The sequence below is a fragment of the Salvelinus namaycush genome, chromosome 10 (genome assembly GCF_016432855.1).
Source record: "Salvelinus namaycush isolate Seneca chromosome 10, SaNama_1.0, whole genome shotgun sequence".
Classification (NCBI taxonomy): domain Eukaryota; kingdom Metazoa; phylum Chordata; class Actinopteri; order Salmoniformes; family Salmonidae; genus Salvelinus; species Salvelinus namaycush.
Genome location: NC_052316.1, coordinates 49,725,128 through 49,797,216, shown reverse-complemented (window position 1 = coordinate 49,797,216; position 72,089 = coordinate 49,725,128). Strand labels below are relative to the sequence as shown.

Below are 72,089 nucleotides of genomic sequence, written 5' to 3'. Positions count from 1 at the left end.
GACAGAGCTAAGACCTGAGCCGTTTCATCCTGACGGATCCTACAGGAAGGAGAGGAGACATCAGAGGTGGAAGAAATGACAGAGCTAAGACCTGAGCCGTTTCATCCTGACGTATCCTACAGGGAGGAGAGGAGACATCAGAGGTGGAAGACATGACAGAGCTAAGACCTGAGCCGTTTCATCCTGACGGATCCTACAGGGAGGAGACATCAGAGGTGGAAGACATGACAGAGATAGACCTGAGCCGTTTATCCTGACGTATCCTACAGGGAGGAGAGGAGACATCAGAGGTGGAAGACATGACAGAGCTAGACCTGAGCCGTTTCATCCTGACGTATCCTACAGGAAGGAGAGGAGACATCAGAGTGGAAGACATGACAGAGCTAAGACCTGAGCCGTTTCATCCTGACGTATCCTACAGGGAGGAGAGGAGACCTCAGAGGTGGAAGACATGACAGAGCTAAGACCTGAGCCGTTTCATCCTGAAGTACCTACAGGGAGGAGAGGAGACATCAGAGGTGGAAGACATGACAGAGCTAAGACCTGAGCCGTTTCATCCGACGTATCCTACAGGAAGGAGAGGAGACATCAGAGGTGGAAGACATGACAGAGCTAAGACCTGAGCCGTTTCATCCTGACGTATCCTACAGGAAGGAGAGGAGACATCAGAGGTGGAAGACATGACAGAGCTAAGACCTGAGCCGTTTCATCCTGACGGACCTACAGGGAGGAGAGAGACATCAGAGTGGAAGACATGACAGAGCTAAGACCTGAGCCGTTTCATCCTGACGTATCCTACAGGAGAGAGGAGGACATCAGAGGTGGAAGACATGACAGAGCTAAGACCTGAGCCGTTTCATCCTGACGGATCCTACAGGGAGGAGACATCAGAGGTGGAAGACATGACAGAGCTAAGACCTGAGCCGTTTCATCCTGACGGATCCTACAGGGAGGAGACATCAGAGGTGGAAGACATGACAGAGCTAAGACCTGAGCCGTTTCATCCTGACGTATCCTACAGGGAGGAGAGGAGACATCAGAGGTGGAAGACATGACAGAGCTAAGACCTGAGCCGTTTCATCCTGACGTACCTACAGGGAGGAGAGGAGACATCAGAGGTGGAAGACATGACAGAGCTAAGACCTGAGCCGTTTCATCCTGACGTATCCTAAAGGAAGGAGAGGAGACATCAGAGGTGGAAGAATGACAGAGCTAAGACCTGAGCCGTTTCATCCTGACGGATCTACAGGGAGGAGAGGAGACATCAGAGTGGAAGACATGACAGAGCTAAGACCTGAGCCGTTTCATCCTGACGGATCCTACAGGAGGAGAGGAGACATCAGAGGTGGAAGACATGACAGAGCTAAGACCTGAGCCGTTTCATCCTGACGGATCCTACAGGAAGGAGAGGAGACATCAGAGGTGGAAGACATGACAGAGCTAAGACCTGAGCCGTTTCATCCTGACGTATCCTACAGGGAGGAGAGGAGACATCAGAGGTGGAAGACATGACAAGAGCTAAGACCTGAGCCGTTTCATCCTGACGTATCCTACAGGGAGGAGAGGAGACATCAGAGGTGGAAGACAATGACAGAGCTAAGACCTGAGCCGTTCATCCTGAGGATCCTACAGGAAGGAGAGGGAAATCAGAGGTGGAAGAAATGACAGAGCTAAGACCTGAGCCGTTTCATCCTGACGTATCCTACAGAAGGAGAGAGACATAGACGGGGCGACAGACGTAGACAAGAGTCATCCTGATCCAGAAGGAGAGGAGACATCAGAGGTGGAAGACATGACAGAGCTAAGACCTGAGCCGTTTCATCCTGACGGAAATAACATTTTTATTTCAGAAAGGTCTCGTGTTTCTTCAGATAGCTCAACCTTAGATGACATCCTGTATACTTTAATCATTTTACCAATATGTTATTGAGCTCATTTCTGGGTGTGGAAATTATATTTTAGATGTTATTTTTTTGTTTGTTTTAAAAAGTCACCAAAACCAAGCTTTTCAATACCTAGGTTCCTAGGAAACACCCCAAAACAGGGGGACCCCTCAACACCCTGCTACCTTATCCCCCACAGCTAACACCTTTTCCAAAGGAAACACTGGGGCCAGTTATCTATATTTTGGGAGGGGCCAGAGACTCTGCTGTAGAGCTCATCACTCCCCCTAACTGGGAGGGGCCAGAGACTCTGCTGTAGAGCTACCACTCCCCCTAACTGGGAGGGGCCAGAGACTCTGCTGTAGAGCTCACCACTCCCCCTAACTGGGAGGGGCCAGAGGCTCTGCTGTAGAGCTCACCACTCCCCCTAACTGGGAGGGGCCAGAGACTCTGCTGTAGAGCTCACCACTCCCTAACTGGGAGGGCCAGAGGCTCTCGTGTAGAGCTCACCACTCCCCTAACTGGGAGGGGCCAGGACTCTGCTGTAGAGCTCACCACTCCCCCTAACTGGGAGGGACCAGAGACTCTGCTGTAGAGCTCACCACTCCCCCTAACTGGGGGGGCCAGAGGCTCTGCTGTAGAGCTCACCACTCCCCTAACTGGGAGGGGCCAGAGACTCTGCTGTAGAGCTCACCACTCCCCCTAACTGGGGGGGCCAGAGACTCTGTTGTAGAGCTCATCACTCCCCCTAACTGGGAGGGACCAGAGACTCTGCTGTAGAGCTCATCACTCCCCCTAACTGGAGGGGCCAGAGACTCTGCTGTAGAGCTCATCACTCCCCCTAACTGGGAGGGGTCAGAGACTCTGCTGTAGAGCTCATCACTCCCCCTAACTGGGAGGGGCCAGAGACTTGCTGTAGAGCTCATCACTCCCCTAACTGGGAGGGGGCCAGAGACTCTGCTGTAGAGCTCATCCCCCCTAACTGGGAGGGGGCCAGAGACTCTGCTGTAGAGTCATCACTCCCCCTAACTGGGAGGGCCAGAGACTCTGCTGTAGAGCTCATCACTCCCCTAACTGGGAGGGGCCAGAGACTCTGCTGTAGAGCTCACCACTCCCCTAACTGGGAGGGGGCCAGAGACTCTGCTGTAGAGCTCATCACTCCCCCTAACTGGGAGGGGCCAGAGACTCCCCTAACTGGGAGGGGGCAGAGACTCTGCTGTAGAGCTCATCACTCCCTAACTGGGAGGGGCCAGAGACTCTGTGTAGAGCTCATCACTCCCCCTACTGGGAGGGGCCAGAGACTCTGCTGTAGAGCTCACCACTCCCCTAACTGGGAGGGGCCAGAGACTCTGCTGTAGAGCTCACCACTCCCCTAACTGGGAGGGGCCAGAGACTCTGCTGTAGAGCTCACCACTCCCCCTAACTGGGAGGGGCCAGAGACTGCTGTAGAGCTCACCACTCCCCCTAACTGGGAGGGGCCAGAGACTCTGCCTGTAGAGCTCACCCTCCCCCTAACTGGGAGGGGCCAGAGACTGCTGTAGAGCTCACCACTCCCCTAACTGGGAGGGACCAGAGACTCTGCTGTAGAGCTCATCACTCCCCCTAACTGGGAGGGACCAGAGACTCTGCTGTAGAGCTCATCACTCCCCCTAACTGGGAGGGGCCAGGGCTCTGCTGTAGAGCTCACCACTCCCCCTAACTGGGAGGGGCCAGAGACTCTGCTGTAGAGCTCATCACTCCCCCTAACTGGGAGGGGCCAGAGACTCTGTGTAGAGCTCACCACTCCCCCTAACTGGGAGGGGCCAGAGACTTGCTGTAGAGCTCACCACTCCCCCTAACTGGGAGGGGCCAGAGACTCTGCTGTAGAGCTCATCACTCCCCCTAACTGGGAGGGGCCAGAGACTCTGCTGTAGAGCTCACCACTCCCCCTAACTGGAGGGGCCAGAGACTCTGCTGTAGAGCTCACCACTCCCCCTAACTGGGAGGGGCCAGAGACTCTGCTGTAGAGCTCATCACTCCCCCTAACTGGGAGGGGCCAGAGACTTGCTGTAGAGCTCACACACTCCCCCTAACTGGGAGGGGCCAGAGACTCTGCTGTAGAGCTCACCACTCCCCCTAACTGGGAGGGGGCCAGAGACTCTGCTGTAGAGCTCACCACTCCCCCTAACTGGGAGGGGCCAGAGGCCTGCTGTAGAGCTCATCACTCCCCCTAACTGGGAGGAGCCAGAGACTCTGCTGTAGAGCTCACCACTCCCCCTAACTGGGAGGGGCCAGAGGCTCTGCTGTAGAGCTCATCACTCCCCTAACTGGGAGGAGCAGAGACTCTGCTGTAGACTCATCACTCCCCAACTGGGAGGGGCCAGAGACTCTGCTGTAGAGCTCACCACTCCCCCTAACTGGGAGGGGCCAGAGACTTGCTGTAGAGCTCATCACTCCCCCTAACTGGGAGGGGCCAGAGACTCTGCTGTAGAGCTCAACCACTCCCCCAACTGGAGGGGGACAGAGACTCCCCTAACTGGGAGGGCCAGAGACTCCCTAACTGGGAGGGGCCAGAGACTCCCCCTAACTGGGAGGGGGCCAGAGACTCCCCCTAACTGGGAGGGGGCCAGAGACTCTGCTGTAGAGCTCATCACTCCCCCTAACTGGGAGGGGCCAGAGACTCTGCTGTAGAGCTCACCACTCCCCCTAACTGGGAGGGGCCAGAGACTCTGCTGTAGAGCTCACCACTCCCCCTAACTGGGAGGGGCCAGAGACTCTGCTGTAGAGCCATCACTCCCCCTAATGGGAGGGGGCCAGAGACTCTGCTGTGGAGCTCACCACTCCCCCTAACTGGGAGGGGTCAGAGACTCCCCCTAACTGGGAGGGGCCAGAGACTCTGCTGTGGAGTCATCACTCCCCCTAACTGGGAGGGGCCAGAGACTCTGCTGTAGAGCTCACCACTCCCCCTAACTGGGAGGGGCCAGAGACTCTGCTGTAGAGCTCATCACTCCCCCTAACTGGGAGGGACCAGAGACTCTGCTGTAGAGCTCATCACTCCCCCTAACTGGGAGGGCCAGAGACTCTGCTGTAGAGCTCATCACTCCCCTAACTGGGAGGGGCAGAGACTCTGCTGTAGAGCTCTCACTCCCCCTACCGGGAGGGGGCCAGAGACTCTGCTGTAGAGCTCATCACTCCCCTAACTGGGAGGGGCCAGAGACTCTGCTGTAGAGCTCATCACTCCCCCTAACGGGAGGGGCCAGAGACTCTGCTGTAGAGCTCATCACTCTCCTAACTGGAGGGAGGGGTCAGAGACTCTGCTGTAGAGCTCACCACTCCCCTAACTGGGAGGGGCCAGAGACTCTGCTGTAGAGCTCACCACTCCCCCTAACTGGGAGGGGCCAGAGACTCTGCTGTAGAGCTCATCACTCCCCCTAACTGGGAGGGGCCAGAGACTCTGTGTAGAGCTCATCACTCCCCCTAACTGGAGGGCCAGAGACTCTGCTGTAGAGCTCATCACTCCCCCTAACTGGGAGGGGCCAGAGACTCTGCTGTAGAGCTCATCACTCCCCCTAACTGGGAGGGGCCAGAGACTCTGCGTAGAGTCCTCACTCCCCCTAACTGAGGGGGGCCAGAGACTCTGCTGTAGAGCTCACCACTCCCCCTAACTGGGAGGGCCAGAGACTCTGCTGTAGAGCTCATCACTCCCCCTAACTGGGAGGGGGCCAGAGACTTGCTGTAGAGCTCATCACTCCCCTAACTGGGGGGGTCAGAGACTCCCCTAACTGGGAGGGGGCCAGAGACTCTGCTGTAGAGCTCATCACTCCCCCTAACTGGGAGGGGCCAGAGACTCTGCTGTAGAGCTCATCACTCCCCCTAACTGGGAGGGCCAGAGATTGCTGTGAGAGCTCATCACTCCCCCTAACTGGGAGGGGCCAGAGACTCTGCTGTAGAGCTCATCACTCCCCTAACTGGGAGGGGCCAGAGACTCTGTGTAGAGCTCATCCACTCCCCCTAACTGGGAGGGGCCAGAGACTCTGCTGTAGAGCTCATCACTCCCCCTAACTGGGAGGGGCCAGAGACTCTGCTGTAGAGCTCATCACTCCCCTAACTGGGAGGGGCCAGAGACTCTGCTGTGAGCTCACCACTCCCCTAACTGGGAGGGCCAGAGACTCTGCTGTAGGCTCATCATCCCCCCTAACTGGGGGGGCCAGAGACTTGCTGTAGAGCTCATCATCCCTAACTGGGAGGGGCCAGAGACTCGCTGTAGAGCTCAACCACTCCCCCTAACTGGGAGGGGCCAGAGACTCTGCTGTAGAGCTCATCACTCCCCCTAACTGGGAGGGGCCAGAGGCTCTGCTGTAGAGCTCATCACTCCCCCTAACTGGGGGGGCCAGAGACTCTGCCTGTAGAGCTCATCACTCCCCTAACTGGGAGGGGCCAGAGACTCTGCGTAGAGCTTCACTCCCCTAACTGGGAGGGGCCAGAGACTCTGCGTGAGAGTCACCACTCCCCCTAACTGGGAGGGGCCGAGAGCGACTCCCCCTAACGTGGGAGGGGCCAGAGACTCGCTGTAGAGCTCATCACTCCCCCTATGGGGGGGCCAGAGACTCTGCTGTAGAGCTCATCACTCCCCTAACTGGGAGGGGGCCAGAGACTCTGCTGTAGAGCTCATCACTCCCCAACTGGGAGGGGACAGAGACTCTGCTGTAGAGCTCATCACTACCCCTAACTGGGAGGGGCCAGAGACTCAGCTGTAGAGTCATCACTCCCCTAACTGGGAGGGGCCAGAGCTCTGCTGTAGAGCTCACCACTCCCCCTAACTGGGAGGGGCCAGAGACTCTGCTGTAGAGCTCATCACTCCCCCTAACTGGGAGGGGACCAGAGACTCTGCTGTAGAGCTCATACTCCCCCTAGCTGGGAGGGGACAGAGACTCTGCTGTAGAGCTCATCACTCCCCCTAACTGGGAGGGGCCAGAGACTCTGCTGTAGAGCTCACCACTCCCCTAACTGGGAGGGGCCAGAGACTCTGCTGTAGAGCTCATCACTCCCCCTAACTGGGAGGGGCCAGAGACTCTGCTGTAGAGTCCACCACTCCCCTAACTGGGAGGGGCCAGAGACTCTGCTGTAGAGCTCATCACTCCCCTAACTGGGAGGGCCAGAGACTCTGCTGTAGAGCTCATCACCCCCTAACTGGGAGGGGCCAGAGACTCTGCTGTAGAGCTCACCACTCCCCCTAACTGGGAGGGGCAGAGACTCTGCTGTAGAGCTCATCACTCCCCCTAACTGGGAGGGGCCAGAGACTCTGCTGTAGAGCTCACCATCCCCCTAACTGGGAGGCCAGAGACTCTGCTGTAGAGCTCACCACTCCCCTAACTGGGAGGGGCCAGAGACTCTGCTGTAGAGCTCACCACTCCCCCTAACTGGGAGGGGCCAGAGACTCTGCTGTAGAGCTCACCACTCCCCCTAACTGGGGGGGCCAGAGACTCTGCTGTAGAGCTCATCACTCCCCTACTGGGAGGGGCCAGAGAATCTGCTGTAGAGCCTCACTCCCCCTAACTGGGAGGGGCCAGAGACTCTGCTGTAGAGCTCACCACCCCCTAACTGGGAGGGGCCAGAGACTCCCTAACTGGGAGGGGACCAGAGACTCTGCTGTAGAGCTCATCACTCCCCCTAACTGGGAGGGGACCAGAGACTCTGCTGTAGAGTCATCACCCCCTAACTGGGAGGGGCCAGAGACTCTGCTGTAGAGCTCACCACTCCCCTAACTGGGAGGGGCCAGAGACTCTGCTGTAGAGCTCACCACTCCCCTAACTGGGGGGGCCAGGACTCGTGTAGAGTCATCACTCCCTATGGGAGGGGCCAGAGACTGCTGTAGAGCCACCACTCCCCCTAACTGGGAGGGGCCAGAGACTCTGCTGTAGAGCTCATCACTCCCCCTAACTGGGAGGGGCCAGAGACTTGCTGTAGAGCTCATCACTCCCCCTAACTGGGAGGGGCCAGAGACTTGCTGTAGAGCTACCACTCCCCCTAATGGGAGGGGCCAGAGACTCTGCTGTAGAGCTCTCACTCCCCCTAACTGGGAGGGGGCCAGAGACTCTGCTGTGAGAGCTCACCACTCCCTAACTGGGAGGGCCAGAAGACTCCCCCTAACTGGAGGGGGACAGAAGACTCTGCTGTAGAGCTCATCACTCCCCCTAACTGGGAGGGGCCAGAGACTCTGCTGTAGAGCTCACCACTCCCCTAAATGGGAGGGGGACAGAGACAATTACTTGATGCCGAACACATCAAGCAGCACGAGAGAAATATATAGCCTCCACATTGACTCTGTACCGGTACCCCCTGTATATAGCCTCCACATTGACTCTGTACCGGTACCCCCTGTATATAGCCTCCACATTGACTCTGTACCGGGTACCCCCTGTATATAGCCTCCACATTGACTCTGTACCGGTACCCCTGTATATAGCCTCCACATTGACTCTGTACCGGTACCCCCTGTATATAGCCTCCACATTGACTCTGTACCGGTACCCCTGTATATAGCCTCCACATTGACTCTGTACCGGTACCCCCTGTATATAGCCTCCACATTGACTCTGTACCGGTACCCCCTGTATATAGCCTCCACATTGACTCTGTACCGTAATACCCTGTATATAGCCTCCACATTGACTCTGTACCGGTAGCCCCCTGTATATAGCCTCCACATTGACTCTGTACCGGTACCCCCTGTATATAGCCTCCACATTGACTCTGTACCGGTACCCCCTGTATATAGCCTCCACACGGACTCTGTACCGGTACCCCCTGTATATAGCCTCCACATTGACTCTGTACCGGTACACCCTGTATATAGCCTCCACATTGACTCTGTACCGTAACACCCTGTATATAGCCTCCACATTGACTCTGTACCGGTACCCCCCGTATATAGCCTCCACACTGACTCTGTACCGTAATACCCTGTATATAGCCTCCACACTGACTCGGTACCGGTCCCCCTGTATATAGCCTCCACATTGACTCTGTACCGGTACCCCCTGTATATAGCCTCCACACTGACTCGGTACCGGTACCCCCTGTATATAGCCTCCACATTGACTCTGTACCGTAATACCCTGTATATAGCCTCCACACTGACTCTGTACCGGTACCCCCTGTATATAGCCTCCACACTGACTCGGTACCGGTACCCCCTGTATATAGCCTCCACATTGACTCTGTACCGGTACCCCCTGCATATAGCCTCCACATTGACTCTGTACCGTAATACCCTGTATATAGCCTCCACATTGACTCTGTACCAGTACCCCCTGTATATAGCCTCCACACTGACTCTGTACCGGTACCCCCTGTATATAGCCTCCACATTGACTCTGTACCGGTGCCCCATGTATATAGCCTCCACACTGACTCTGTACCGGTACCCCCTGTATATAGCCTCCACATTGACTCTGTACCGTAATACCCTGTATATAGCCTCCACATTGACTCTGTACCGGTACCCCATGTATATAGCCTCCACACTGACTCTGTACCGTAATACCCTGTATATAGCCTCCACATTGACTATGTACCGGTACCCCCTGTATATAGCCTCCACATTGACTCTGTACCGGTACCCCCTGTATATAGCCTCCACACTGACTCTGTACCGTAATACCCTGTATATAGCCTCCACACTGACTCTGTACCGGTACCCCCTGTATATAGCCTTCACATTGACTCTGTACCGGTGCCCCCTGTATATAGCCTCCACACTGACTCTGTACCGTAATACCCTGTATATAGCCTCCACATTGACTCTGTACCGTAATACCCTGTATATAGCCTCCACACTGACTCTGTACCGTAATACCCTATATATAGCCTCCACACTGACTCTGTACCGTAACACCCTGTATATAGCCTCCACATTGACTCTGTACCGTAACACCCTGTATATAGCCTCCACACTGACTCTGTACCGGTACCCCCTGTATATAGCCTCCACATTGACTCTGTACCGGTACCCCCTGTATATAGCCTCCACATTGACTCTGTACCGGTGCCCCCTGTATATAGTCTCCACACTGACTCTGTACCGTAATACCCTGTATATAGCCTCCACACTGACTTTGTACCGTAATACCCTGTATATAGCCTCCACATTGACTCTGTACCGGTGCCCCCTGTATATAGCCTCCACACTGACTTTGTACCGTAATACCCTGTATATAGCCTCCACATTGACTCTGTACCGGTACCCCCTGTATATAGCCTCCACACTGACTCTGTACCGTAACACCCTGTATATAGCCTCCACACTGACTCTGTACCGGTACCCCCTGTATATAGCCTCCACACTGACTCTGTACCGGTACCCCCTGTATATAGCCTCCACATTGACTCTGTACCGGTACCCCCTGTATATAGCCTCCACATTGACTCTGTACCGGTACACCCTGTATATAGCCTCCACATTCACTCTGTACCGGTACCCCCTGTATATAGCCTCCACATTGACTCTGTACCGTAATACCCTGTATATAGCCTCCACATTGACTCTGTACCGTAACACCCTGTATATAGCCTCCACATTGACTCTGTACTGGTACCCCTGTATATAGCCTCCACATTGACTCTGTACCGGTACCCCCTGTATATAGCCTCCACATTGACTCTGTACCGGTACCCCCTGTATATAGCCTCCACATTGACTATGTACCGGTACCCCCTGTATATAGCCTCCACATTGACTCTGTACCGTAACACCCTGTATATAGCCTCCACATTGACTTTGTACCGTAATACCTTGTATATAGCCTTCACATTGACTCTGTACCAGTACCCCCTGTATATAGCCTCCACATTGACTCTGTACCGGTGCCCCCTGTATATAGCCTCCACATTGACTCTGTACCGGTACCCCCTGTATATAGCCTCCACATTGACTCTGTACCGGTGCCCCATGTATATAGCCTCCACACTGACTCTGTACCGGTACCCCCTGTATATAGCCTCCACATTGACTCTGTACCGTAATACCCTGTATATAGCCTCCACATTGACTCTGTACCGGTACCCCATGTATATAGCCTCCACACTGACTCTGTACCGTAATACCCTGTATATAGCCTCCACACTGACTCGGTACCGGTCCCCCTGTATATAGCCTCCACATTGACTCTGTACCGGTACCCCCTGTATATAGCCTCCACATTGACTCTGTACCGTAATACCCTGTATATAGCCTCCACACTGACTCGGTACCGGTACCCCCTGTATATAGCCTCCACACTGACTCGGTACCGGTACCCCCTGTATATAGCCTCCACACTGACTCTGTACCGGTACCCCCTGTATATAGCCTCCACATTGACTCTGTACCGGTGCCCCATGTATATAGCCTCCACACTGACTCTGTACCGGTACCCCCTGTATATAGCCTCCACATTGACTCTGTACCGTAATACCCTGTATATAGCCTCCACATTGACTCTGTACCGGTACCCCATGTATATAGCCTCCACACTGACTCTGTACCGTAATACCCTGTATATAGCCTCCACATTGACTATGTACCGGTACCCCCTGTATATAGCCTCCACATTGACTCTGTACCGGTACCCCCTGTATATAGCCTCCACATTGACTCTGTACCGTAACACCCTGTATATAGCCTCCACATTGACTCTGTACTGGTACCCCTGTATATAGCCTCCACATTGACTCTGTACCGGTACCCCCTGTATATAGCCTCCACATTGACTCTGTACCGGTACCCCCTGTATATAGCCTCCACATTGACTCTGTACCGGTACCCCCTGTATATAGCCTCCACATTGACTCTGTACTGGTGCCCCCTGTATATAGTCTCCACACTGACTCTGTACCGTAATACCCTGTATATAGCCTCCACACTGACTTTGTACCGTAATACCCTGTATATAGCCTCCACATTGACTCTGTACCGGTGCCCCCTGTATATAGCCTCCACACTGACTTTGTACCGTAATACCCTGTATATAGCCTCCACATTGACTCTGTACCGGTACCCCCTGTATATAGCCTCCACATTGACTCTGTACCGGTACCCCCTGTATATAGCCTCCACATTGACTCTGTACCGGTACCCCCTGTATATAGCCTCCACATTGACTCTGTACCGGTACCCCCTGTATATAGCCTCCACATTGACTCTGTACCGTAACACCCTGTATATAGCCTCCACATTGACTCTGTACCGGTACCCCCCGTATATAGCCTCCACACTGACTCTGTACCGTAATACCCTGTATATAGCCTCCACACTGACTCGGTACCGGTCCCCCTGTATATAGCCTCCACATTGACTCTGTACCGGTACCCCCTGTATATAGCCTCCACACTGACTCGGTACCGGTACCCCCTGTATATAGCCTCCACATTGACTCTGTACCGTAATACCCTGTATATAGCCTCCACACTGACTCTGTACCGGTACCCCCTGTATATAGCCTCCACACTGACTCGGTACCGGTACCCCCTGTATATAGCCTCCACACTGACTCTGTACCGGTACCCCCTGTATATAGCCTCCACATTGACTCTGTACCGGTACCCCCTGTATATAGCCTCCACACTGACTCTGTACCGTAATACCCTGTATATAGCCTCCACACTGACTCTGTACCGGTACCCCCTGTATATAGCCTTCACATTGACTCTGTACCGGTGCCCCCTGTATATAGCCTCCACACTGACTCTGTACCGTAATACCCTGTATATAGCCTCCACATTGACTCTGTACCGTAATACCCTATATATAGCCTCCACACTGACTCTGTACCGTAACACCCTGTATATAGCCTCCACATTGACTCTGTACCGTAACACCCTGTATATAGCCTCCACACTGACTCTGTACCGGTACCCCCTGTATATAGCCTCCACATTGACTCTGTACCGGTACCCCCTGTATATAGCCTCCACATTGACTCTGTACCGTAATACCCTGTATATAGCCTCCACATTGACTCTGTACTGGTATCCCCTGTATATAACCTCGTTATGTTATTCTTATTGTGTTACTTTGAGTCTTCTTGGTAAATATTTTCTTCTTCTCGAACTCTTTTAGTTAGGGGCTTGTCAGTCAGCATTTCACGGTCAAGTCTACGCTTGTTGTTTTCGGTGCATGTGGCAAGTAAAGCTTGATTTGATACCAGAGAGAATACTATAGACATCAATAAAACCAGTCAGTTGGTTATTGACACGTTTTTACAACACAATTTGATAAACAGGGCGCTCTAAAAGGAATAGGGCTCCGTTTGGGAAGCAGACAACCTTTTCCCTGCACTGCATTTGTTAAGGGATCTAGTGCTAAATGTGTTTGTCTGAACTGTGAAGGCTTTGTTTTGTCCAGGAGGTTTAGTCCTTAACTGGCCTGTCTGTCAGATACTACTACAGCAGGTCTGTCTCTACCTCTGCTTTAGGTACGTCCACAACACCCTCCACAGCATCAGCCTCAACCTCCAAGGCCTCAGCCTCAACCTCCAAGGCCTCAGCAGCATCCCCCTCCCCAACCTCCCCCTCCCCAACCTCCGTCTCGGTCTCCCCCTCTCCTCCACACTCCCCCCCAGTGCCACAGTATCCTGGCCCTGACTCAGACAGGGAGAGTGAGGAAGGAGAGACAGCCAATCAGAGCTCAGACAGGGAAAGTGAGGAAGGAGAGACAGCCAATCAGAGCTCAGACAGAGGGAGTGAGGAAGGAGAGACAGCCAATCAGAGCAGCAGGACCCCCAGCCCCTCTGGACCTGCTCTGCCTGACTTCATGAGAGGAGTTCGTGTGTTCTTCTACAACCTGACAGCCTCAGACAGGAAGAGACTGGCCCGCTACCTCATCACCTATGAAGGAGATGAGGAGGAGATCATGAGTTCAGAGGTCACACACATTGTAACAGAGCTGGAGAGTCCTGTCCAATCACAGGTGACCTCAACAGTCAGTCTTACATTTACCATTTCAAGGATGGTTATAACATGAAAACATTTACATTTACATTTTACATTTAAGTCATTTAGCAGACGCTCTTATCCAGAGCGACTTACAAGTACATACATTCATACTTTTTTGTACTGGTCCAAAACCATTGATGTACAGTGACACATATATTTCTGATGTTGCTATGGTGTGATGATCTGATGACATCACTAGTTTTGTGATGTTGCTATGGTCTGATGATGCTAGTCTTCTGATGTTGCTATGGTCTGGTGATGCTAGTCTTCTGATGTTGCTATGGTCTGATGACGCTAGTCTTCTGATGTTGCTATGGTCTGATGATGCTAGTCTTCTGATGTTGCTATGGTCTGATGATGCTAGTCTTCTGATGTTGCTATGGTCTGATGATGCTATGATTTTCTGTGTCACTAGGAGCTCCAGGAGCTGATTGGTCAGCACCCTCATGCACTTCCTGTTCAGAAGAGCTGGCTGGAGGCCTGCTTCTCTAGACAGAGACAAGTCAACACCACCAAGTTCCTGCACTGCTTTAAATGATGTATCTCTTCAGTACTATAACACGCAGCTGATGTGAGCCTGCAGGATCCACAGATCAATACCTTTTGCAGCACTCCCTTTCTCCCTCTACACTACTACTTTAATACTTAACTGATTACAATGAAGTAGAGAACATTCCTTTACTCTGCTTTTTATTTGTATACATTTTATTAAATTATTTTAATATGAAATGTATTTTGGTAGTTGCAGGTAGCCTAGTGGTTAGAGCATTGGGCCAGTAACCGAAAGGTTGCTGGATCGAATCCCCGAGCTGACAAGGTAAAAATCAGTCGTTCTGCCCCTGAGCAAGGCAGTTAACCCACTGTTCCCTGTTAACCCACTGTTCCCTGTTAACCCACTGTTCCCTGTTAACCCCCTGTTCCCTGTTAACCCACTGTTCCCTGTTAACCCACTGTTCCCTGTTAACCCCCTGTTCCCTGTTAACCCACTGTTCCCTGTTAACCCCCTGTTCCCTGTTAACCCACTGTTCCCTGTTAACCCACTGTTCCCTGTTAACCCACTGTTCCCTGTTAACCCACTGTTCCCTGTTAACCCACTGTTCCCTGTTCCCTGTTAACCCACTGTTCCCTGTTAACCCACTGTTCCCTGTTAACCCACTGTTCCCTGTTAACCCCCTGTTCCCTGTTCCCCGTTAACCCACTGTTCCCCGTTAACCCACTGTTCCCCGTTAACCCACTGTTCCCCGTTAACCCACTGTTCCCCGTTAACCCCCTGTTCCCCGTTAACCCCCTGTTCCCCGTTAACCCACTGTTCCCCGTTAACCCACTGTTCCCTGTTAACCCACTGTTCCCTGTTAACCCACTGTTCCCTGTTAACCCACTGTTCCCTGTTAACCCACTGTTCCCTGTTAACCCCCTGTTCCCTGTTCCCTGTTAACCCACTGTTCCCTGTTCCCTGTTAACCCACTGTTCCCTGTTCCCTGTTAACCCACTGTTCCCTGTTAACTGTTAACCCACTGTTCCCTGTTAACCCACTGTTCCCTGTTACCTGTTAACCCACTGTTCCCTGTTAACCCACTGTTCCCTGTTAACTGTTAACCCACTGTTCCCTGTTAACCCCCTGTTCCCTGTTAACCCACTGTTCCCTGTTAACTGTTAACCCCCTGTTCCCTGTTAACCCACTGTTCCCCGAGCGCCGACGACGTGGATGTCGATGTCGGAAGCCTCCCCCCGCACCTCTCTGATTCAGGGGTTAAATGCATTCAGTTGTACAACTGACCAGGTATCTCCCTTTCCGTTCCTTATCATTAGGCGTTCTGTATATCAGTGGTTCCCAACTTTTTCCGGATACTGACTCACCAACTAAATGTTGCTCTGCCCGGAGTGTCCCTGAAGTGCCCCCAAGTGTGGGAACCACTGCTGTATAGCTGACCAGGTACCACTCTAAAGTGATATGTTATGGAACAGAGAGGTGGGGCTTATAGAAAAGGGGCGTGGCATGATGCTCCACCTGTAGAGGTCAATATGAACTGGGACTGCTTCCAAGATGGGCATCTGTTGTTAATGTAATCTGCTCACGTTGGCATATGCTGTTTTGTGGTCGCTGCCATCTGCTTGACAGCCGGTAACACCTGATCACTAGCGCTGTGTGCACTGGCGCCAGCAGCAATGACGTCATCCAGAAGCATGGCAGACATTGGATGATTATTAAATGTCTAATGTTGGGAGACAATTATTGGAGAAAAAAAACACTGGATATTTTTGGCACAAAGGTGATAACGAAAGTGTCTTTTTAGTATTTTTTTATTGGACTTTTCTATGGGGATTGTCCTTTTGTGCTCTGCTCTGCAGCAACACATGGCAGCAGCATCAACGTGACCAACAGGCACAACCACAGCAGTCCTTGCTATGCTATCTGGGATCCTTGGGACGTCCACAACCTAACTCTTTTACATTTCAGATTACTGGGGTAACGTTAGTTGGGACTGCCCAATGATCCCAGATAGCATTGAAAGGACTGCTGTGGTTGTGCCTGTTGCTCACATTGCGTATATATGTGTGATGCTTTGCGTGATGTATTGTTGTCTCTACCTTCTTGCCCTTTGTGCTGTTGTCTGTGCCCAATAATGTTTGTACCCTGTTTTGTGCTGTGCCATGTTGTTAAATACAGTTGAAGTCGGAAGTTTACATACACCTTAGCCAAATACATGCACCAAAGTACGTTCATCTCTGTGACAGAACGCGTCTCCTTCCTGAGCGATATAACGGCTGCATGGTCCCATGGTGTTTATACTTGCATACTATTGTTTGTACAAATGAACGTGGTACCTTCAGGCGTTTGGAAATTGTTCCCAAGGATGAACCAGACTTATGGAGGTCAAAAAATAAAATTCTGAGTTCTTGGCTTCTTTTGATTTTCCCATGACGTCAAAAAAGAGGCACTGAGTTTGAAGGTAGGCCTTGAAATACATCCACATGTACACCTCCAATTGACTCAAATGATGTCAATTAGCCTATCAGAAGCTTCTAAAGCCATGACATAATTTTCCAAGCTGTTTAAAGGCACAGTCAACTTAGTGTATGTAAACTTCTGACCCACTGGAATTGTGATACAGTGAATTATAAGTGAAATAATCTGTAAACAATTGTTGAAACTATAGTTTGTTAACAAGAAATTTGTGAAGTGATTGAAAAACGAGTTTTAATGACTCCAAAGTGTGTATGTAAACTTCCGACTTCAACTGTATAATCTGGGTCTATAAGTGTTAAACATCCAAAATATTTTCAGAAAATAAAGCTCAAGCACCAAGGAGATAAGATGGCATTTGTGTGTTACATAAATTGCATAGTTTATTTACAAAAAATGTAATTTACAAAAACAACGCTGAAATTTGACATACCTGTAACGGTTGTTCTCCTCCTTTTCAACCGAAAAGGAGGAGTAGTGATGGAACCAAGGCGCAGCGGGTTGTGAACACATAATTTATTTAAAGACAAGACGAAAAAACACGAACTTCACTATAACTACCAAAACAACAAACGGAGTAGACAGACCTGGACGACGAACTTACATAAACACGAAGAACAGGTAAAAATAGACTACACAAAATGACGATGTACAAAACAAACCGAACAGTCCCGTATGGTGCGATAAACACTGACACAGGAGACAACCACCCACAACGAACACTGTGAAACAACCTACCTAAATATGACTCTCAATTAGAGGAAAACGCCAAACACCTGCCTCTAATTAAGAGCCATACCAGGCAACCCTTTAACCAACATAGAAACAGAAAACATAGAATGCCCACCCAAACTCACGTCCTGACCAACTAACACATACAACAAACTAACAGAAATAGGTCAGGAACGTGACAATACCAGGTATCAAGCAGAAATGGACTTTAAAAATAATTTTGGTGCCCATCAATATTAAAAACTTACAGTATCATATTTATGTGCATATATATTATGTTAACTAATAGCAAAGAAAAGTTTTGGAATTGGCCTAATCAAGACCTAATTAAATCTGTGTGACATGATACCCTTTGGATGAATCTTTTTATAATGTCAGTGTACTAGCTAGTACACAGTGCAGGTGTTAATCATGACCAGAGGGACCGCCTAAGTGACACATTATCCCTGGTAGATTTAAAACAGCATAGTTGTTCAGTTCTGGTGAGAACTGGCTAAATGTTTCACAAACTCATCCGTGTTGAGGGAGCGTGCCCTACTTGACTCAACACTGAGAATTCGGAGGTGACTTAACCTGTCATCAACCATCGTTGTCCTAAGGTGGTTTTAATCAGTTTTAAAACTGAGAAGCTTCTCTCACAAGAAGCACTGCTGACTGGTGTAACAGAAATCTTACAGAGATGAAATAGCTCATGGAAGACCTCTTTGTAAGGTTCTAGAAACACAACAAAGTCAAGGAGAGTAGACGGTCTGTCCCTTCCACTTTTCTCTCTCCTATCAAGAAGCCGCTTGGTTTGATGAACCTCATGTTTGAAGTCCTCTAAATCTGACTCAAAGGTCTGAGCGAAGGAAACAGGCTCCTCATTCAAGAATGTTCTCTTTGGGTTGAGAGACTGGACCCCTTGCATTCTCACAATTCTTCTTTGAAAAACGCCTCTGCAGCTCAGCTGGGAGACTGTCGAGCTGATAAAAGATAGCTCTTTGGAAGCTCTCACCATCACTTTGGTCACTATTTTTCTGTCCTACAGCGCTCATCATCAATGAGTCGTGAAATCTTAAGCTTGTTTTAGACGGTCTTTAACACACTCTTTGTACACTTATTTTGCAGTGCTCTGCAATCTCTTCAACCTCTTTCCATAGTTCTCCAAAGTAACCCTCCCTTCTGTAGTCCTGTAATGTGTCTGTCAGGGCACCTACTAGATCCACAGCCCTTGCTAGGTCAAGAGAGCTTGATTGGAGCATGTCAGAAAGACATTTGGCATCACCAAGAACTTTACAAAAGGTAACCAAAAGCCCTATGAAATGTAAATCTGAGAAAGAAGGCCCCTTGCCTCCACTGATCACCACTATGTTCAAGTGTGATATCCTGTAGCGCTCTCAGAACTGCAGGAAGCCTGTCCCTCAGATTACGGCATGCCATGTATCTGCATGCCCACTTTACATCCGTAAGTCTCCGTAGTTCCCCGGGCTGCTGCTGCTGTGGATACAGCCAGAGTACGAGCCAGATACAAAGTACAAAAGCTTCAGCAGGAGAGAAAAACAGTGAACTGCCTCAGGCACTGATTTTACAGCATCGACAAGAACCACATTCAAACAATGTGCATTACAGTGCACATAAAATGCAAATCTTGCACTGTTTTTAATCCGTGCAGACACACCAGAATGCTTTCCGCTCACGACGGATGCACCGTCATAGCCTTGCCCACACAAGATTATTTCTGTAGTCCAGACCATGTTTTTCAAAGCAATCGATGTGAGACCTGCTGCATCTAAACTTTCAGCTGACTGAAAGTGTAAAAAGCTTTAGTGGATGGCCCCGTTGTAATAGTACCTCACAACTAAAGACATTTGTTATTTTTTTCTTTAAATCTTTGGTTTCATCTGAAATGACACTAAAAACTTCACTTTCTTTTACTTCTCTCATTAGTTCACTTGTACCATCTCAGCTCAGCCACATGCATGCACCCTTTTCTCTATGAGACGGTCAGGCTTTCTCAGCTCAGCCACATGCATGCACCCTTTTCTCTGAGACGGTCAGGCTTTCTCAGCTCAGCCACATGCATGCACCCTTTTCTCTGAGACGGTCAGGCTTTCTCAGCTCAGCCACATGCATGCACCCTTTTCTCTGAGACGGTCAGGCTTTCTCAGCTCAGCCACATGCATGCACCCTTTTCTCTATGAGACGGTCAGGCTTTCTCAGCTCAGCCCTCAAGAACTCTCGATGACCTCTCTGCGCTATATTTTGAGTTGCAGTTAATAGGAGCACATCTGCAATTGTTTTAATGTAAGTAGAGTTTTCCTCCACTTTCTTTTTCCGGTCCTCATTTATGACATCTAACATGGATCCCGAATAATTTATGCTCGTGGACTATTGTCCTGCAAATGTCCTTCACTTTGCGTTGATGTTCTCCTCAGATTCCGTAAATTCGAAGATTCCATCTCCGACCCTATCGGTCAGTCTCGTTTACCATTTACTCCATTTCAGTGAGTTTCTTCTCCTGCTTTGCAACCTGAGTTTTCAATGTTGCGTTCTGCTGCTTCAGAGTATTTACTTCCTCAGAATTGAAATCAATCGCCTTCTTCAGGTTAACGGTACTGACAGTGTTATTTCACCAAATCCATTATGTCATCTTCGCTCTCTGATTTTAGCAGCGAGGATACGGATGATGTTGTCCTGTTGCTGACTCAGTGATGGTTCACTTGTCAGCCTCTTTGGAAGTTGCTCCCTGGTTGGGGTATTCCGGTATGACTGCAAGCATATGAATGAGTTTCAGCAAAAGCTATTTTCTCCTTGGAAGTCTCAACATCCAATATCTCCGCAACAGTTTGGTTATGACCTTAATCCATACTGCTTGTAATGAAGATGTTAGCGATGGCTTGATTAATGACAAAATTATTCAAAATAGCTACATTGTATGGGTATATATTTTTGTTCGTTGCAACTGCAGCCTAAAATTATTAACGTGAGAACCGTAATTGTTCCTCAGCTATAAATGTTACGACCTCTCATGCCGCCATCAACGTGTTGAGTTTGTCGTGACGTATATGACGTATACAGAACTATGCAAACAACGTCCGTTATTGACGGAAGAGGGGAGGCTGCGCTTAACGTTTCTCTCTTGACAGTGTCACTTGAGTGAGTGCGAGTGTCGAGACATACATACCATACCGGCTCTTCGATTTTCAACTTTTTACGCATTTGATTTGGAACAAACCGTCAGATCTGGATTAAAATCCTTATTTTGAACATGAGGTAGGTGAAATAGCCTTTCTAGAGCACTGTGCCCTGGTTAATATGAGATGTGGATCTCATCTTTTTCACTTACACCAGGAAGCTACTCTGAAAATATAGTTTACCAATCTGTCAATTACTTCACAATGGAAGAAGTTAAAACTACACTAAAGCTACCCTTAAATATGCACTGCAGAAATTGCTCCTGGTTGCTAAAATGATCGTAGTTCACCTAATTAATGTCAGTGTATGTAACAGAGCAGTCATTGTGTAGAGAATCATTGTACCGTCTACACCCCTGTGAAATATATTTTCCATAACTAAATATTGTATTTTCAGCTGTTTAAAGCTGGTGTACAAAACTGAAAGTAAAAGACTCAAACTAATCTTAAGAACGGAGCATAGAAATAGCACACATAGAACAGCTCTACTGCTTCTTAGATTTGCTCTCAAAGATAATGAATGATCTATGACTCACATTTCTATGTGAATTTGGTGCGGTCGCCCAAAAAGTTTAGTTTACTTAACTGAAGTTACTTTTAAAAAGGCGTTTGCTACATCCAAATACTTAGTGAAAAATTGTCTTATGCAAATCTGGAATGTCATTGAATACAAATTGCAAGAACAGATCACTATTGGGCCATACGTTACCACAGTGTAATTTAGCCTTTTAAAAACAACTTTTTAAAAGTGACAATTAGGCACTTGTGACGGTGGCTAAACAAGTGTTGTGTAATTCCAGTAGTTACCTACACCCCTAGATGGCAATAAAGTAATCAACTACTGAAAACACGACCTAGATTTGAATTTGTTCAACTACCACCAAGCTACTGCAAAGATGGAGCTAAATTACTAGTTGACGTGCATGTAGTTCACGCCAATCCAATGCCTTTATGTATCCACCACAGAACGAGATCTGTTCATGTTTCTTTCACAACGTTTAAATGTTATCGGTAAAGATTTGTTGCAACAAAAAAACGAATAATTTCCTGAATATTTTGTTCTGAAAGTACAATTGCAAGGCGCGTCTAGCTCTAGTCCAGGGTGTAACGAACGTGCCTGTAGTATTTTCCATGTCAAGAATCAGAAAGTCAACTTCTGACATTTTTAAATTCAGTGTCACAATAAAGGCTTCTGAAAGTTCATGTTGATAACTGAAAGACCGTAGTTCTGAACACAGGAAAGCGACAGGAAGAGGCACCAATCGAAATTGCGCTCGACGCAGATTTTTTGCGGTAGATAGGATAGATGTCTCGGGGGCAGTTTCTGTGCACCTTTGCATGCGCTGCTGCTCACGCAGAGTGTGACCATGTCAAGCAGAATGTGAACTGTTGGAAAATATAAGTTCAGCTTCTGTTCTGAATCAGGGTCAACGCTACTGCCACCGCTGCTTCAGTGGAAAACGTGACTGACTTCATCAGCGAGATGTATAGCCTCTAGGCCAGGGGTCTGCAACAGGCGGCCTGCGGGCCAAAATCAGCCCGCGAGTGATTTTTTTCTTTTACATTCTCTTTATGGCCTTAGTTATGGTCAATTTGCAGTGTGTTAATTATTTTCCATCCCCTGACCATTTGCTCTGACAGCTGAATCTAGTTACTCTAGGCTTTGTGCATCACATCTGGAGATGGAACAGATACCTCTTTCCCAAACCATAGCAAATTATAAATACTCCTATTCAATCAAGCTGTCAAAAACCCAAACCTGTCCTCACCTTAAATATTTTATTAAATGACTCAGGTTTCATTACACCAATGTAACCATGTAAATATACTTCTGTCTTCTGATTGTTGGTTATCCGTCTATGTAAAAACACAGAACTTGGTAAAAGAGCTGGAATGCTGTGAATGTTGTGTACCTGAATATAGCCCCTAGACTACCTGAGGCCAGCCAGCTTTCTCACATATCATAAACTTGAACTTTTATAACCCTGGACTGTGACTGTATGGTTTCTAACCTAGAAGTTAGAACCCTGGACTGACTGTATGGGTTCTAACCTAGAAGTTAGAACCCTGGACTGACTGTATGGGTTCTAACCTAGAAGTTAGAACCCTGGACTGACTGTATGGGTTCTAACCTAGAAGTTAGAACCCTGGACTGTGTGTATGGTTTCTTAGCTAGAAGTTAGAACCCTGGACTGTGTGTCTGCGCGATGTGTCCCAAATGACACCCTTCACCCTACATAGTGCCCTTCTTTTGCACTAAATAGGGAATAGAGAGCCATTTGAGGACATGTAGGCCTACAATCAAGACACATATTAACATTAGATGAGGGTATGTTGGTGGTTTCGTTTCCCATCAGTGAGAGTCGAGTTTGAAATTTCCACTGAACTCGCATCGCGTCCTCCTCCTCCCAACTATTGCTACTCGATAACAGACTATACTGCTGGTAAATTACTGCTACAGGTTCAGAAAGTCCCTCAGAGCAGAGGAGCTGTAGGTGGCACGGCACGTTGACTCAATAGCCTTTCCATTTTAAATGAATTAGCCAAAATGGTGTATCATTAATCTGACTATCAAATCAAGCTTTATTTATACAGCACATTTCAAACATGGAATGCAAAACTAACAAAACACAATGAAAATAAAAGCTGAAATATTTACTTCACAACAAACATACGATAAACAAAAGAATGACACAAACTGAACAACTAAAAAGCACCCTGAGGAAAAGCAAAGCTAAAAAGCTGTTTTAAGATCCCTTTTAAATATGTTCACAGTTTCAGCCCCACTCAGGTTCCCTGGCAGGCTATTCCAGAGGCTGGGGGCATAGTAACTAAAGGCTGCCTCTCCATGCCTCTTGGTCCTAGGCTTTGGGATAGTTATAAGGCTGTCTCTCCATGCCTCTTGGTCCTAGGCTTTGGGATAGTTAAAAGGCCAGAGGACCTGAGGGACCTACTGGATACATAACTTAAAAGCATGTCTGACATGTATTGGGGTGCACAATCATGGAGTGAGTTGAAAACCAATAGAATAATCTTCAAATGAATTCTAAAACTCGCAGCCAGTGCAGAGACCTTAAAACCGGTGTAATGTGTTTTCTCCGTCTGGTCTTGGTCAGTACCAGTGCTGCAGAATTCTGTATGTTTTGCAGTTGACCAATGGCTTTCTTGGGTAGACCAGACAGAGTATTACAGTAGTCAAGCCTGCTTGTAGTAAAAGTATGAGTCTTTCTGTATCAGTGTAAGAGAGAAACGACCACACCTTGGAGATGTTCCTCAGGTGGCAAAAAGCTATTTTGGTCACATTACTAATGTGTGATTTGAAATTTAAGAATCTAAAATAACTCGTTTTTTTTACCTGCTCTTTTATCTTTATTGCCTGTGCATTAAAATGTCCAGATTCTGTCTTTGTGCTTTGGCTCCAACAACAAGTACCTCGGTGCTTTGGCTCCAGCAACAAGTACCTCGGTGCTTTGGCTCCAACAACAAGTACCTCGGTGCTTTGGCTCCAACAACAAGTACCTCGGTGCTTTGGCTCCAGCAACAAGTACCTCGGTGCTTTGGCTCCAACAACAAGTACCTCGGTGCTTTGGCTCCAACGACAAGTACCTCGGTGCTTTGGCTCCAACAACAAGTACCTCGGTGCTTTGGCTCCAACAACAAGTACCTCGGTGCTTTGGCTCCAACAACAAGTACCTCGGTGCTTTGGCTCCAACAACAAGTACCTCGGTGCTTTGGCTCCAGCGACAAGTACCTCGGTGCTTTGGCTCCAACGACAAGTACCTCGGTGCTTTGGCTCCAACGACAAGTACCTCGGTGCTTTGGCTCCAACGACAAGTACCTCGGTGCTTTGGCTCCAACGACAAGTACCTCGGTGCTTTGGCTCCAACGACAAGTACCTCGGTGCTTTGGCTCCAACGACAAGTACCTCGGTGCTTTGGCTCCAACGACAAGTACCTCGGTGCTTTGGCTCCAGCTACAAGTACCTCGGTGCTTTGGCTCCAGCTACAAGTACCTCGGTGCTTTGGCTCCAGCGACAAGTACCTCGGTGCTTTGGCTCCAGCGACAAGTACCTCGGTGCTTTGGCTCCAGCGACAAGTACCTCGGTGCTTTGGCTCCAGCGACAAGTACCTCGGTGCTTTGGCTCCAACGACAAGTACCTCGGTGCTTTGGCTCCAACGACAAGTACCTCGGTGCTTTGGCTCCAACGACAAGTACCTCGGTGCTTTGGCTCCAACGACAAGTACCTCGGTGCTTTGGCTCCAACGACAAGTACCTCGGTGCTTTGGCTCCAACGACAAGTACCTCGGTGCTTTGGCTCCAACGACAAGTACCTCGGTGCTTTGGCTCCAACGACAAGTACCTCGGTGCTTTGGCTCCAACGACAAGTACCTCGGTGCTTTGGCTCCAACGACAAGTACCTCGGTGCTTTGGCTCCAACGACAAGTACCTCGGTGCTTTGGCTCCAACGACAAGTACCTCGGTGCTTTGGCTCCAACGACAAGTACCTCGGTGCTTTGGCTCCAACGACAAGTACCTCGGTGCTTTGGCTCCAACGACAAGTACCTCGGTGCTTTGGCTCCAACGACAAGTACCTCGGTGCTTTGGCTCCAACGACAAGTACCTCGGTGCTTTGGCTCCAGCGACAAGTACCTCGGTGCTTTGGCCCCAGCGACAAGTACCTCGGTGCTTTGGCCCCAGCGACAAGTACCTCGGTGCTTTGGCCCCAGCGACAAGTACCTCGGTGCTTTGGCCCCAGCGACAAGTACCTCGGTGCTTTGGCCCCAGCGACAAGTACCTCGGTGCTTTGGCCCCAGCGACAAGTACCTCGGTGCTTTGGCCCCAGCGACAAGTACCTCGGTGCTTTGGCTCCAACGACAAGTACCTCGGTGCTTTGGCTCCAGCGACAAGTACCTCGGTGCTTTGGCTCCAACGACAAGTACCTCGGTGCTTTGGCTCCAACGACAAGTACCTCGGTGCTTTGGCTCCAACGACAAGTACCTCGGTGCTTTGGCTCCAACGACAAGTACCTCGGTGCTTTGGCTCCAACGACAAGTACCTCGGTGCTTTGGCTCCAACGACAAGTACCTCGGTGCTTTGGCTCCAACGACAAGTACCTCGGTGCTTTGGCTCCAACGACAAGTACCTCGGTGCTTTGGCTCCAGCGACAAGTACCTCGGTGCTTTGGCTCCAGCGACAAGTACCTCGGTGCTTTGGCTCCAGCGACAAGTACCTCGGTGCTTTGGCTCCAGCGACAAGTACCTCGGTGCTTTGGCTCCAGCGACAAGTACCTCGGTGCTTTGGCTCCAGCGACAAGTACCTCGGTGCTTTGGCTCCAGCGACAAGTACCTCGGTGCTTTGGCTCCAACGACAAGTACCTCGGTGCTTTGGCTCCAACGACAAGTACCTCGGTGCTTTGGCTCCAACGACAAGTACCTCGGTGCTTTGGCTCCAACGACAAGTACCTCGGTGCTTTGGCTCCAACGACAAGTACCTCGGTGCTTTGGCTCCAACGACAAGTACCTCGGTGCTTTGGCTCCAACGACAAGTACCTCGGTGCTTTGGCTCCAGCGACAAGTACCTCGGTGCTTTGGCTCCAGCGACAAGTACCTCGGTGCTTTGGCTCCAGCGACAAGTACCTCGGTGCTTTGGCTCCAGCGACAAGTACCTCGGTGCTTTGGCTCCAGCGACAAGTACCTCGGTGCTTTGGCTCCAGCGACAAGTACCTCGGTGCTTTGGCTCCAGCGACAAGTACCTCGGTGCTTTGGCTCCAGCGACAAGTACCTCGGTGCTTTGGCTCCAGCGACAAGTACCTCGGTGCTTTGGCTCCAGCGACAAGTACCTCGGTGCTTTGGCTCCAGCGACAAGTACCTCGGTGCTTTGGCTCCAGCGACAAGTACCTCGGTGCTTTGGCTCCAGCGACAAGTACCTCGGTGCTTTGGCTCCAGCGACAAGTACCTCGGTGCTTTGGCTCCAGCGACAAGTACCTCGGTGCTTTGGCTCCAGCGACAAGTACCTCGGTGCTTTGGCTCCAGCGACAAGTACCTCGGTGCTTTGGCTCCAGCGACAAGTACCTCGGTGCTTTGGCTCCAGCGACAAGTACCTCGGTGCTTTGGCTCCAGCGACAAGTACCTCGGTGCTTTGGCTCCAGCGACAAGTACCTCGGTGCTTTGGCTCCAGCGACAAGTACCTCGGTGCTTTGGCTCCAGCGACAAGTACCTCGGTGCTTTGGCTCCAGCGACAAGTACCTCGGTAATAACCAGGTCCAGTAGAAAGCCCCTCGGTAATAACCAGGTCCAGTAGAAAGCCCCTCGGTAATAACCAGGTCCAGTAGAAAGCACCTTGGTAATAACCAGGTCCAGTAGAAAGCCCCTTGGTAATAACCAGGTCCAGAGTATGGCTGTGGTTATGGGTGGGCCCAGTAGAAAGCCCCTTGGTAATAACCAGGTCCAGAGTATGGCTGTGGTTATGGGTGGGCCCAGTAGAAAGCCCCTTGGTAATAACCAGGTCCAGAGTATGGCTGTGGTTATGGGTGGGCCCAGTAGAAAGCCCCTTGGTAATAACAAGGTCCAGAGTATGGGTGGGCCCAGTAGAAAGCCCCTTGGTAATAACCAGGTCCAGAGTATGGCTGTGGTTATGGGTGGGCCCAGTAACATGTTGGATAAAGTCCATAGAGCTCAAAAGATTGACTCCAAGGCCATTGAATTTATCAATCTCTTTGTCAACATGAATATTAAAATCGCCCAACACAATGATTTTATCATAATTCTCAAGGACAATAGACAATAGTTAAGAGATATCAGTAAAGAAAGGGGGGCAGTGCTTTGGTGGCCTATACAGGGTTATGGCCAGCACTGGTGGCTGACATTTAAACACTGAAAGCTGTAGTCTGGGGGGACGGCTTCAATAAGAGAGGCACTACAGTCTGAAGACAGCCATGTTTCAGTGAGAGACATGCAATCAACTTTGCACTCAGTAATGAGGTCATTCATAAGAAAGGTTTTACTAGGGCCTCCTGAGTGGCGCGGTGGTCTATCTGTGCCACTAGAATCTGGGTTCGAGTCCAGGCTCTGTCACAGCTGTCCGCGACCGGCGCACAATTGGCCCAGCGTCATCAGGGTTAGGGGAGGGTTTGGCCGGCAGGGATGTCCTTGTCCTATCGCGCACTAGCGACTCCTGTGGCGGGCCGGGCGCAGTGCACGCTGACACGGTCGCCAGGTGTACAGTGTTTCCTCCGACACATTGGTGCGGCTGGCTTCCGGGTTGGATGCGCGCTGTGTTAAGAAGCAGTGCGGCTCGGTTGGATTGTGTTTCGGAGGACGCACGGCTCTCGACCTTCGCCTCTCCCGAGTCCGTACGGGAATTGCAGCGATGAGACAAGACTAACTCCCAATTGGATACCACAAAATTGTGGAGAAAAAGGGGTAACCATGTTTTCTGACCGTCTCCAATCTATCAGAATGGTAGGAGATACGTTTGTATAAACTCACCAGAAGGTGGTGTTAAAGGAACATAAATAAGGTTACTCACAATAACCATAGCCTGTGTCCTGTCTGAAGTATGTCCTGGGATATGTGTCCTGTCTGAAGTATGTCCTGGGATATGTGTCCTGTCTGAAGTATGTCCTGGGATATGTGTCCTGTCTGAAGTATGTCCTGGGATATGTGTCCTGTCTGAAGTATGTCCTGGGATATGTGTCCTGTCTGAAGTATGTCCTGGGATATGTGTCCTGTCTGAAGTATGTCCTGGGATATGTGTCCTGTCTGAAGTATGTCCTGGGATATGTGTCCTGTCTGAAGTGAATCACAGACGTCTATGATGTTTCTACCTTTGTGTACCTATTCAGGATACATCACTATGAAGAGAATTGTGTTCCTGTCATGATGTGTTTGTCCTACATTTTTAATCTCCGCCCCCGTCCCCGCAGGAGGCCGCCATTGTAAATAATAATTAGTTCTTAACTGACTTACCTAGTTAAAAAAATAAAACATTCTTATTCATAATTATGCATTTCTGTGTACTACAGATCAGGGATCATGATGTAATTCCATTACAGTAATTCTGTTACCGGGTGTAAATCTACTTCACTTACTGTAGTTGAATAACCAAAATAGATTTAGGTGACACTCCATTGTTTATACATATAGACATCTTTGAATCTTAACTCAGAGTAGATATTTAGGAGTTTTGGGAAAACGTGCCCACATAGAGGAATTTTACCATCATTCTGTTACTAAACTTTGCATCTGCACTGTTGGAGTAAATGTGTTTTTGTAAAATGTTCAGTGTAAATTGTTTCGAAGAAGTCCTTGTGCATGGAGTTGTATGGTTTGTTGAACTTTGAAATCATTGGTTTTAGCTCAGCGTACTTTTAAAGTGAAAAAATCAGTCATTCTGTTACTGTAGAATTGCCCTCATTCTTTGCTAACAGGATGTTGTGTGTTGCTATAAGTTACATGTGATGTTTATTTTGGCAGGCTGTGTGTTGCTGGGACTTGACAGCAGCTGATCCTCCACTGTGGCAGACAGAATGATGCTGCCCACTCCCTGTTACTCACCCACAGCTACTAACAGGTAGGCCTACATGCTACATACACTTGGTTTCCTAGAAACAAGTGGTGAATTAACTAACCCTTTGGCTAAACTTACTCCACTCTCCCCTACAAATGTTTCAGTAATTCCGTTACCATGTATGTCCTACTATAGTACATTTCCATGTAAAAGGACACATGAGCACCAACATGTGAAATTCATAGGAGCTTGTCAAATGAAAGATAAGAGTCTATTTTTTTGCGAAATTAAGGTGTATATACATTTTTCAATCATTTTCCATCCTAATAATTTAGCAAAGGTCTTTAATTTCTGGTGGAACAGATTGAGAAGCGGTCTTAGAAAACATCTAGCAGAAAAAGTCCTAAAAGATATTAGAATACATCAATACACAATAATGTTGAGGTAAAGCACCCTGCCAATTAACATCAACGTTTAGTTTGGAGAAACGATTTGCCTTCTGTAAGTTTGGAGAAACATTGCCTTGTCATTCTATTACCAAAAACCAGCGGCGCAACTTTGGTTTTAGAAATGGGGGGGGGGACATAATTATTATAACTTTGTTTATCCAGTCGGATAAACACTCCAAACAGCCTGACCGCCTCGTCCACATGGTCCGTTGCCTCGTTTTGTATCACATTCCAATGATAAAACTGGGGGGGACAGAAATGCCACATACTGTATCTTGAAGATATTTCTAATTTCTCTCCTTCATGAAGAGGAAGCATAATGAAAGTTTACAGAAATAACAAGGTAGACCTACCAATTAGTTAGAGTATTTTTACTGTCACTAAATTGGTAACGGAATTACTGAAACATTTGTAGGGGAGAGTGGGGTAGCCAAAGGGTTAGTTAATTCACCACTTGTTTCTAGGAAACCAAGTCACCATTTCATGGAGTCTGTGAAGGAAGAAACCAAATGGAAAAAGTGTTAAGCAAGTTCGGTCCAAAAACACAGATTTTTACAAAGTCAAATACATTTTCCGCAGCTTTTTGTGAAAGATATCACGTAGTAGAACTGCATAAGTGTTCCTCTCCACTTTCTGGAGGACCGAGTTTTGAAATCAGTGGAATTAGAGTATAATTAGTCTGATAGCTGAGGAATGCCCAGTGGAATTAGTCTGATAGCTAAGGAATGCCCAGTGGAATTAGAGTATGATAGCTGAGGAATGCCCAGTGGAATTAGAGTCTTATAGGTAAGGAATGCCCAGTGGAATTAGAGTCTGATCGCTAAGGAATGCCCAGTGGAATTAGAGTCTTATAGGTAAGGAATGCCCAGTGGAATTAGAGTCTGATAGCTAAGGAATGCCCAGTGGAATTAGAGTCTGATAGCTGAGGAATGCCCAGTGGAATTAGAGTCTGATAGCTAAGGAATGCCCAGTGGAATTAGAGTATGATAGCTGAGGAATGCCCAGTGGAATTAGAGTATGATCGCTAAGGAATGCCCAGTGGAATTAGAGTCTGATAGCTAAGGAATGCCCAGTGGAATTAGAGTATGATAGCTGAGGAATGCCCAGTGGAATTAGAGTCTGATAGCTGAGGAATGCCCAGTGGAATTAGTCTGATAGCTGAGGAATGCCCAGTGGAATTAGAGTCTGATAGCTGAGGAATGCCCAGTGGAATTAGAGTATGATAGCTGAGGAATGCCCAGTGGAATTAGAGTCTGATAGCTGAGGAATGCCCAGTGGAATTAGAGTATGATAGCTGAGGAATGCCCAGTGGAATTAGAGTATGATAGCTGAGGAATGCCCAGTGGAATTAGAGTATGATCGCTGAGGAATGCCCAGTGGAATTAGAGTCTGATCGCTAAGGAATGCCCAGTGGAATTAGAGTCTGATCGCTAAGGAATGCCCAGTGGAATTAGAGTCTTATAGGTAAGGAATGCCCAGTGGAATTAGAGTCTGATAGCTAAGGAATGCCCAGTGGAATTAGAGTCTGATAGCTGAGGAATGCCCAGTGGAATTAGAGTATGATAGCTGAGGAATGCCCAGTGGAATTAGAGTATGATAGCTGAGGAATGCCCAGTGGAATTAGAGTCTGATAGCTAAGGAATGCCCAGTGGAATTAGAGTCTGATCGCTAAGGAATGCCCAGTGGAATTAGAGTCTTATAGGTAAGGAATGCCCAGTGGAATTAGAGTCTGATAGCTAAGGAATGCCCAGTGGAATTAGAGTATGATAGCTGAGGAATGCCCAGTGGAATTAGAGTCTGATAGCTAAGGAATGCCCAGTGGAATTAGATTATGATAGCTGAGGAATGCCCAGTGGAATTAGAGTCTGATAGCTGAGGAATGCCCAGTGGAATTAGAGTCTGATAGCTGAGGAATGCCCAGTGGAATTAGAGTCTGATAGCTGAGGAATGCCCAGTGGAATTAGAGTCTGATAGCTAAGGAATGCCCAGTGGAATTAGTCTGATAGCTAAGGAATGCCCAGTGGAATTAGAGTATGATCACTAAGGAATTCCCAGTGGAATTAGAGTCTGATAGCTAAGGAATGCCCAGTGGAATTAGAGTATGATAGCTGAGGAATGCCCAGTGGAATTAGAGTCTGATAGCTGAGGAATGCCCAGTGGAATTAGAGTATGATAGCTGAGGAATGCCCAGTGGAATTAGAGTATGATCGCTAAGGAATGCCCAGTGGAATTAGAGTCTTATAGGTAAGGAATGCCCAGTGGAATTAGAGTCTGATAGCTAAGGAATGCCCAGTGGAATTAGAGTATGATAGTTAAGGAATGCCCAGTGGAATTAGAGTATGATAGTTAAGGAATGCCCAGTGGAATTAGAGTATGATAGTTAAGGAATGCCCAGTGGAATTAGAGTATGATAGTTAAGGAATGCCCAGTGGAATTAGAGTATGATAGTTAAGGAATGCCCAGTGGAATTAGAGTATGATAGCTGAGGAATGCCCATTGGAATTAGTCTGATAGCTGAGGAATGCCCAGTGGAATTAGAGTATGATAGCTGAGGAATGCCCAGTGGAATTAGAGTATGATAGCTGAGGAATGCCCAGTGGAATTAGAGTATGATCGCTAAGGAATGCCCAGTGGAATTAGAGTATGATCGCTAAGGAATGCCCAGTGGAATTAGAGTCTGATAGCTAAGGAATGCCCAGTGGAATTAGAGTCTGATAGCTAAGGAATGCCCAGTGGAATTAGTCTGATAGCTAAGGAATGCCCAGTGGAATTAGAGTCTGATAGCTAAGGAATGCCCAGTGGAATTAGAGTCTGATCGCTAAGCAGACGGAGAAAGTTCTGGCGTTTGATTGCAAATAAATAAATGAGGCCCTAATCTATAGATTTCACATGACTGAGAATACAGATTTGCATCTGTTCGTCAGACACCTTAAAAGAAAAAGGTAGTGGTGTGGATCAGAAAACCAGTCAGTATCTGGTGTGACCACCATTTGCCTCATGCAGCGCAACACATCTCATTCGCATAGAGTTGATCAGGCTGTTGATTGTGGCCTGTGGAATTTCATCTTGTTCAAATGTTGACATGCACCTGCAAAAAAAGATTGCTCAGATGTGCGAGTGCATAGATGTTCAAGGCTGTCTCCAGACCATACATTTTTCCTCCACGTTTCCTACTTTTATCACTTCTATGATAATAATGGTAAAAAATCGATAAACACTTTCAAACCCTTCTGGGTTATACAATCTAATTAGTATGGTGATACTGTCATCCTAATAAAGGTTATACTTCTATTAACGGGAGTGAATTGATCAAAAATACACACACAGCATGTTAACACAAACTAAGAAAAAACAACATGCTGCCGCCAAGGCTGTGGTGGTCACAACACTTCCTCAGGCTGTGGTGGTCACAACACTTCCTCAGGCTGTGGTGGTCACAACACTTCCTCAGGCTGTGGTGGTCACAACACTTCCTCAGGCTGTGGTGGTCACAACACTTCCTCAGGCTGTGGTGGTCACAACACTTCCTCAGGCTGTGGTGGTCACAACACTTCCTCAGTCAGTGATTGTCAAGCAAATAACTGTCTCACGGTAATTGACCATAATTAACATAAACACATTTAGCATCTCCTGGCTTCCTTTAGCACACAAGATTTGCTTAGAATTCCATAGCATTATTTTATGTTATTTTATAGTATGAAGAATATAGTTGATCAAAGCTGAATAAACTAGAAAGGATGTTTTCTCCAAATGATGTGAGGGAGTGTTCACATGCTGCTATTCTGTGTTGAGCGGTTAACAAAGAAATAGGTCCTCCTATATGCTTCATTTAGAGTTACTAATGTAACTTTAGTTGTTCTAGAAATGTTGGGCTATATATGTTTTGATGTTTAATACATTTGAAGGCTGCATGATGAGAGACTAATGATGATTTGAAAGTCACTTGAAAGGCATGAGCTCTGCTTTGTTTTTTAAGCAGGCTGTACACAAGCCTGTACATCAGTCACTCATTCACAATTTGACAAGCACTTGCTAATCCCTCGAATTTCCCAGCGGCATCCCCTTTGTGTGGCCAGAATGCACCCTAAAACAATCCATGCCTTTTGCGGCCAGTGGCCGTTGTGCCCTTCTCCCTGAGTGCTGCCTGCACCGAAGAACCTCTCACTCACATGGCTCATGTGATCGGGTCTTTCTCACAGGCTACAAGTGAAGACAGACACATCTTATCCAATTCAGAGGTGCATATTGAAGATATTGGAAGAACTGTCCACATTTACTTTTCATCAGCCAACAAGATGAGTAGTCCTAACGAACAGCAAAAGCACTAGCCTGTGTCAATCTACTCTCCCCCATAGTACAACAGCTGACCTTTTCTATTCTGTGCAAGAAATCAATTTTCTAACATAGTCTGGGACAGTAGTGGGATGCGATAGATCCCAAATTAATACAACCACTAGCATAAAAAAAACAAAGTTTAGCTAAAATGTTGATGAACTATTAGGCTATTTCTTCACATTATAAACGCAGCAATGCGGACATGGCAGTAGGCTATAAGCGCAAATGTTCCATTAGCTGGAAAACACCATGATCAAAAGTGACCACAAATGAGATTATGCAGGTAATGCTTTTATTATAAAGGGGAATTTTTATGGTGACAATGATCTTCCCCACACTTGAAACTCACATGCTGCTTATATATGTAGTTAGGCTCTACACCCCTTGTAAAGCAGATTAATGTGCTTAATTTTAAAAGTTATTTGCCCATTTTAGTTGTAATATAAACCATATCAAAACATATAGGCCTATGGGCTATGCTACATGAGGTGTGCACATGAGGTGTGCAACTATAATTTGAAAAACTCTGGGGGGGAAAGGCTTACGGCACACAAGTGATAGGCTAATATTGTCACCCATCAGTTGTCTTTACATATAGTAAGTTATATATGTGACATTTGTTTTGATTTAGGATGGACCATTATTATGCACCTGTCCTGAAACAGGGGCAGCGGGAAAAAATACCTGTCATCTCTGCATTAAATAGCAAATGGAGGGTGCTTTTTCTGTGGTTCATTTTAGCCAGGTAGGCTCTACTCCTGTTGTAAAGACAAGCAATGTGCTTAATATTAGGAAAGTTGAGAAGTAAATATAGTAGGCCAAGCCTATAGAAAGCTGGTAGGACCCTCATCTTTTTAATAGAGGCCATCACTCTGTTTGCTCATGCATAGCCTATAGAAATGTTACGCAACATGAGCTCAGGGGCTCTCATTAAGTGTTTGATTAGATTTTCAAATATATTTGCATTGATGTCAGAGTGATTAGAGGGACAATAGAGTGCTGAGTACCAGGCAGTTTGGTAGGCTACTAATGACCAGCAGCAGCATCAGAGCTTGGAGAAGCCTAATCACCGTGACTAAATGGTCACGTGGAATTTGACTGCCTTCATGACTCGTGACCGCTGGTGTGGCGGTAATACGGTCACTGCAACAGCCATAGCTGCAGCTCATTTGGCAATTTGGGATCCCTAACTTCTAAACAGGGACTCAAACCAAGTTGCAAGCGTCCACTCTGGTTGTGGAGAATTATTCTTAGCAACAGTGGTAACGTATTCGGCGAGATCAGTCATATTAGAAGAGTGATCTGGGACAAAAGTACAACATTCATCGCCAATGATTGCACGAGTGCCCCCTTGACCTGCCAAAAGAAACTCTGTTTTGCAGAGCCGGTTTACCCTCCATATCCGGGAAAAACACATTACAGAACCTGGAGGAAGGTGCCTGAGTGATGTCAGTGGGAGACCTCTTATCTCTCCTCATTCCAGGAGTTTTGTAGTCTCTTAAATGGAGCCTTCAGATCCTTCTCATTGTTTGGAACGGTTCTCATCGATGTCACCACAAACCCAACAGTGCAAGCATTTAATCCATTAAGATTCATAGAACATTGTTGGTCATAGTCTTAAAAGGCATTTTTCTTATCAATGCTATAATAAAGTTGACCACTTAACCGGACCCAACCCATGGTCCAGCAGGGCTCTCCTTCCACGATGACCATCTACTTCTGGGCCACTCCAGGCCAGCGTTGGTCCCTTTGGCTCAGGACTCCTTCCACGATGACCATCTACTTCTGGGCCACTCCAGGCCAGCGTTGGTCCCTTTGGCTCAGGACTCCTTCCACGATGACCATCTACTTCTGGGCCACTCCAGGCCAGCGTTGGTCCCTTTGGCTCAGGACTCCTTCCACGATGACCATCTACTTCTGGGCCACTCCAGGCCAGCGTTGGTCCCTTTGGCTCAGGACTCCTTCCACGATGACCATCTACTTCTGGGCCACTCCAGGCCAGCGTTGGTCCCTTTGTCTCAGGATAGGAGAAGGATGTGATAGGAGAGAACTGAGGATGGATCAACAACATTATAGTTACTCCACAATACTACACCTAAATGACATAGTGAAAAGAAGGAAGCCTGTACAGAATAAAAATATTCCAAAACTTGTACTCTGTTTGCAACAAGGCACTAAAGTAATACCCCACCTTCTAGTGAGTTTATACAAACGTATCTCCTACTTCTACTTCTACCAATAATTTGGTTGTTATTCCCATTGGTTACCTCTAGCCAGATGAGCCAGGGGCAGAGTGGCCCACCCCCATTGAATATGACACTTTTAAATGTTAGTGCAGCATTTATTTATTTTTTACCCCTTTCTCTCCCCAATTTTGTGGTATCCAATTGGTAGTTACAGTTTTGTCTCATCGCTGCAACTCCCGTATGGACTCAGGAGAGGCGAAGGCCGATAGCCATGCGTCCTCCAAAACGCAACCCAACCGCACTGCTTCTTAACACAATGCCCACTTAACCCGGAAGCTAGCCGCACCAATGTGTCGGAGGAAACACCGTACACCTGGCGACCGTGTCAGCGTGCACTGCACCCGGCCCTCCGCAGGAATTGCTAGTGAGCGATAGGACAATGACATCCCTGCCGGCCAAACCCTCCCCTGACCCGGACCACGCTGGGGCAATTGTGCGAGGTCGTGGCTGGCTGTGACAGAGCCTGAACTCGAACCAAGAATCTCTAGTGGCACAGCTAGACCACTGTGCCACTCGGGAGGCCCTTTCCGAAGGGGATTCCAACGTGTATTGACTCAGGGTTGAATACTTATCTAATCATACTGTATATTACAGGTTTTTTTTTTTACAAATATTCACATTTTGAATTAACTTTGACAGAGTATTTTGTGAAGATCGTTGATTAAAAAAACTACAATCTATTTTAATCCCACTTTGTAACACAACAAAATGTGGAATAAATCAATGTGTGTGTATACTTCCTGAGGGCACAGTACATGATGTAACTGAAGCCTGTCCTCTGTCCCAGGCCTAACCCTAACCTTTGACCCCTAACTGACCTCTGTCCCAGTAGGCGTGTCCCCCAGCTGATCTGCTGCCGTAGAGAGTTCCAGAACACTCCAGAGGAGGATGACGAAACCTCTACCCCCTGCCCTGATATCCACCCCGACCTCCGCTCTGACCTCCGCCCCGACCTCCACCCCGACCTCCAGCGTGACGACCCCAGCTCCATGGCTGGCTCGGCCTTCAGCAGTCGGAGGGCGGGGCCCAGCTACACGCCGTATCAGCCTCCTGTAGGCCTCCCAGTCGGGTACAGCCAGCCTACCCCGTTCCCCAGCCAGGCTGATGGCTCCTGGCTTCACCCCAGCTACACCAGCGCCTGGTCTGGTCCTGGACCTGCTTACCCCAGCAGCCTGCCCTCCTGCCTCACCCCCCCAAACTACCCCAGCTACCCAGGGGAGAGCTGCTACTCCCGGGGAAGGTCCCTGCCGGGCCGTTACAGCCCTAGTATGACCAGCCTGGAGCAGCCTCACTCCCTTCACTCCACCCCCCCCTCAGCAGGCCTCTACCACCACTCTCAGACTCCATACACCTGCTGTGCCCAGTGCCCTGTGGATGGCTTCAACATGGGCCACTACCACAGCCCCCGGCCCATCGCTGGTTACCGCCTACCCTCCAGGCCCATGTGTGAGTAACGCTAGCTAACAAACTTTTGTACATCGCACTGTTCCGTACGATTGACCTTATTTTAGTGCCCAAAAAAGGTAATAGTTCCAGGTCAACTGTAATATGAATACTATTGTAAAGCACAATATCTCCCCTTTCCAACAAAATCAACGACGAGGCCTTCATGCTGCCCGTCTCTGCATGATTAAAGAAGGCAATGAGCTCCATCGGGTCTTTTCTTTAAATGGCGGGTGGGGAAGTGAAACCTACTGCGTGACAGTGAAAGGGGGAGAGATGTTGTGTGGGGAAATGGCTTTTTTCACCTCTAAAATGTAAATAATACACTATAAAGAGTTTATATAATGTGTCATTACATACCTATTTGAAAGTTTGTGTCGAATTTGAATCTGTTTTTTAGTGTGGCGCTAATGTTATCTTCAGAAGTTAACAGCGGCTGTCGTGGCTTTTGAGAGTCATGATGCTTACAGTGATGGCGCAAACAATGAATGCATTCAGTTGTACAATTGACTAGGTATCCTCCCTGTCCCTGTCCCTGTCCCCCCTGACCCTGACCATGTCCCTGTCCCTGTCCCTGTCCCCCCCTGACCCTGTTCCTTACCCTGTCCCTGACCCTGTTCCTGTCCCCCCTGACCCTGTCCCTGACACTTACCCTGTCCCTGTCCCTTACCCTGTCCCTTACCCTGTCCCTTACCATGTCCCTGTCCCTTACCCTGTCCCTGTCCCTGACCCCCCCTGACCCTGTCCCTGTCCCCCCCTGACCCTGTCCCTGTCCTCCCTTACCATGTCCCTGTCCCTTTCCCTTGTTTTTAATCTCTTGAGAGAAGCGCTACACCTGGTGGAGAGAGGCTGTACAACACAGAATGAGTTGCTTTATGTGTGCTGTACGTTACGTCATGACACGTCACAATTTAACGTACATCGTCAGAGGGGTCTGTTTAAAAAATAAATAAATAAACTTTTCTCCAATACTATCGGGCCATCACCATGTCAATCAACTGTAGTGTCTAATCTGATCAGGCTTGTTCATATGCCTGACATGAAGCCTGTATTATCTAATCTGAGGTTTGTTCATATGCCTGACATGAAGCCTGTATTATCTAATCTGATGAGGTTTGTTCATATGCCTGACATGAAGCCTGTATTATCTAATCTGATGAGGTTTGTTCATATGCCTGACATGAAGCCTGTATTATCTAATCTGACGAGGCTCATTCATATCCCTGACATGAAGCCTGTATTATCTAATCTGACGAGGCTCATTCATATCCCTGACACGAAGCCTGTATTATCTAATCTGACGAGGCTCATTCATATCCCTGACATGAAGCCTGTATTATCTAATCTGACGAGGCTCATTCATATCCCTGACATGAAGCCTGTATTATCTAATCTGATGAGGTTTGTTCATATCCCTGACATGAAGCCTGCATTATCTAATCTGATGAGGTTTGTTCATATCCCTGACATGAAGCCTGCATTATCTAATCTGATGAGGTTTGTTCATATCCCTGACATGAAGCCTGCATTATCTAATCTGATGAGGTTTGTTCATATCCCTGACATGAAGCCTGCAGTGCATAGTTTCACCCAAACCCAGCCCACGACTATGACTGCATAAAACAGCTTTACCAGGCCAAATATATGCATTCCTTTCTTGAAACATGAATATCTTAGCAGCCTTTATATCTATATATATATTTTTTTATTTCACCTTTATTTAACCAGGTAGGCCAGTTGAGAACAAGTTCTCATTTACAACTGCGACCTGACCAAGATAAAGCAAAGCAGTGCGACACAAACAACGCAGAGTTACACATGGAATAAACAAGCGTAGTCAATAACAATAGATAAAAAAATATATATCTATTATAGACATGTTTGAGCAGTGGTGAACCTATAGGACCTAGTCCTTCAGTGGTGAACCTATAGGACCTAGTCCTTCAGTGGTGAACCTATTGGACCTAGTCCTTCAGTGGTGAATCTACAGGACCTAGTCCTTCAGTGGTGAACCTATAGGACCTAGTCCTTCAGTGGTGAACCTATAGGACCTAGTCCTTCAGTGGTGAACCTATTGGACCTAGTCCTTCAGTGGTGAACCTATAGGACCTAGTCCTTCAGTGGTGAACCTATTGGACCTAGTCCTTCAGTGGTGAACCTATAGGACCTAGTTCTTCAGTAGTGAACCTATAGGACCTAGTCCTTCAGTGGTGAACCTATAGGACCTAGTCCTTCAGTGGTGAACCTACAGGACCTAGTCCTTCAGTGGTGAACCTATAGGACCTAGTCCTTCAGTGGTGAACCTATAGGACCTAGTCCTTCAGTGGTGAACCTATAGGACCTAGTCCTTCAGTGGTGAACCTATAGGACCTAGTCCTTCAGTGGTGGACCTAGTCCTTCAGTGGTGAACCTATAGGACCTAGTCCTTCAGTGGTGAACCTATAGGACCTAATCCTTCAGTGGTGAACCTATAGGACCTAGTCCTTCAGTGGTGAACCTATAGGACCTAGTCCTTCAGTGGTGAACCTATAGGACCTAGTCCTTCAGTGGTGAACCTATAGGACCTAGTCCTTCAGTGGTGAACCTATAGGACCTAGTCCTTCAGTGGTGAACCTATAGGACCCAGTCCTTCAGTGGTGAACCTATAGGACCTAGTCCTTCAGTGGTGAACCTATAGGACCTAGTCCTTCAGTAGTGAACCTATAGGACCTAGTCCTTCAGTGGTGAACCTATAGGACCTAGTCCTTCAGTGGTGAACCTATAGGACCTAGTCCTTCAGTGGTGAACCTATAGGACCTAGTCCTTCAGTGGTGAACCTATAGGACCTAGTCCTTCAGTGGTGAACCTATTGGACCTAGTCCTTCAGTGGTGAATCTACAGGACCTAGTCCTTCAGTGGTGAATCTACAGGACCTAGTCCTTCAGTGGTGAATCTACAGGACCTAGTCCTTCAGTGGTGAACCTATAGGACCTAGTCCTTCAGTGGTGAACCTATAGGACCTAGTCCTTCAGTGGTGAACCTAAAGGACCTAGTCCTTCAGTGGTGAACCTATAGGACCTAGTCCTTCAGTGGTGAACCTATAGGACCTAGTCCTTCAGTGGTGAACCTATAGGACCTAGTTCTTCAGTGGTGAACCTATAGGACCTAGTCCTTCAGTGGTGAACCTATAGGACCTAGTCCTTCAGTGGTGGACCTAGTCCTTCAGTGGTGAACCTATAGGACCTAGTCCTTCAGTGGTGGACCTATAGGACCTAGTCCTTCAGTGGTGGACCTATAGGACCTAGTCCTTCAGTGGTGGACCTATAGGACCTAGTCCTTCAGTGGTGGACCTAGTCCTTCAGTGGTGAACCTATAGGACCTAGTCCTTCAGTGGTGAACCTACAGGACCTAGTCCTTCAGTGGTGAACCTACAGGACCTAGTCCTTCAGTGGTGAACCTACAGGACCTAGTCCTTCAGTGGTGAACCTATAGGACCTAGTCCTTCAGTGGTGAACCTACAGGACCTAGTCCTTCAGTGGTGAACCTACAGGACCTAGTCCTTCAGTGGGGAACCTATAGGACCTAGTCCTTCAGTGGGGAACCTATAGGACCTAGTCCTTCAGTGGGGAACCTATAGGACCTAGTCCTTCAGTGGGGAACCTATAGGACCTAGTCCTTCAGTGGTGAACCTACAGGACCTAGTCCTTCAGTGGTGAACCTATAGGACCTAGTCCTTCAGTGGTGAACCTATAGGACCTAGGGATTCAGTGGTGAACCTACAGGACCTAGTCCTTCAGTGGTGAACCTACAGGACCTAGTCCTTCAGTGGTGAACCTACAGGACCTAGTCCTTCAGTGGTGAACCTACAGGACCTAGTCCTTCAGTGGTGAACCTATAGGACCTAGTCCTTCAGTGGTGAACCTATAGGACCTAGTCCTTCAGTGGTGAACCTATAGGACCTAGTCCTTCAGTGGTGAACCTATAGGACCTAGTCCTTCAGTGGTGAACCTATAGGACCTAGTCCTTCAGTGGTGAACCTACAGGACCTAGTCCTTCAGTGGTGAACCTACAGGACCTAGTCCTTCAGTGGTGAACCTATAGGACCTAGTCCTTCAGTGGTGAACCTATAGGACCTAGTCCTTCAGTGGTGAACCTATAGGACCTAGTCCTTCAGTGGTGAACCTATAGGACCTAGTCCTTCAGTGGTGAACCTATAGGACCTAGTCCTTCAGTGGTGAACCTATAGGACCTAGTCCTTCAGTGGTGAACCTACAGGACCTAGTCCTTCAGTGGTGAACCTACAGGACCTAGTCCTTCAGTGGTGAACCTACAGGACCTAGTCCTTCAGTGGTGAACCTACAGGACCTAGTCCTTCAGTGGTGAACCTATAGGACCTAGTCCTTCAGTGGTGAACCTACAGGACCTAGTCCTTCAGTGGTGAACCTACAGGACCTAGTCCTTCAGTGGTGAACCTACAGGACCTAGTCCTTCAGTGGGGAACCTACAGGACCTAGTCCTTCAGTGGGGAACCTATAGGACCTAGTCCTTCAGTGGGGAACCTAATAGGACCTAGTCCTTCAGTGGGGAACCTATAGGACCTAGTCCTTCAGTGGTGAACCTACAGGACCTAGTCCTTCAGTGGTGAACCTATAGGACCTAGTCCTTCAGTGGTGAACCTATAGGACCTAGGGATTCAGTGGTGAACCTACAGGACCTAGTCCTTCAGTGGTGAACCTACAGGACCTAGTCCTTCAGTGGTGAACCTACAGGACCTAGTCCTTCAGTGGTGAACCTACAGGACCTAGTCCTTCAGTGGTGAACCTATAGGACCTAGTCCTTCAGTGGTGAACCTATAGGACCTAGTCCTTCAGTGGTGAACCTATAGGACCTAGTCCTTCAGTGGTGAACCTATAGGACCTAGTCCTTCAGTGGTGAACCTATAGGACCTAGTCCTTCAGTGGTGAACCTATAGGACCTAGTCCTTCAGTGGTGAACCTATAGGACCTAGTCCTTCAGTGGTGAACCTACAGGACCTAGTCCTTCAGTGGTGAACCTACAGGACCTAGTCCTTCAGTGGTGAACCTACAGGACCTAGTCCTTCAGTGGTGAACCTACAGGACCTAGTCCTTCAGTGGTGAACCTACAGGACCTAGTCCTTCAGTGGTGAACCTACAGGACCTAGTCCTTCAGTGGTGAACCTACAGGACCTAGTCCTTCAGTGGTGAACCTATAGGACCTAGTCCTTCAGTGGTGAACCTATAGGACCTAGTCCTTCAGTGGTGAACCTATAGGACCTAGTCCTTCAGTGGTGAACCTATAGGACCTAGTCCTTCAGTGGTGAACCTATAGGACCTAGTCCTTCAGTGGTGAACCTATAGGACCTAGTCCTTCAGTGGTGAACCTATAGGACCTAGTCCTTCAGTGGTGAACCTATAGGACCTAGTTCTTCAGTGGTGAACCTATAGGACCTAGTTCTTCAGTGGTGAACCTATAGGACCTAGTCCTTCAGTGGTGAACCTATAGGACCTAGTCCTTCAGTGGTGGACCTAGTCCTTCAGTGGTGAACCTATAGGACCTAGTCCTTCAGTGGTGAACCTATAGGACCTAGTCCTTCAGTGGTGGACCTAGTCCTTCAGTGGTGAACCTATAGGACCTAGTCCTTCAGTGGTGAACCTATAGGACCTAGTCCTTCAGTGGTGAACCTACAGGACCTAGTCCTTCAGTGGGGAACCTACAGGACCTAGTCCTTCAGTGGGGAACCTACAGGACCTAGTCCTTCAGTGGGGAACCTATAGGACCTAGTCCTTCAGTGGGGAACCTACAGGACCTAGTCCTTCAGTGGGGAACCTACAGGACCTAGTCCTTCAGTGGGGAACCTATAGGACCTAGTCCTTCAGTGGGGAACCTATAGGACCTAGTCCTTCAGTGGTGAACCTATAGGACCTAGGGATTCAGTGGTGAACCTACAGGACCTAGTCCTTCAGTGGTGAACCTATAGGACCTAGTCCTTCAGTGGTGAACCTATAGGACCTAGTCCTTCAGTGGTGAACCTACAGGACCTAGTCCTTCAGTGGTGAACCTATAGGACCTAGTCCTTCAGTGGTGAACCTATAGGACCTAGTCCTTCAGTGGTGAACCTATAGGACCTAGTCCTTCAGTGGTGAACCTATAGGACCTAGTCCTTCAGTGGTGAACCTAAAGGACCTAGTCCTTCAGTGGTGAACCTACAGGACCTAGTCCTTCAGTGGTGAACCTATAGGACCTAGTCCTTCAGTGGTGAACCTATAGGACCTAGTCCTTCAGTGGTGAACCTACAGGACCTAGTCCTTCAGTGGTGAACCTATAGGACCTAGTCCTTCAGTGGTGAACCTATAGGACCTAGTCCTTCAGTGGCGAACCTATAGGACCTAGTCCTTCAGTGGCGAACCTATAGGACCTAGTCCTTCAGTGGTGAATCTACAGGACCTAGTTCTTCAGTGGAGAACCTATTTGTCACGGATCCCTCCGGAAGTTTCATTACACACACCTGGCCCCTATTCCCAGTGATTAGTAATTGTATAAGTGTGCCCTTGGTATACCATTGTCCTGTCGATTATTGTTCCAATGTCCGTTGGTACGTGTGAGTACCTGTGCTTTTTGGCTTTCGTGCCATTGTGGATTGCCAGATGATTACGGGTCTCGTCCCGTGTTTTAATCATTGTGCGCGTGTGTATTTATTCAACCCTGTGTTTTTGTTACGTGTTTGTTTGGTCTTTGTCCCCGTGCCTTTACACGGCACGCCATAATTTGGGTTTAATTTTTTTCAACGATTACGCATTCCTGCACCTGTCTCCCGACCCTTTATACCGACGTGACACTATTGGCCTTCAGTGGTGAATCTATAGGCCTTCAGTGGTGAATCTATAGGCCTTCAGTGGTGAATCTATAGGCCTTCAGTGGTGAATCTATAGGCCTTCAGTGGTGAATCTATAGGCCTTCAGTGGTGAATCTATAGGCCTTCAGTGGTGAATCTATAGGCCTTCAGTGGTGAATCTATAGGCCTTCAGTGGTGAATCTATAGGCCTTCAGTGGTGAATCTATAGGACCTAGTCCTTCAGTGGTGAATCTATAGGACCTAGTCCTTCAGTGGTGAATCTACAGGACCTAGTCCTTCAGTGGTGAATCTACAGGACCTAGTCCTTCAGTGGTGAACCTATTGGACCTAGTCCTTCAGTGGTGAACCTATAGGACCTAGTCCTTCGGTGGTGAATCTACAGGACCTAGTCCTTCGGTGGTGAACCTATAGGACCTAGTCCTTCAGTGGTGAACCTATAGGACCTAGTCCTTCAGTGGTGAACCTATTGGACCTAGTCCTTCAGTGGTGAATCTATAGGCCTTCAGTGGTGAATCTATAGGACCTAGTCCTTCAGTGGTGAATCTACAGGACCTAGTCCTTCAGTGGTGAACCTATTGGACCTAGTCCTTCAGTGGTGAATCTATTGGCCTTCAGTGGTGAATCTATAGGACCTAGTCCTTCAGTGGTGAATCTACAGGACCTAGTCCTTCAGTGGTGAACCTATTGGACCTAGTCCTTCAGTGGTGAATCTATTGGCCTTCAGTGGTGAATCTATAGGCTAGGGATCATTAACTAGGTTCAGCCACTGGCCAATTTTTTTTCTTGAGTGGATGGTCGGGGGGCCGGTGGCCCGGGGTGGACCTGGGGGGGCCGGTGGCCCGGGGGGGCCGGAACATAATTACAAATAATTTGTAGTCTGCAAATTGACCGCAAGAAGCTTAAACAGATATAATGTTTGACTAAAATAAAATTGTTTCAAACCTTGCTTACATTTGTAAACTATCACGTGTCTCTCTGTTATGCGTGGGATTGGTATTTTTACAGTCTTCTAGGTCCAACAATGACAGGCCACCAGTTGGGAAACCCTGCTATAGGTCTCCAGTGTGTAACAGGTTGGGGATTCTGAAAGGACAGCAACTGGAATACCAGCACATTCATGTAGGAGAGTGCACTTTTTGTAAAACACAAATCATGCACGTAGTAGCCTACACAATCACAAAGCATGTTAAATATATTCACATGCACGCCGCACACAGCCTAGTTTCAGCTGAATATCATCTGCAGGCAGCCAGAGTGTTCAGCTGGTTTTGGCATGGAGCAGCTCACAGAAGAATGACATCGGTAGCCGGTAGGGTAGGAAAGACAGTAAATACTAGGCCTGTGTCCATCACCAGTAAATACGAACTGAGGCAACAATGTGTGTGGAAACCAGGTAATGAAAAAGTTTAGTCCGAAGGGTTGGTTTGTAGACTATTTGTGATGTGCAATTGTCATTATGGCTGTTTGCATCAGACATGGATGGGCCTGGATGGACACAGGCCTACCCACTCAGATTGATGTGGTTTAAGCATTGTTTTGGGCTTTGACATCACTATTTTTTAAATTTTGAATTTGAGAATGAAAATCTTAAAAATCTAGAGGAAAACTCATTAAAAAAACATAGGAAACATTGGATTTTTCACGCAGGGTACCTTTCCTTCGCCGGACGGGCCGTTTGGGAACTGTTTTGGCAAGATTTGAGTATATCAAATTGTATTTGTCACATGCGTCGAATACAACAGTGAAATGCTTACTTTCAAGCCCTTAACCAACAATAGTTTTATGAAAAATAAGTGTTGAGTAAAAAAGAGCAGCAGTAAAATGCAATGCAATTAGTCCGTGTAGCCATTTGATTAGCTGTTCAGGAGTTTTATGGCTTGGGGGTAGACGCTGTTAAGAAGCCTTTTGGACCTAGACTTTACTTCCGGTACCACTTGCCGTGCGGTAGCAGAGAGAACAGTCTATGACTAGGGAGACTGGATTCTTTGACAATTTTTTGTACCTTCCTCTGACACCGCCTGGTATACAGGTCCTGGATGGCAGGAAGCTTGGCCCAAGTTATGTACTAGGCCGTACGCACCACCCTCTATAGTGCCTTGCGGTCGGAGGCCGAGCAGTTGCCATACCAGGCAGTGATGCAACCAGTCAGAATGCTCTCGATGGTGCAGTTGTAGAACTTTTTGAAGATCTGTTGGGGCGGTATGCAAATAGGAGTGGGTTTAGGGTTTCATAATGGTGTTGGTATGAGCCGTGACCAGCCTTTCAAAGCACTTCATGGCTACAGACGTGAGTGCTACGGGCTGGTAGTCATTTAGGCAAGTTACCTTAGTGTTCTTGGGCACAGGGACTATGGTGGTCTGCTTGAAACATGTTGATATAACAGACTTAGTCAGGGATAGGTTAAAAATGTCAGTTGGTCAGCGCATGCTTGGAGTACACGTCCTGGTAATCCGTCTGGCCCTGCGGCCTTGTGAATGTTGACCTGTCTAAAGGTCTTACTCACATCGGCTACGGAGAGCGTGATCACACATTCTTCCGGAACAGCTGATGCTCGCATGCATGCTTCAGTGTTGCTTACCTCGAAGCGAGCATAGAGGTAGTTTAGCTCGTCTGGTAGGCTCGTGTCACTGGGCAGCTCGCGGCTGTGCTTCCCTTTGTAGTCTGTAATAGTTGGCAAGCCCTGCCACATCCAATGAGCGTTGGAGCCGGTGTAGTACGATTCTATCTTAGTCCTGTATTGATCCTTTCCCTGTTTGATGGTTCGTCGGAGGGCATAGCGGGATTTATTATAAGCTTCCGGGTTAGAGTCCCGCTCCTTGAAAGCGGCAGCTCTAACCGTGTGGATGTTGCCTGTGATCCATGGCTTCTGGTTGGGATATGTACGTACAGTCACTGTGGGGACGACGTCATCGATGCACTTATTGATGAAGCCAGTGACTGATGTTGTATACTCCTCAATGCCATTGGAAGAATCCCAGAACATGGGACTATGGTGGTCTGCTTGAAACATGTTGATATTACAGACTTAGTCAGGGATAGGTTAAAAATGTCAGTTGGTCAGCGCATGCTTGGAGTACACGTCCTGGTAATCCGTCTGGCCCTGCGGCCTTGTGAATATGTCTGGCCCAGCGGCCTGTGTAATCTCCCTCGGGAACTGATCATTCATGCCTATTTTCATGCCAGCGAGTCTTTAAAAAAGTATTATTAGCCTGGACTCGAACCAGGATCTCTAGTGGCACAGCTAGCACTGTGAGGCAGTGCCTTACACCACTGCGCCACTCAGGAGGCCGGACCAGCGAGTGTTTCACCCAGGCTTTTAACCATCACTTTACCCTTAAAGAAAGCAAATTTGGCAACGATTGGACGCTCATATCTCTGTCCGAAACGGTTTACACGTTCGAGTTGGATCTTATCGACAGCATCGAGTGGGATTTGAAGCTTTGTAAGAAAGAAGCTCTTTCGTCACTCATTTCAAGACTCGCCTTCAACTCCTTTATATCTTTACTGACTAATTCAAGTATGCCCAGTTTGTCATTTATCGACTTTAACAGATCGCTTTCCACACTTACCAGTTCCAGTGGTGAAAAGCCTTCTTTTGGAGATTGATTCTCCACGTTTACTCTCCGTCATGTTTGAGTGTTGCTTGTTTTCATAATATTTGTCGATACATTTCTCTATCCTTATGACTTGTTTTGTGTTAATATCCAGATTGAATGTTATTACCCACGAGTATATGAAGTACTAATATTTAGTCTGACTTACTGATATTGAATATTACGTATTTATCTTGAGGCGATTTGCACCAGTGTGTTCAGTACACCACCTTGGTATTCAGAATCCAGAGATTCTTACTGTTCCCCATTGTTTATCAGCGCAATTTTGACGGCCAACTGGGTGAAAAAAATGGATAGGGTTTATCTAATGTTCCTTCGTTAGATTTGAGCACATCTTGCTCTGCCTAGCATTAGTTGTTGATCTTGTTGATGTGCATAACTGAGGGAGAGAGAGCCTATCTTTTAATGGTTGTTTGATCAGTAGGACTGTAAAGTTCCCAAATGTAAGAGGACTCCCGTGGTGTTCACATATTAGCAGAAATCCATTCAGGTGTTTTTTGTGTCTTTTAGCGAATGTGTTCTAATGATCTAAATTCGCGCTGTTGCTACTTCCTGTAAACACACAGTCCAGTTCATAGTGAATGATGACAGGCCCTACTGCCTGTAAACACACAGTCCAGTTCATAGTGAATGATGGCAGGCCCTACTTCCTGTAAACACACAGTCCAGTTCATAGTGAATGATGGCAGGCCCTACTGCCTGTAAACACACAGTCCAGTTCATAGTGAATGATGGCAGGCCCTACTTCCTGTAAACACACAGTCCAGTTCAAAGTGAATGATGGCAGGCCCTACTGTCTGTAAACACACAGTCCAGTTCAAAGTGAATGATGGCAGGCCCTACTGTCTGTAAACACACAGTCCAGTTCATAGTGAATGATGGCAGGCCCTACTGCCTGTAAACACACAGTCCAGTTCATAGTGAATGATGACAGGCCCTACTGTCTGTAAACACACAGTCCAGTTCAAAGTGAATGATGGCAGGCCCTACTGCCTGTAAACACACAGTCCAGTTCAAAGTAATTTCTGTAAGTGCGATGCTTGTTGAATGTCCTTCCGTGAAAGTCTGTTGTAAATGTGTTCACTATAAAATAGCATGGTATCTTGTCAAACACTATTTTTGGTAACAGGCTTATTTGAGCCAGTAAAGGGGGCTTTACTATTCTTGGGTAGAGCAATGACTTTTGCTTCCCTCCAGGCCTGTGGGCACACACTTTCTAGTAGGCTTAGATTGAAAATCTGGCAAATAGAAGTGGCAATATCTTCCGCTATTATCCTCAGTAATTTTCCATCCAAGTTGTCAGACCCAGGTGGCTTGTCTTGTTGATAGACAATCATTTTTAAAAAATCACACTTTACGGAATTCTAAATTACAGTTCTTGTCTTTGGTCAGCGTTTGTTGCTGGCATGTCATGCCTAAGTTCACCAATTAAAAAATAATTAAAGTAGTTGGCAATATCAGTCAGTTTTGATGCAGCTGAGTTTGCTATCGTTCTTTGTCATTTATTTTTGTTTCATAGTATAGATTCTTCTTTTTATTCATTTTAGTCAAATGATTTCTCAATTTGCAGTACGTTTGCCAATCGGTTGTGCAGCCAGACTTATTTGCCATTCCATATAATTGTTCAATTCCACTGGGATTGAACCGTTTTTACAGTCATTTTCTTAATGGGTGCGTGCTTACGTCTGTTTGCTCCTCATTACACACTTCGGACCAACAAATATTCTTTACATCAACAACATAGGAATCACTACTAAACTTATTGTATGTCCTCTTATACACTATATATATATTAGACCCAGCCTTTGGAACTCTGGTTTTCCTAGATATGGCTGCTATATTGTGATCACTACATCCGATGGATCTGGATGCTGCTTTCAAGCACATTTCTGCAGCATCAGTAAAGATGTGATCAATACATGTTGATGATTTCATTCCTGTGCTGTTTCTATCTACCCTGGTATGTTGACTGATAGGTTACAGGAACTGGTTACAGTTTGAAGCTTTTTCTTGAGTGGGCAGCTTGATGAAACCCAGTCAAAATTTAAATCACCCAGAAAATATACCTCTGTTGATACCACATACATTATCAAGTTTTTCACAATTTAAAAAAAACATTTCACACATTTAACATCAAGAACCTGCTGAGTCTAAAATGATTCAAAGATATTTAACATCAGGAACCTGCTTGATTCACTCCTCTTTGATCATAACGTTGAGTGACTCTACCATTGGCAGTTTTCTGGAGGAAAAACAAATCACAGAGGTCTTCTTGATATTCAATGTCAAACATGAGTTATTAAGCTATTCTACAACTGAAACCATGTGTTGTGTCATCAGTAACGACATGAACTACATATAAACTACAATGTGGTCATCGTACATCTGAACACTAGCCCCTGCACTTACCTCAGGAAGATCATGTATGAACTAAAAAGAAGCGGACCTAGAACCGATCCTTGTGGAACACCAATTCTGTTTTTCTGAGCTGTAGACATGTTATTGATCACTACACTTTGTTCCCTGTTCTTGAGATATGATTCAAACCATCTAAGTGCTTTTTTAGAAAATGTTTACCTTGAGTGTTGAGACCGGGATGCTGTGATTAACGGTGTCAAAAGCTTTGCTTAAATCGAGAAAAATAGCACCAACCACATTGCCTTTGTCCAACATTCAAAACCATCTATCAGAAAACAGTTTTCTGTGTCTTGAGTCTCCCGAGTGGCGCAGCGGTCTAAGGCACTGCATCTCAGTGCAGGAGGCGTCACTGCAGTCCCTGGTTTGAATCCAGGCTGCATCACATCCGGCCGGGATTGGGAGTCCCATAGGGCGGTGCACAATTGGCCCAGCGTTGTCTGGGTTTGGCCGGGGTAGGCCGTCATTGTAAATAAAAATGTGTTCTTTACTGACTTGCCAGGTTAAATAAAATAAAAAAATTGAGTGTTTACGTCTAAAGCCGAATTGCTGTGAATGCAGGAATTGATTCTACAAGTAGGCCATTCATTTCTCTGTTGAAGCTGTCTCCACTACTTTTGATAGAACTGGGAAAATGCTAATTGGCCTGTACATGCCTGGTCAACTTCACCCCATTTTAAAACTGGGTGTTACCAGTGCCTTTATCCACCCCTCTGGAAACTGTGTAGTACTTATTGACAGATTTATCAGGTCTCTCTCTCTCTCTCTCTCTCTCTCTCTCTCTCTCTCAGATAACTACAGACTGCCAGGTGCAGGCGACGTGCAAAGGTAAGCTAGCGAGCATATGATCTGCATTACCAAGAGCAAAGGTCTCAGAAATCCCTGTTTGCAAAGAGATTCACTTTGTTTCTGAAATGGTGACTCATGTTGGATCTTCTTTCTAGTGGCCACATGAGTCCCCATCCTAACCCCTGCAGTGCTCCGCTCTCTGTGGAACAACCCTTCAGTGCCCCGCTCTCTGTGGAACAAAGTAAGTACATGAGTCCCCATCCTAACCCCTGCAGTGCCCCGCTCTCTGTGGAACAACCCTTCAGTGCCCCGCTCTCTGTGGAACAAAGTAATTACATGAGTCCCCATCCTAACCCCTGCAGTGCCCCGCTCTCTGTGGAACAAAGTAAGTACATGAGTCCCCATCCTAACCCCTGCAGTGCCCCGCTCTCTGTGGTACAAAGTAAGTACATGAGTCCCCATCCTAACCCCTGCAGTGCCCCGCTCTCTGTGGAACAACCCTTCAGTGCCCCGCTCTCTGTGGTACAAAGTAATTACATGAGTCCCCATCCTAACCCCTTCAGTGCCCCGCTCTCTGTGGTACAAAGTAAGTACATGAGTCCCCATCCTAACCCCTGCAGTGCCCCGCTCTCTGTGGAACAACCCTTCAGTGCCCCGCTCTCTGTGGAACAACCCTTCAGTGCCCCGCTCTCTGTGGAACAACCCTTCAGTGCCCCGCTCTCTGTGGAACAACCCTTCAGTGCCCCGCTCTCTGTGGAACAACCCTTCAGTGCCCCGCTCTCTGTGGAACAAAGTAATTACATGAGTCCCCATCCTAAACCCTGCAGTGCCCCGCTCTCTGTGGTACAAAGTAATTACATGAGTCCCCATCCTAAACCCTGCAGTGCCCCGCTCTCTGTGGTACAAAGTAATTACATGAGTCCCCATCCTAACCCCTGCAGTGCCCCGCTCTCTGTGGTACAAAGTAAGTACATGAGTCCCCATCCTAAACCCTGCAGTGCCCCGCTCTCTGTGGAACAACCCTTCAGTGCCCCGCTCTCTGTGGTACAAAGTAAGTACATGAGTCCCCATCCTAAACCCTGCAGTGCCCCGCTCTCTGTGGAACAACCCTTCAGTGCCCCGCTCTCTGTGGTACAAAGTAAGTACATGAGTCCCCATCCTAACCCCTGCAGTGCCCCGCTCTCTGTGGAACAACCCTTCAGTGCCCCGCTCTCTGTGGTACAACCCTGCAGTGCCCCGCTCTCTGTGGAACAACCCTTCAGTGCCCCGCTCTCTGTGGTACAAAGTAATTACATGAGTCCCCATCCTAAACCCTGCAGTGCCCCGCTCTCTGTGGTACAAAGTAATTACATGAGTCCCCATCCTAACCCCTGCAGTGCCCCGCTCTCTGTGGAACAACCCTTCAGTGCCCCGCTCTCTGTGGAACAACCCTTCAGTGCCCCGCTCTCTGTGGTACAAAGTAATTACATGAGTCCCCATCCTAACCCCTGCAGTGCCCCGCTCTCTGTGGTACAAAGTAATTACATGAGTCCCCATCCTAACCCCTGCAGTGCCCCGCTCTCTGTGGAACAACCCTTCAGTGCCCCGCTCTCTGTGGAACAACCCTTCAGTGCCCCGCTCTCTGTGGTACAAAGTAATTACATGAGTCCCCATCCTAACCCCTGCAGTGCTCCACTCTCTGTGGTACAAAGTAAGTACATGAGTCCCCATCCTAACCCCTGCAGTGCCCCACTCTCTGTGGTACAAAGTAATTACATGAGTCCCCATCCTAACCCCTGCAGTGCCCCGCTCTCTGTGGAACAACCCTTCAGTGCCCCGCTCTCTGTGGAACAACCCTTCAGTGCCCCGCTCTCTGTGGAACAACCCTTCAGTGCCCCGCTCTCTGTGGTACAAAGTAATTACATGAGTCCCCATCCTAACCCCTGCAGTGCCCCGCTCTCTGTGGAACAAAGTAAGTACATGAGTCCCCATCCTAAACCCTGCAGTGCCCCGCTCTCTGTGGTACAACCCTTCAGTGCCCCGCTCTCTGTGGTACAAAGTAATTACATGAGTCCCCATCCTAACCCCTGCAGTGCCCCGCTCTCTGTGGAACAACCCTTCAGTGCCCCGCTCTCTGTGGTACAAAGTAATTACATGAGTCCCCATCCTAACCCCTGCAGTGCTCCGCTCTCTGTGGAACAAAGTAATTACATGAGTCCCCATCCTAACCCCTGCAGTGCCCCGCTCTCTGTGGTACAAAGTAATTACATGAGTCCCCATCCTAACCCCTTCAGTGCCCCGCTCTCTGTGGAACAACCCTTCAGTGCCCCGCTCTCTGTGGAACAACCCTTCAGTGCCCCGCTCTCTGTGGTACAAAGTAATTACATGAGTCCCCATCCTAACCCCTGCAGTGCCCCGCTCTCTGTGGAACAACCCTGCAGTGCCCCGCTCTCTGTGGTACAACCCTTCAGTGCCCCGCTCTCTGTGGAACAACCCTTCAGTGCCCCGCTCTCTGTGGTACAAAGTAATTACATGAGTCCCCATCCTAAACCCTGCAGTGCCCCGCTCTCTGTGGTACAAAGTAATTACATGAGTCCCCATCCTAAACCCTGCAGTGCCCCGCTCTCTGTGGAACAACCCTTCAGTGCCCCGCTCTCTGTGGAACAAAGTAATTACATGAGTCCCCATCCTAACCCCTTCAGTGCCCCGCTCTCTGTGGAACAACCCTTCAGTGCCCCGCTCTCTGTGGTACAAAGTAAGTACATGAGTCCCCATCCTAACCCCTTCAGTGCCCCGCTCTCTGTGGAACAAAGTAAGTACATGAGTCCCCATCCTAACCCCAGCATAGATTCATGTCATAATGTGCAGACAGGGGTATGGTGGGGTGCGGGTACAGTGGAGGTAAGCCCAGGCACTGAGTGAGAGAGGTTGCATCTCTGGACATGCTGGTTATACTGGGTGAGGTCACCGCATGTGTGGGAGGTGGGACAAAGGAGGTATACAAGGCATATACAGTGGGACTAGGGGCTTCGTAGTAAACTAAAACAATGATAACTATCCTAAACAACAGTATACAAGGCATATTGACATTCGAGAGAGACATAAAGCGAGGCATAAAGCAATCACAGGTGTTGATTGGGAGAGCTAGCTAAGACAACAACGGGTAAGACAACAACAGCTAATCAGCTAAGACAACAACAACAGGTAAAATGGCGATGAATGTGCAGAGAGGGTCGGTTAACTACACACAGGGCCTGAGTTCGGGGCCGACAGATAAACAAAGGTAAACAAAGTGGAATACCGTGATAAATGAACAGTCCAGCAGGCATCAGCTATGTAGCCAAGTGATCATAGGGTATATATATATATATGTGTGTGTGTATAGTGATGTGTATATTGATGTGTGTGCTAAGATCTTTCCCTCCCTGTGACCTCTAACCTCTATTTATATCCTTCATCACAGTAGAATTGTTTGTAACCTCTAACCTCTTTAATCCCTCATTACCGTAGGAGAAGTGTTTGTGACCTCTAACTTCTATTGAAACCCTTCATCACCGTAGGAAGGGTGTTTGTGACCTCTAACCTCTATTTAAATCCTTTATCACCGTAGGAAGAGTGTTTGTGACCTCTAACCTCTATTTAAATCCTTTATGACCGTAGGAAGGGTGTTTGTGACCTCTAACCTCTATTTAAACCCTTTATCACCGTAGGAAGGGTGTTTGTGACGTACGAAGCCGACAGCGATAAACACGTCAAACAGATCATCAACTTTGTGGCGTTGCTGAGACACAATGGCTTCGACACACACGTAAGCACACACACACATTCACACACACACACACACACTCACACACACAGACTCACACACGTAAGCACACACACAGACTCACACACGTAAGCACACACACACATTCACACACGTAAGCACACACACAGACTCACACACGTAAACACACACACACAGACACACACACACACACGTAAGTACACACTCACACATGTAAGGCTGGATTCTCCTAGTAGAGGCAGTGGAAGACCAATGAAGAGCTTCTACTTTTAGGAATTATAACTGACCTTTTATACATACAGTACCAGTCAAAAGTTTGGACACACCTACTCATTCTAGGGTTTTGCTTTATTTTTACTATTTTCTACATAGTAGAATAATAGTGAAGACATCAAAACTGTGAAATAACAGCTATGGAATCATGTAGTAACCAAAAAAGTGTTAAACAAATCAAAATAGCCTCCAGACTGGCACAGTGGTCTAAGGCACTGCATCGCAGTGCTAGCTGTACCACTAGAGATCCTGGTTCGAATCCAGGCTCTGTCGCAGCCGGCCGTGTTTCCTCCGACACATTGGTGCGGCTGGCTTCCGGGTTAAGCGGGCGTTGTTTCAAGAAGCAGTGCCTCTTGGCTGGGTTGGGTTTCAGCTCTCGACCTTCGCCGAGTCCGTACAGGAGATGCAGCGATGGGACAAGACTGTAACTACCAATTGGATACCACAAAATTGGGGAGAATTTAAAAAAATAAAAAATAAAAATAAAAAAATATATTGGAATATATTTGAGATTCTTCAAAGTAGCCTTTGCCTTGATGACAGCTTTGCACAACAAACACCTAAGATTTTCCTAAAATGAAGTCTGGAAAAAAAAGGTTTTAAAAATGTAAATCTCTTATCCAAGGAGCAATTGGGTTTGAGTACCTTGCTCAAGAGCTCATGGACAGATTGTTTTATCCTAGTTAGCTCGGGGATTCGAACCATCGACCTTTCGGCTACTGGCCCAACTCTCGGCTACCTGCCGTAGTAATCCTGCTCTCTGAAATACTACACCCCACTAGTCAGCTGTATATCCTCTTGTGGTGTTTCAGATCGATATGTTTGAGCAGCAGTTCCGGAGCATCAGTAAGATCGACTTCATGGAGCGGTACCTCAGCGAGGTAAAGGACCCATCTGTCATTCCATCTCACCATCTCTTCTTGTTAACTTCATGATAGTTGGGCTCCACGTTCCTGTTCACGGCTGGTACATTAAAGGACGATTCTAAAGTTCAACATTATAAGGCTCTGGTCAAAGGTATTGCTCTATGTTGGGAATAGGGTTAGGGAATAGGGTTAGGGAATAGGGTTAGGGAATAGGGTTAGAGAATAAGGTTAGGGAATAGGGTTAGAGAATAGGGTTAGGGAATAGGGTTAGAGAATAAGGTTAGGGAATAGGGTTAGGGAATAGGGTTAGAGAATAAGGTTAGGGAATAGGGTTAGGGAATAAGGTTAGGGAATAGGGTGCTCTATGTTGGGAATAGGGTTAGGGAATAGGGTTAGGGAATAGGGTTAGGGAATAGGGTTAGGGAATAGGGTTAGAGAATAGGGTTAGGGAATAAGGTTAGGGAATAGGGTTAGAGAATAAGGTTAGGGAATAGGGTTAGAGAATAGGGTTAGAGAATAGGGTTAGGGAATAGGGTTAGAGAATAAGGTTAGGGAATAGGGTTAGGGAATAGGGTTAGGGAATAGGGTTAGAGAATAGGGTTAGGGAATAGGGTTAGGGAATAAGGTTAGGGAATAGGGTTAGAAAATAGGGTTAGGGAATAGGGTTAGGGAATAGGGTTAGAGAATAGGGTTAGAGAATAGGGTTAGGGAATAGGGTTAGAAAATAGGGTTAGAAAATAGGGTTAGGGAATAGGGTTAGGGAATAAGGTTAGGGAATAGGGTTAGGGAATAGGGTTAGAGAATAGGGTTAGAGAATAGGGTGCGGGAATAGGGTTAGGGAATAAGGTTAGGGAATAGGGTTAGGGAATAGGGTTAGGGAATAAGGTTAGGGAATAGGGTTAGAAAATAGGGTTAGGGAATAGGGTTAGGGAATAAGGTTAGGGAATAGGGTTAGAAAATAGGGTTAGGGAATAGGGTTAGGGAATAGGGTTAGAAAATAGGGTTAGGGAATAGGGTTAGGGAATAGGGTTAGAGAATAAGGTTAGGGAATAGGGTTAGAGAATAGGGTTAGAGAATAGGGTGCGGGAATAGGGTTAGGGAATAAGGTTAGGGAATAGGGTTAGGGAATAGGGTTAGGGAATAGGGTTAGGGAATAGGGTTAGGGAATAGGGTTAGGGAATAGGGTTAGAAAATAGGGTTAGGGAATAGGGTTAGAGAATAGGGTTAGGGAATAAGGTTAGGGAATAGGGTTAGGGAATAGGGTTAGGGAATAGGGTTAGGGAATAAGGTTAGGGAATAGGGTTAGGGAATAGGGTTAGGGAATAGGGTTAGAAAATAGGGTTAGGGAATAGGGTTAGGGAATAGGGTTAGAAAATAGGGTTAGAGAATAGGGTTAGGGAATAAGGTTAGGGAATAGGGTTAGAGAATAAGGTTAGGGAATAGGGTTAGAGAATAGGGTTAGAGAATAGGGTGCGGGAATAGGGTTAGGGAATAAGGTTAGGGAATAGGGTTAGGGAATAGGGTTAGGGAATAGGGTTAGAGAATAGGGTTAGAGAATAAGGTTAGGGAATAGGGTTAGAGAATAAGGTTAGGGAATAGGGTTAGGGAATAGGGTTAGAGAATAAGGTTAGGGAATAGGGTTAGGGAATAGGGTTAGAGAATAAGGTTAGGGAATAGGGTTAGAGAATAAGGTTAGAGAATAAGGTTAGGGAATAGGGTTAGAGAATAGGGCGCTCTGTTGGGAATAGGGTTAGAGAATAGGGTTAGGGAATAGGGTTAGAGAATAAGGTTAGGGAATAGGGTTAGAGAATAGGGCGCTCTGTTGGGAATAGGGTTAGAGAATAGGGTTAGGGAATAGGGTTAGGGAATAGGGTTAGGGAATAGGGTTAGAGAATAAGGTTAGGGAATAGGGTTAGGGAATAGGGTGCTCTATGTTGGGAATAGGGTTAGGTAATAAGGTTAGAGAATAAGGTTAGGGAATAGGGTTAGGGAATAGGGTGCTCTATGTTGGGAATAGGGTTAGGGAATAGGGTTAGGGAATAGGGTGCTCTATGTTGGGAATAGGGTTAGGGAATCGGGTTAGGGAATAGGGTTAGAGAATAGGGTGCTCTGTTGGGAATAGGGTTAGGGAATAGGGTTAGGGAATAGGGTTAGGGAATAGGGTTAGGGAATAGGGTGCTCTATGTTGGGAATAGGGTTAGGGTTAGGGAATAGGGTTAGGGAATAGGGTGCTCTATGTTGGGAATAGGGTTAGGGAATAGGGTGCCCTGGGCCCATACGGCTCCTGAGTGGCGCAGCGGTCTAAGGCACTGCATCTCAGTACTAGAAGCAACACTACAGACCCTGGTTTGATTCCAGGCTGTATCACAACCGGCCGTGATTGGGAGTCCCATAGGGCGGCGCACAATTGGCCCTGGTCGTCCGGGTTAGGGTTTGGCCGGGGTAGGCCGTCATTGTAAATAAGAATGAGTTATTTACTGACTTGCCTAGTTAAAGGTTAATAAAGGTTACATAACATTTAAAGATGATAATGCACTATGTAGGGAATAGGGTGACATATGGCATGAGTTTATGCTATGACCAAAACCCATCAATGGCAATAGTGAAGTTAGTAACAGGCAGTGTAGGAGACAGACAGACAGGTTAGTAACAGGCCAGTGTAAGACATAGATAGACAGAGAGACAGGTTAGTAACTGGCCAGTGTAAGGGGCAGTCAGACAGACAGGTTAGTAACTGGCCGGTGTAAGAGACAGACAGACAGGTTAGTAACAGGCCAGTGTAAGGGACAGTCAGACAGGTTAGTAACAGGCCAGTGTAAGGACAGTCAGACAGGTTAGTAACACAGTGTAAGAGACAGACAGACACAGGTTAGTAACTGGCCGGTGTAAGGGACAGTCAGACAGACAGGTTAGTAACAGGCCAGTGTAAGGACAGTCAGACAGGTTAGTAACACAGTGTAAGAGACAGTCAGACAGGTGTTAAACTCCTCCGTGCCTCATCCTTACAGAAGGAATACCTCATTATCATCATCATCAGTCCAAAGTACCATGAGACTGTGACCTCATCACCGGTCAGCTTAGAGAACGACGAGAGGATCCTCAACACAGTCTACATACACAAACAGGTACCTCAACACTGTCAGACCTCAACACAATCTACATACACAAACAGGTACCTCAACACTGTCAGACCTCAACACAGTCTACATACACAAACAGGTACCTCAACACTGTCAGACCTCAACACAGTCTACATACACAAACAGGTACCTCAACACTGTCAGACCTCAACACAGTCTACATACACAAACAGGTACCTCAACACTGTCAGACCTCAACACAGTCTACATACACAAACAGGTACCTCAACACTGTCAGACCTCAACACAGTCTACATACACAAACAGGTACCTCAACACTGTCAGACCTCAACACAGTCTACATACACAAACAGGTACCTCAACACTGTCAGACCTCAACACAATCTACATACACAAACAGGTACCTCAACACTGTCAGACCTCAACACAGTCTACATACACAAACAGGTACCTCAACACTGTCAGACCTCAACACAGTCTACATACACAAACAGGTACCTCAACACTGTCAGACCTCAACACAGTCTACATACACAAACAGGTACCTCAACACTGTCAGACCTCAACACAGTCTACATACACAAACAGGTACCTCAACACTGTCAGACCTCAACACAATCTACATACACAAACAGGTACCTCAACACTGTCAGACCTCAACACAGTCTACATACACAAACAGGTACCTCAACACTGTCAGACCTCAACACAGTCTACATACACAAACAGGTACCTCAACACTGTCAGACCTCAACACAGTCTACATACACAAACAGGTACCTCAACACTGTCAGACCTCAACACAGTCTACATACACAAACAGGTACCTCAACACTGTCAGACCTCAACACAATCTACATACACAAACAGGTACCTCAACACTGTCAGACCTCAACACAGTCTACATACACAAACAGGTACCTCAACACTGTCAGACCTCAACACAGTCTACATACACAAACAGGTACCTCAACACTGTCAGACCTCAACACAGTCTACATACACAAACAGGTACCTCAACACTGTCAGACCTCAACACAATCTACATACACAAACAGGTACCTCAACACTGTCAGACCTCAACACAGTCTACATACACAAACAGGTACCTCAACACTGTCAGACCTCAACACAATCTACATACACAAACAGGTACCTCAACACTGTCAGACCTCAACACAATCTACATACACAAACAGGTACCTCAACACTGTCAGACCTCAACACAGTCTACATACACAAACAGGTACCTCAACACTGTCAGACCTCAACACAGTCTACATACACAAACAGGTACCTCAACACTGTCAGACCTCAACACAATCTACATACACAAACAGGTACCTCAACACTGTCAGACCTCAACACAGTCTACATACACAAACAGGTACCTCAACACTGTCAGACCTCAACACAGTCTACATACACAAACAGGTACCTCAACACTGTCAGACCTCAACACAGTCTACATACACAAACAGGTACCTCAACACTGTCAGACCTCAACACAGTCTACATACACAAACAGGTACCTCAACACTGTCAGACCTCAACACAATCTACATACACAAACAGGTACCTCAACACTGTCAGACCTCAACACAGTCTACATACACAAACAGGTACCTCAACACTGTCAGACCTCAACACAGTCTACATACACAAACAGGTCAGAGGTGTATTCTTTAGTCGGTCATTGTTGCAAAATATTGCAGCAAAAACAGTTTACTCCAAACAGAAAAAGCTTAGCAACGGAAACTCGTTTTTATTGGACAAATTCAGGTAGGTCCCTCCCTGTTTGGTTCTGTTTGGTCCTTAGTGAATACACCCCAGGCCTTCACGTAACCTTTAAACTGAGTCTGTTGCATTTTGGCTACAATGTCTCTGTCCCCCTGTCACAAGGGGATTTATGGTTGATTTAAGATGAAATCGTCAACCCTGTTACGGTCCACCCTGTTACGGTCAAACCTGTTACGGTCATCCCTGTTACGGTCCACCCTGTTACGGTCCACCCTGTTACGGTCATCCCTGTTACGGTCATCCCTGTTACGGTCAACCCTGTTACGGTCCACCCTGGTACGGTCCACCCTGTTACGGTCCACCCTGTTACGGTCCACCCTGTTACGGTCCACCCTGTTACGGTCCACCCTGTTACGGTCATCCCTGTTACGGTCATCCCTGTTACGGTCAACCCTGTTACGGTCCACCCTGTTACGGTCCACCCTGTTACGGTCCACCCTGTTACGGTCCACCCTGTTACGGTCCACCCTGTTACGGTCCACCCTGTTACGGTCCACCCTGTTACGGTCCACCCTGTTACGGTCCACCCTGTTACGGTCCACCCTGTTACGGTCCACCCTGTTACGGTCCACCCTGTTACGGTCCACCCTGTTACGGTCCACCCTGTTACGGTCCACCCTGTTACGGTCCACCCTGTTACGGTCCACCCTGTTACGGTCAACTTTGTTACTTTATTTGACACTTAATAGACACTTACTGTAGTCATAATTTATTTACCTTGAGATGGGAAAACTAGTTATTTTTAATGACAGATGTTAAAATGAGGTGAATTCAAACATTTTGGTAACTCTTTACTTGACACCAAGTGTCATAACACATGACACGGTTATAACCATGTCATAATAGCTGTCTGGCATCAATGTGTGCGCAATTACAATGATAATTTAATATGGTCAATTACATTTTATTTTTTCTATAACAAACATACTGTTGACATGTAGATTTTGGTGTAGTTAAATGGTTTGCCTTGTGTGGTAGGTCTGGTGGCTTTTGACACTCTCATGTAGGTGTTATAACCAGCCATAAAATAACGCACTATATGTCACAACAGGTGTGAATGTGCCATGACAGTGTCATTAAAACAGCTTATGACATGTTATGTCATTATGATGTGGTTGTGACCGTGTCATAACGCTGGGTCACATGTTCTGTGTGTTTGTGCTGCAGCTGCAGAATGAGTTCATTCAGAACGGCAGTAAGAACTTCCGGTTCATCCCTATCCTGTTTCCTGGGGCCAACAAGGTAAAATATATACTTCTGGCTCTCTGTCTCTCTCTCTCTGGCTCTCTGTCTCTCTCTCTCTCTATCTCTCTGGCTCTCTCTCTCTGTCTCTCTCTCTGTCTCTCTGTCTCTGTCTTTCTGTCTCTCTGTCTCTCTGGCTCTGTCTCTCTCTCTCTGGCTCTCTCTCTCTCTGGCTCTCTCTCTCTCTGGCTCTCTGTCTCTCTGGCTCTGTCTCTCTGTCTCTCTCTCTCCATCTCTCTGTCTCTCTGTCTCTCTGCTGCTGTAGCTGCTTTATAGTCAACACAACATTACACTGCTGTCAACTTTTAAAATCATGCCAAGTTAGCTAGCGCCAGCGACATGCCCGTGATACAGGTGCCCAGTAGGGAGCATGTTGATGGTGACATGCCCGTGATACAGGTGCCCAGTAGGGAGCATGTTGATGGTGACATGCCCGTGATACAGGTGCCCAGTAGGGAGCATGTTGATGGTGACATGCCCGTGATACAGGTGCCCAGTAGGGAGCATGTTGATGGTGACATGCCCGTGATACAGGTGCCCAGTAGGGAGCATGTTGATGGTGACATGCCCGTGATACAGGTGCCCAGTAGGGAGCATGTTGATGGTGACATGCCCGTGATACAGGTGCCCAGTAGGGAGCATGTTGATGGTGCACTGGTCGCCGGCTTATCAACTCGTTGTGAATCCCAAACAGCCACGTAAAACGGTCTTGAGTGACAACAAATCTGCCCAATTAGCTGATTCGCTTTCCATATACCCATTCCTTTCGGCACACTCATTCGCCTATACTCCAGTCACCATATTGGCCTACAGGTATCCATACTCAAGTCACCATATTGGCCTACAGCTACCCATACTCCAGTCACCATATTGGCCTACAGCTACCCATACTCCAGTCACCATATTGGCCTACAGCTACCCATACTCCAGTCACCATATTGGGCTGCAGCTACCCATACTCCAGTCACCATATTGGCCTGCAGCTACCCATACTCCAGTCACCATATTGGGCTGTAGCTACCCATACTCCAGTCACCATATTGGGCTGTAGCTACCCATACTCCAGTCACCATATTGGCCTACAGCTACCCATACTCCAGTCACCATACTGGGCTGTAGCTACCCATACTCCAGTCACCATATTGGGCTACAGGTACCCATACTCCAGTCACCATATTGGGGGACAGCTACCCATACTCCAGTCACCATATTGGCCTACAGCTACCCATACTCCAGTCACCATATTGGCCTACAGCTACCCATACTCCAGTCACCATATTGGGCTACAGGTACCCATACTCCAGTCACCATATTGGGGGACAGCTACCCATACTCCAGTCACCATATTGGCCTACAGCTACCCTTACTCCAGTCACCATACTGGGCTGTAGCTACCCATACTCCAGTCACCATATTGGGCTACAGGTACCCATACTCCAGTCACCATATTGGGCTACAGCTACCCATGCTCCAGTCACCATATTGGCCTACAGCTACCCTTACTCCAGTCACCATACTGGGCTGTAGCTACCCATACTCCAGTCACCATATTGGGCTGTAGCTACCCATACTCCAGTCACCATATTGGGCTACAGCTACCCATGCTCCAGTCACCATATTGGGCTACAGCTACCCATACTCCAGTCACCATATTGGGGGACAGCTACCCATACTCCAGTCACCATATTGGGCTACAGCTACCCATACTCCAGTCACCATATTGGCCTGCAGCTACCCATACTCCAGTCACCATACTGGGCTGCAGCTACCCATACTCCAGTCACCATATTGGCCTACAGCTACCCATACTCCAGTCACCATATTGGGCTACAGGTACCCATACTCCAGTCACCATATTGGCCTACAGCTACCCATACTCCAGTCACCATATTGGGGGACAGCTACCCATACTCCAGTCACCATATTGGCCTGCAGCTACCCATACTCCAGTCACCATATTGGGCTGCAGCTACTCATACTCCAGTCACCATATTGGGCTGTAGCTACTCATACCCCAGTCACCATATTGGGCTACAGGTACCCATACTCCAGTCACCATATTGGGCTACAGGTACCCATACTCCAGTCACCATATTGGGGGACCCATACTTGTACTACAGTTGTGTCAAAGATGTTCTACTAAGATAGACCACATCCTGCCGTTTCCAATGGGAGGCAAGTGTGCCGAGTAGGTGAGATCAAGTGTTGAGATGGGTTTTTCAAAGTCGCGTTTATTGGTCAGTCAGATGTCAGTCAGATGACTTAGTGACGTCAATAAAATACACGTTCATCATATTCTGTCTCATCTATCTGTGTTTCTTGTGAAGCTCACTCCTCTCTCTCTCCCTCAGTATCACGTCCCGACGTGGCTCCAGAACACTCATGTCTACAGCTGGCCTAGGGACAGAGATGACGTCCTACGTCGACTGATGAGAATAGAGAAATACAACCCTCCTCCTATCGGGAAGCTACCGACCATCGTCTCTATCCCCATCTAACAGCACAGCGTCCCTACTGGACTGGAGGACAGACAGCAGATTTAAACCATAAGGCTTCAGCCACACAAAGACCCATAAATATGGATTCAATCATAATGTCTGTTTTTGTCTGTCGTAAATTAAACTCAAGTCAACTATTTTCGGACAAGTTGCATCCATAAAAAGACAGACAAGTTGTGGATGTTCTTTGAGACCATCTCTGTGGTCCTTCAGTCAATCTGTAATTTTCAGACACAAAATCTCTGTTTGGCAGTGACCTAACAGTCAGAATGGACCTCTGCTCTGAAGACATCCTCACCCTCCAGATTAGAACCTGTTGCTGATCTGGGACCAGTGAAATACTTTACCTGGATCTTTATAGGATCCAACCGGAGACGGATCTTCTATGATTTGTTGTAAACAACTGTTTTATCTGCTGTGTTGATCTACAGTCCTAGAACACACAGAAGGACTGAACATATGAGGCACAGACCTCAATCCTCTCTGCTTCAGTCACGGCAGCTTGTGACTGTCTCTGCATGTTCAGCTGGATGTGTTTTAACTGTTCTGTGAACTGACTGTAGTCCTGGAACACAGTGTGATAACCTACAGTTGATGTTGGAAGTTTACATACACCTTAGCCAAATACATTTAAACTCCGTTTTTCACAATTCCTGACATTAAATCCTCATAAACATTCCGTGTGTTAGGTCAGTTAGGATCACTTTATTTTAAGAATGTGAAATGTCAGAATAATAGTAGAGTGATTTATTTCAGCTTTCATTTCTTTAATCACATTCCCAGTGGGTCAGAAGTTTACATACACTCAATTAGTATTTGGTAGCATTGCCTTTAAATTGTTTAACTTGGGTAAAACGTTTCGGGTAGCCTTCCACAAGCTTCCCACAATAAATTGGGTGAATTTTGGCCCATTCCTCCTGGCAGAGCTGGTGTAACTGAGTCAGGTTTGTAGGCCTCCTTACTCGCACACGCTTTTTCAGTTCTGCCCACAGATTTTCTATAAGATTGAGGTCAGGGCTTTGTGAAGGCCACTCCAATACCTTGACTTTGTTGTCCTTAAGCCATTTTGCCACAATTTTGGAAGTATGCTTGGGGTCATTGTCCATTTGGAAGACCCATTTGTGACCAAGCTTTAACTTCCTGACTGATGTCTTGAGATGTTGCTTCAATATATCCACATAATTTTCCTGCCTCATGATGCCATCTATTTTGTGAGGTGCACCAGACCCTCCTGCAGCAAAGCACCCCCACAACATGATGTTGCCACCCCCGTGCTTCACGGTTGGGAAGGTGTTCTTCGGCTTGCAAGCCTCCCCCTTTTTCCTCCAAACATAACGATGGTCATTATGGCCAAACAGTTCTATTTTTGTTTCATCAGACCAGAGGACATTTCTCCAAATAGTATGATCTTTGTCCCCGTGTGCAGTTGCAAACCGTAGTCTGGCTTTTTAATGGCGGTTTTGGAGCAGTGGCTTCTTCCTTGCTGAGCGTCCTTTCAGGTTGTGTCGATATAGAACTCGTTTTACTGTGGATATAGATACTTTTGTACCTCTTTCCTCCAGCATCTTCACAAGGTCCTTTGCTGTTGTTCTGGGATTGATTTGCACTTTTCACACCGAAGTACGTTCATCACTAGGAGACAGAACGCGTCTCCTTCCTGAGCGGTATGACGGCTGCGTGGTCCCATGGTGTTTATACTTGCGTACTATTGCTTGTACAGATAAATGTGGTACCTTCAGGCGTTTGGAAATTGCTCCCAAGGATGAACCAGACTTGTGGAGGTCTACAATCTTTTTTCTGAGGTCTTGGCTGATATCTTTTGATTTTCCCATGATGTCAAGCAAAGAGACACTGAGTTTGAAGGTAGGCCTTGAAATACATCCACAGGTAAACCTCCAATTGACTCAAATTATGTCAATTAGCCTATCAGAAGCTTCTAAAGCCATGACATCATTTTCTGGAATTTTCCAAGCAGTTTAAAGGCACAGTCAACTTAGTGAATGTAAACTTCTGACCCACTGGAATTGTGATACAGTGAATTATAAATGAAATAATCTGTCTGTAAACAATTGTTGGAAAAATGACGTGTGTCATGCACAAAGTAGATGTCTTAACCGACTTGCCAAAACTATAGTTTGTTGACAATACATTTGTGGAGTGGTTGAAAAACGAGTTCTAATGACTCCAACCTAAGTGTATGTAAACTTCCGACTTCAACTGTATGTCTGTCCCTAGCAGCACTGAACACAAACAAAGAGCCTTGTGACATGTTTATGCCTCTGTATAAGTATTGTCTGAGGAGGACAGACAAGTTCATTAGTCCCAAATGGCACACTATTCCCTATATAGTGGGGCCCTGATTCCTACATTCCCTATGGGCCCTGTTCCCTATGGGCCCTGTTCCCTATGGGCCCTGTTCCCTATGGGCCCTGATCCCTATATGCCCTATATAGTGGGGCCCTGATCCCTATATTCCATATGGGCCCTGATCCCTATATTCCATATGGGCCCTGATCCCTATTTTCCATATAGGCCCTGATCCCTATATTCCATATGGGCCCTGATCCCTATATTCCATATGGGCCCTGATCCCTATATTCCATATGGGCCCTGTTCCCTATGGGCCCTGATCCCTATATTCCCTATAGGCCCTGATCCCTATATGCCCTATATAGTGGGGCCCTGATCCCTATATTCCATATGGGCCCTGATCCCTATATTCCATATGGGCCCTGATCCCTATATTCCATATGGGCCCTGATCCCTATATTCCATATAGGCCCTTATCCCTATTTTCCCTATAGGCCCTGATCCCTATATTCCATATGGGCCCTGATCCCTATATAGTGGGTCCCTGATCCCTATATTCCATATGGGCCCTGATCCCTATATTCCCTATAGGCCCTGATCCCTATTTTCCCTATAGGCCCTGATCCCTATTTTCCCTATAGGCCCTGATCCCTATATTCCATATGAGCCCTGATCCCTATATTCCATATGGGCCCTGATCCCTATATTCCCTATAGGCCCTGATCCCTATTTTCCCTATAGGCCCTGATCCCTATATTCCATATGGGCCCTGATCCCTATATTCCCTATAGGCCCTGATCCCTATTTTCCCTATAGGCCCTGATCCCTATATTCCATATGGGCCCTGATCCCTATTTTCCCTATAGGCCCTGATCCCTATTTTCCATATGGGCCCTGATCCCTATATTCCATATGGGCCCTGATCCCTATATTCCATATGGGCCCTGATCCCTATATTCCATATGGGCCCTGATCCCTATATTCCATATAGGCCCTGATCCCTATTTTCCATATAGGCCCTGATCCCTATATTCCCTATAGGCCCTGATCCCTATATTCCCTATGAGCCCTGATCCCTATATTCCATATGGGCCCTGATCCCTATATAGTGGGGCCCTGATCCCTATATTCCATATGGGCCCTGATCCCTATATAGTGGGGCCCTGATCCCTATATTCCATATGGGCCCTGATCCCTATATTCCATATGGGCCCTGATCCCTATATTCCATATGGGCCCTGATCCCTATATTCCATATGAGCCCTGATCCCTATATTCCATATGGGCCCTGATCCCTATATAGTGGGGCCCTGATCCCTATATTCCCTATGGGCCCTGTTCCCTATATTCCCTATGGGCCCTGTTCCCTATATTCCCTATAGGTCCTGGTCAACAGTAGTGCACTATATGGAGAATAGGGTGCCATTTGAGATGCATATTGTTATTGTTTATCATTATGAGAGGACACATGCCAGAGGCTTCTTCCCTCTATAATTCTAAAGCAGGGTTCCCCAACTGGCGGCCCGCGGGTGATTTGATTTGGGTCCTACCGTAGTGCACTATAAACAGATTAGGGTGCCATTTGGGACGTAGCCCGAGTTACACTGTACTCACCTGTACTGTGTGTTAAAAAAAGTTCAGGTGTATATTGAACTGTGTGATGACAGACTGAACACCCATCCTCAGGTAATAAACAACATGACTGACGTTCCAAAGTTACCTTCCCTTCAACGAAGTGTTCCAAAGTTACCTTCCCTTCAACGAAGTGTTCCAGTTTCAAAGAAACTCCTCTTAATAACTGGACTGGAGGTACAAATAGCAGCAAACGTAATGCCTTTTCCCATGTTGTCTTTTAGGACTGCCCTGCACGATCCAACCGTAGAAAGAAAACCAAAACAAACACACATTTAAATTGTGTTAATGTTACATTTTACATTTTATGTTTGCCCACTGTCTTTCTTTGTAATTAAGAATTGTGAATGTCAACGATGCAGTCGCATTGGGGAGTTTGGAAAATGTTTATGATGGATTGTACTGTATGTCAGTATCATCACTGATATATAATTATTCATTCATGTGACTGTCATCAAAATAAAATACAATAACGTACGACGATGACCGACAGTAAACAGAATGTTTGTATTATCAGCTAGTTAATGGTCAGAACAAGCTTTAATAAAATTATACTTCTGTCACGTTCCTGACTTTATTTCCTTTGTTTTGTCTTTGTTGGTCAGAACTGTCAGATTCAGCATAAACTTTAATAAAATTATACTTCCTACAATGTTATTACTGCAATAATCATTTCCATGTAGATTCCATTGCTTATTGTCAAGCCAAACGATTTTGCATAACAATGACTTGGCAAGATTGCACAAACAGACTGGCCCTGTTTACAGGTGACTCAACTAGTCTATGGATCTGTAGCATTGAGTTCAGTCAGAGAGACAGTATTGATCTGTAGCATTGAGTTCAGTCAGAGAGACAGTATTGATCTGTAACATTGAGTTCAGTCAGAGAGACAGTATTGATCTGTAACATTGAGTTCAGTCAGACAGACAGTATTGATCTGTAGCATTGAGTTCAGTCAGAGAGACAGTATTGATCTGTAGCATTGAGTTCAGTCAGACAGACAGTATTGATCTGTAACATTGAGTTCAGTCAGAGAGATAGTCTGTATAGCAGTGAGTTCAGACAGTCTATTGATCTGTAGTAGTGAGTGAGTTCATTCAGTCTATTGATCTGTAGTAGTGAGTTCATTCAGTCTATTGATATGTAGTAGTGAGTTCAGACAGTCTATTGATCTGTAGTAGTGAGTTCAGACAGTCTATTGATCTGTAGTAGTGAGTTCACTCAGTCTATTGATCTGTAGTAGTGAGTTCAGACAGTCTATTGATCTGTAGTAGTGAGTTCACTCAGTCTATTGATATGTAGTAGTGAGTTCACTCAGTCTATTGCTCTGTAGTAGTGAGTTCAGACAGTCTATTGATCTGTAGTAGTGAGTTCACTCTGTCTATTGATCTGTAGTAGTGAGTTCACTCAGTCTATTGATCTGTAGTAGTGAGTTCAATCAGACAGTCTATTGATCTGCAGTAGTGAGTTCAGACAGTCTATTGATCTGTAGTTGTGAGTTCAGACAGTCTATTGATCTGTAGTAGTGAGTTCAATCAGACAGTCTATTGATCTGCAGTAGTGAGTTCAGACAGTCTATTCAAATCAAATGTATTTATATAGCCCTTCGTACATCAGCTGATATCTCAAAGTGCTGTACAGAAACCCAGCCTAAAACCCCAAACAGCAAGCAACGCAGGTGTAGAAGCACGGTGGCTAGGAAAAACTCCCTAGAAAGGCCAAAACCCAGGAAGAAACCTAGAGAGGAACCAGGCTTTGAGGGGTGGGCAGTCCTCTTCTGGCTGTGCCGGGTGGAGATTAATGTTGGCCAAGATGTTCAAATGTTCATAAATGACCAGCATGGTCAAATAATAATAATCACAGTAGTTATCGAGGGTGCAGCAAATCAGCACCTCAGGAGTAAATGTCAGTTGGCTTTTCATAGCCGATCATTAAGAGTATCTCTACTGCTTCTGCGGTCTCTAGAGAGTTGAAAACAGCAGGTCTGGAACAGGTAGCATGTCCGGTGAACAGGTCAGGGTTCCATAGCCACAGGCAGAACAGTTGAAACTGGAGCAGCAGCAAGGCCAGGTGGACTGGGGACAGCAAGGAGTCATCATGCCAGGTAGTCCTGAGGCATGGTCCTAGGGCTCAGGTCCTCCGAGAGAGAGAAGGAGAGAATTAGAGAGAGCATACTTAAATTCACACAGGACACCGGATAAGACAGGAGAAGTACTCCAGATATAACAAACTGACCCTAGCCCCCCGACACATAAACTACTGCAGCATAAATACTGGAGGCTGAGACAGGAGGGGTCAGGAGATACTGTGGCCCTGTCCGACGATACCTCCGGACAGGCCCGAAGAGGCAGGATATAACCTCACCCACTTTGCCAAAGCACAGCCCCCACACCACTAGAGGGATAACTTCAACCACCAACTTACCATCCTGAGACAAGGCCGAGTATAGCCCACGAAGATCTCCCCCACGTTACGAACCCGAGGGGGGCGCCAACCTGGACAGGAAGATCACGTCAGTGACTCAACCCACTCAGTGACGCACCCCTCCTAGGGACGGCATGGAAGAGCACCAGTAAGCCAGTGACCCAGCCCCCGTAATAGGGTTAGAGGCATAAAGCTGTCCCAACAGCAGAACTTTATTTTCAGCTCCCGACTTGGAATGCCGAGTTGGATGCCTTTTCAAAACGTATTTTCCCAGTCGGAGCTAGTTATTTTCAGAGTTCCCAGTTGTCTTGAACTCACTGAAGTCTGAGATTTTCCAGTTGTTTTGAATGTGGCAGAAGTCATGCTGGTTTGACAGCATGGCCAATGTGTTCAACCTTTTCTGGCCCATGGCATGTGAATATGTATCCTTTTAAGCTTGGAAAAGAGACCCTTAAACCCAGACTTGGACAACACACCCACTCCACCGAATAGTGGTAGGCCTGATCAGAGACCTGGTCGTGTGGTGCCAGGACAATAACCTCTCCCTCATTGTGAGCAAGACAAAGGAGCTGATCGTGGACTACAGGAAAAGGCGGGCCGAACGGGCCCCCATTAACATAGTGGACCGGGTCGAGAGTTTCAAGTTCCTTGGTGTCCACATCACCAACAAACTATCATGGTCCAAACACACCAAGACAGTTGTGAAGAGGGCACCACAACACCTTTTCCCCTCAGAAGACTGAAAAGATTTGGCATGGGTCCCCAGATCCTCAAAAATTCTACAGCTGCACCATCGAGAGGATCCTGACCGGTTGCATCA

General features: G+C 47.3%; 2 protein-coding genes across 2 annotated transcripts; both read left to right on the top strand.

Moving 5' to 3' along the window:
- The first annotated feature begins 20,679 nt into the window (after positions 1-20,679).
- On the top strand, positions 20,680-53,872 carry LOC120054385 (extensin-like). The gene is made up of 12 exons (XM_039001797.1): positions 20,680-20,784; positions 29,180-29,276; positions 37,076-37,689; positions 51,360-51,396; positions 51,513-51,598; positions 51,978-52,150; positions 52,299-52,314; positions 52,530-52,635; positions 52,734-52,816; positions 52,908-52,983; positions 53,139-53,308; positions 53,748-53,872. Exons 2-12 carry the CDS (start codon positions 29,233-29,235, stop codon positions 53,870-53,872), a joined length of 1,530 nt encoding a protein of 509 aa, XP_038857725.1. The 5' UTR covers positions 20,680-20,784; positions 29,180-29,232.
- Positions 53,873-56,214: 2,342 nt separating this feature from the next.
- Positions 56,215-65,566, top strand: LOC120054384 (E3 ubiquitin ligase TRAF3IP2-like). Its single transcript, XM_039001796.1, has 4 exons — positions 56,215-56,277; positions 59,271-59,387; positions 62,331-62,405; positions 64,757-65,566. Exons 1-4 carry the CDS (start codon positions 56,215-56,217, stop codon positions 64,901-64,903), a joined length of 402 nt encoding a protein of 133 aa, XP_038857724.1. The 3' UTR covers positions 64,904-65,566.
- Positions 65,567-72,089: the final 6,523 nt, after the last annotated feature.

What these genes read in the sequence shown, in the direction of transcription:
- LOC120054385 (XM_039001797.1), top strand. Translation starts at nt 29,233, where the DNA reads ATGATGCTGCCCACTCCCTGTTACTCACCCACAGCTACTAACAG. An exon ending in CCTACCCTCCAGGCCCATGT is followed by an intron (nt 37,690 to 51,359) that starts GTGAGTAACGCT and finishes TCTCTCTCTCAG; the next exon opens with ATAACTACAGACTGCCAGGT. An exon ending in CCCGCTCTCTGTGGAACAAA is followed by an intron (nt 51,599 to 51,977) that starts GTAAGTACATGA and finishes TAACCCCTGCAG; the next exon opens with TGCCCCGCTCTCTGTGGAAC.
- LOC120054384 (XM_039001796.1), top strand. Translation starts at nt 56,215, where the DNA reads ATGTTTGAGCAGCAGTTCCGGAGCATCAGTAAGATCGACTTCATGGAG. An exon ending in CAGTCTACATACACAAACAG is followed by an intron (nt 59,388 to 62,330) that starts GTACCTCAACAC and finishes TTTGTGCTGCAG; the next exon opens with CTGCAGAATGAGTTCATTCA. An exon ending in TGTTTCCTGGGGCCAACAAG is followed by an intron (nt 62,406 to 64,756) that starts GTAAAATATATA and finishes TCTCTCCCTCAG; the next exon opens with TATCACGTCCCGACGTGGCT.